General features: G+C 35.1%; 3 protein-coding genes across 3 annotated transcripts; 1 reads left to right on the plus strand and 2 right to left on the minus strand.

Moving 5' to 3' along the window:
- Positions 1-2,042: 2,042 nt before the first annotated feature.
- LOC132564915 (uncharacterized) lies at positions 2,043-11,248 on the minus strand. The gene is made up of 6 exons (XM_060229530.1): positions 11,224-11,248; positions 10,579-10,753; positions 6,074-6,354; positions 3,612-3,848; positions 3,273-3,368; positions 2,043-2,971 (listed from the first exon to the last, which is right to left on the minus strand). The coding sequence occupies exons 1-6, from the start codon at positions 11,246-11,248 to the stop codon at positions 2,043-2,045; spliced, it is 1,743 nt and encodes a 580-aa protein (XP_060085513.1).
- Positions 11,249-25,989: 14,741 nt separating this feature from the next.
- LOC132564980 (protein MAK16 homolog) lies at positions 25,990-31,572 on the minus strand. Its single transcript, XM_060229586.1, has 10 exons — positions 31,511-31,572; positions 31,237-31,283; positions 29,698-29,807; positions 28,950-29,082; positions 28,638-28,721; positions 28,295-28,349; positions 27,937-28,011; positions 27,082-27,225; positions 26,457-26,522; positions 25,990-26,253 (listed from the first exon to the last, which is right to left on the minus strand). The coding sequence occupies exons 1-10, from the start codon at positions 31,523-31,525 to the stop codon at positions 26,086-26,088; spliced, it is 897 nt and encodes a 298-aa protein (XP_060085569.1). The 5' UTR covers positions 31,526-31,572; the 3' UTR covers positions 25,990-26,085.
- A 289-nt stretch (positions 31,573-31,861) lies between these two features.
- LOC132564982 (sushi, von Willebrand factor type A, EGF and pentraxin domain-containing protein 1-like) lies at positions 31,862-45,907 on the plus strand. The gene is made up of 10 exons (XM_060229588.1): positions 31,862-31,943; positions 34,936-35,133; positions 35,827-36,022; positions 36,953-37,462; positions 40,977-41,065; positions 41,446-41,560; positions 42,229-42,317; positions 43,260-43,375; positions 44,637-44,799; positions 45,288-45,907. Exons 1-10 carry the CDS (start codon positions 31,922-31,924, stop codon positions 45,407-45,409), a joined length of 1,620 nt encoding a protein of 539 aa, XP_060085571.1. The 5' UTR covers positions 31,862-31,921; the 3' UTR covers positions 45,410-45,907.
- Positions 45,908-72,089: the final 26,182 nt, after the last annotated feature.

Here is a 72,089-nt window from a genome sequence, read left to right on the forward strand (position 1 = left end):
AACAGATTAGAAATTCATTTCACACCAAGGAATGTGTAAGATATCTAAGTTTTTAGAATCATTTGTCAGGCAGATATAAGACATTCACTTGTGTGTTGTTATAACTTGGTTAAAGTTTGTGTGTGGGTGTAATTATGTAAGGTTTATAACTTACTTCCATAATTTGCAAACGTGTATTACGTTATAAGAAATTTGATATAATTACAGGTAAATATCGTTTTCCGTCATTCTATTCTTTGTTTAGTATACCACATATATGAATTATGATCATTTAATTACGTATACACGGTACTTGTCCCTATATGCTGTATTGCATTTGAATATAACTGGAAACTTATCATGATTGGTTTTTTCTTCTGAATCATTTTGTTGAAGTCCCTTATTTGTATAGTGTGTGCACTGGAGTGTGGCGATCCTGAGTAGGGAATAAACAAGCTACAGTGATGACACGGATGAGTTAATCGCTCTGTTAATTGGTCAAGGTGACCAGATGTTATAGTTTTACCCGTAGTACAGTTCTACTGGTTCTAAAAATTGAGGAGGGGAGTGGGGACACTGACCACCCCTGAACTGACTGTGGATCCTAGCGACAACGAAATAAAGCAAAAATATCTAATTATGTGGAGAGAGTGGGCGGAATGAAAGACAGTTTGAAAAAAAATCAGTATTAATCATGAGCTCTACCAATTACATATCAGGGCTTTTTCCCACATTATCTATGTGGACCCTAGTTTACCTGTAGTCTTTTTCTTGTGAACTAAAAGTCTTTCTTCTCGTGCACTAGGAGTGAACTAAGGTGTAAAGTCTACACCCAAATACGACTGTAATATATTAAGTGAATGTCAAACAAGACAAGTCAGACTATAAGCCTGATATGTCGATACATTTTCCTATATTCACATCTTGTATGACCGAAAGCATGAGATAATCGTGTTTAGTTTTGCTTAAAAACAATGACCTGATCACTGCAACTGCACCGTGTAGAAATACACTAAAACCGAATTACCTGCTGAATCGAAACATCCGCCTTCGAACCATCTTATTACTGGAAATGAACAAAGTGAAATGTGTATATATGTTTGAGTTACTCTATAAATGTAAGTCAAGCGACAACGAATACCTTTCTTACAAGTCGATGTTGTTTAAGGAACTATATTTCTATATAGAATACATTACATATTTGTTACGTCAGTTACTATGACATACGAGCTAGTATGGTATTTCCTGTGCAAATGCCTATTCTCCGTCACTCAGGCGTACAAATGTATTAAAGGCCCAGTATTAGTTAGGTTCACCGATACATTTTAAATAAATCGTAGTGTAAACCAAGGAGTCATTTTTATCTTTTCAACATTCACTATTCACGGAATATATCCAGAAAGTTAATGATGTCATAACCTCGTGAATGTTGAAAAATTCATAATGATTCAATAATTAAGTAAATGACATTGAACCACATTGTCACGTCAGCTGAAGGACATTATTTTATCAGCAATCAGTGGTGTGGTGTAACATCCCGCTTCAAAGAAGTACATCGCGTTCATGAGTCGATTAACCACATTCTAAATGTGTTTACATATATTTTTTTCTGAATGCAAACACTGTTACCATGACGTTTGACATTTTTGACTGATTTTTCCAAGCGAGTTACATAATCAAGAATCGATTTACACATTACTTTGATGTGTTAATGTCCTTCGATCTGTAAAGAGAGCCGGGTTTCACGGAGAAGGACGTTGACTGACCAGCTGACAGATCATGTATCCTTATCACCGACAAACGAAAACATTGGCCTGTGATCAACTAGGTACGACAGGGATGATACACATTGTCTATCTCTGTACCTGACGTATCATTGTCAAGTCATGTCTGAACGAACCTTATCACAATCTTATTTCCATAGAAACGTGATACATCGTATTTGAAATCCGTTTGAATCACTGCTTGTGATAAAGGGCACAAACTATTTATCACTATTACACTTCATGTGTACTAGTGAATGCATTTTCTAGGTCAAATTTGTCTGTTTTTGCCTGCAAGGATCAAACCATTCGTAACCAGATAGGCTCTTTATTGTTGTATCTTTGATTTCTGTTTCTACTCTGAAGACTTGTACTCCTGACTCTGTTAGGGAGAATATCACCGTCAAAGTCACCGCTGGATAACTTACTTAACTGGGTTCCACCTCCACATGGTTTGCCGTTGTCATTCAAAGAAGACGTTCCTGAACATCCAGCCGACGACTTTCTGGAAGCCATTGTGGAGACATTTCCAGAGGCGTTTGACGACTGTATAGACAAAGAGCTTTGGTATCCAGGTGAGCTTCTATCAGTCCCACTTCTCTTTGAGGAACTTCTTGATGAGACAGAACCGGTGCATGCCGGCGAAAGTAACCTTTGCGTTTTAGCGTTTCCAATGTTCGTAGGAACTGATAAAGTTGTCCTGTCATTCTTTTGTGAAGACAAGTCTTCTTTGGTTATTTTCAAAACTGGGGATGTAGCAGAGTTCACAATGACAGTACAATCTGGCTCTGTAAATAATTTTGCTTTTGTTATAGACGGATCCACATGACGCACGTGTCGGACGCGTGTTTCCTCCTTCTTTCTGCAGCAGCGACTCCTTATATTGCGGTACATGTTCTGTAAATCTGCCTTGAGCGTGCCAAGGTCCATGACACAGATAGAGAGCAGAACAATGACCAGCATTCCCACACCAAACGACCCTATCCCTGTCGCAGATATTCTATCATCACTGGCACTGATAAACTTACGTTTATGGAGGGAAGTATTTTTCTTATTCACTGTGAGTTCCCTTTTTAGCTGTTCTACTTTCTCTTCAATAGTGAGTTCCGGTTGGTTGGCAGTGTTACAAGAACATACACACATTTGCTGTGACGTCGTTACCGTCGTTCGGGACACCTCTGTTGTTGGCATGACTACAGGTGTTGTCGATTCAGGGGTGCTTGTTGTATCTTCTGCAACTGATAAAATACAAACAATTTTTACATAGCATTAACGTGTGTTAAATATCAATAACTTAATAATGATAATAAATAAATAGAATTAAACGTGAATGATTGTTCTCGACTTTCAGAATCAGAACCGTTGAATCAGTGGTAGTAATGTGCTATGTGTATGGCGGACTTTGCAATCTACAAGGTATGGTCCACCAATCCTGACCCTGAATGAAATGAGTACGTTTAACTAGTGAAAAAGTTGTTATTTTTCCCCATAATTTGCAGTTAAATGAACATCAGTTGTCTGTACACATACCTGATGAAATACTTGGTACAGATGTTGACTCTCTCGCGAGACAGTAACCACCAGGGTCCGGACCTGTATTGATAATATTTCCAATATCACCGAATCCTGTAACAGATCAAACGACTCAGTATCACATCAACAACAGCTTTCATAAACATCAGTTAAAAGAGACATAACGTGTCGAGATCTTATTCAGGGGTATCCTTTTTATCACAGATATCAGATGATATTGTTTCAAAAGTTTGTCACTTAAGGTGATTTGGGAAATGAAACGAGGGCGAACGTTTATTTCAAGAATAAAAATGTTTAATAAACAGCTGAATTGATGAAAAATAAACTATGACTTACCATTACTGTCAGAGCAGATATCTACGGAAGTGTCTTCCACTAACAGACATATTCGATAGAACGAATTCGAACGATATGGCGACAGGAAGAAAACGTGACAAATTCCCAAACCCGAAATGAACGTGAAGTTGGTCCGACAGTTTGTGTCGGCGCTGCACATACTAACACATTCAGTGTTATCCTTTACTAAATGGACATGCTCGTCACATCCATGGGCAATACACGTGTCATTTCTCACTGAAACAAAATATACAGTATGAATGAATAACACAATATAATGTAAAGCTTATGTACTTCTTGAAAGACTCCAATACCATACAGCGAAGAAAATTAACGCAAAATTGATACCGCGAACCATCTCGAAGTGACTGTGTATTCATTTTCATCCAAGATATGTTTAAGATAACCAGTGACCTATACAACATTATATGAATGGACCGATGACAACGTGTTAGATAATGTAAATGATAAAGACCTGTCTTTTTCATGGGGTTTTCTTGTCTTCTCTATTTTCATTAGATTTTGTTGTCAATCATTTGTAGTGATGCTGTGCTTTATGCTTATAGTTATACTGAATGCAATACCGTACGAATACATTAGCAACACATGTTTTGACAATTTGGCATGTTATAACAATGTAACCACGATAATTACCGCTTTTTAATCAGTCGAAATTCCGTAATTAACAAAACCACACACTCTGCACGCAAACTTTCCAAAACGTTTGTACGTCATGAAACGATGTCGGATCCTTATTATTTTATCAAAAAAATTCCTTGATGAACTGATAGATGCATTTCCGATCTGCATTTTCCATGTTCAGAGAAGTAATATTCGTTTTCCCTAGGTATTATCTTACAAGGAATGCAATCATAAAACGGATTACCTTACTTCTCTGAACTTGGAAAATGCAGATCGATAACAACGATAATTACATCGTTTATAACAAGCCTAGAAGTAGCATCATTTTTTTATTTTTAAAAATTTTTTTTTGCATTTTCATTTTTTTTTATTATAATATGTATAAACGTTACAATACATAAACGCGCATTCGCACTCGTATATCGCCACCATCAAACCATCATCATCCTTAATAAGTATGAAATGTACATGTGTACTTAATTCATCGTTAAGTCCATGTATTATAGATATGAACTTGCATCTTATTAATTTACACACACTTATATGAGGCTTACATCACTCGCAATCATATACTGTACAAGAAGGATTCCAATAACCAGATGTAGGAGTACGACTACAATTCTCAAGGAGGAAAGGCCGTAATGAATAGAGCTGGTACGATTTCTCAAGATAAAGTATGTTTAATTACGTAAAGCTCATACCTGAAAGCATTTGTTATGTATTATTCATTATTCTTGGCTTACTAATGATTGATTTAAATGAAACGAGAGAGAGAGAGAGAAACAGAGAGAGAGAGAGAGAGAGAGAGAGAGAGAGAGAGAGAGAGAGAGAGAGAGAGAGAGAGAGAGAGAGAGAGTTTATAAGACAACATGATTTGATGGCCATGTGCTACCGTACTCTATGTATGATAGAAATATTGGCATAACTGGATTGGCATATGAGTGAATGAACAAATAAATGAATATTGTTACAAATTCAATGAAACGGATGTTTGTTTATAAGCTGCATGCCTTTGTATATGTAACAAACTTTTAATAAATGAAACACTCTTACTCATACAATGTATAAATATAGTTCCAGAATAGGTGAAACTATCCAAAAAGCAAAGGCGTCTTTGTTATGCCAATGAATTAAAATGTATATAAAGTAGATATCAAAACCTCTGTAGAAGTGTCTGAATCTCTTGGCGTTCTTGGGTTATTATCTCCTGCTCCAAATCACACAGAGTACATTAAAGCTTTACGGGTTGGTATAAAGCTTTATCTTATGAAGGCAGGTTTTAGTTACCAAGATGTGATGTATTATTCTAATTTGAAACTTGCAACTTGGAGATTTTAGTAGCTGAAAAGTGTATCTTTATTTTTTTTTTTTCACTTTTCATCATCGAACTCACACTACTGATTTCATTGTCTTACTCCAGACGGACATGACCCTGGAGCAGTAAGGCAGTATTTTCACTCTCGAAAAATATTTCTATAAGGACTGTGATAGATGGATGAGATGCTGTTTCAAAACAGACATCATGATTTCTCCAACATTCTTTGATAGTGTAAACTATGTTGTACATAATAATGGAGAAAATTGATGCTAAGATGGAATGTGTTTACAAATTCTTCAAATAAATCAAAAATTAAATTGTCTACCTGCTTAATTAAGTCATCCATTGTATATATGCCAATCTCAAACCAGTTTGAGTGAAATATACGTTAATTATCTATCTTAAAACCTTATACCAAGAGGTGTTGTTAAGATTCTCCGTGCCTCATTATTCATTACCCTCTTAAGACCTATAGTGATTGAGATTAGTCTAAAAAACGTACCTGTTAATGGTTCACTACAAACAAAGTAGTTAGTAGTTGAACAGCTGTCTGCCAACCAAATTTTTAGAAGTATTGTTGTAAAGGGTTTGAAGTAAACGTCGAAAGCCAAACAAGGTTGCTCTGGAACATAGTTTCGACCAGCATTTGTCCATTCTATCCACGAGGGAACGACACAATCAGCCCACATGAGTGATGACAAGTTGGTGGAGTCTGGGGCGTGAAGACCGAACCAATACCTAGAATTACCCATTTCTCTGTGAAGGGCTTCACTTTCCGGGTTTCTAAAATACGAAACGTGTGCAAATGAACATTTTATATCTGACTGATGTTTTGGCTTCTGACTTAAAGACAAATGAGTAAGTAGATATTTTGAATTATATATTTTAGCCGCAAATACTGCGAATGTCTAAACACAGAATAAGTACACAACAGTAATTGGCATAAAATCAATGTTTAATGTCATAGGTATAAAAAGTGTGTTTGCTGTAGGCTACATTTAGCTTGAAACGTGCCAGTAGGAACCAAAGAGTTGCACGACTTTTACAAAGACAAACAAGTGAATAGCACATTTTAATACAAAAATAGAATTCGATACAGCAAAACCAAATAATGATTTTTTTTGCACCATTCAGATGTCCTAGGAACTGTCAGTTATGCCGAGGGCCTAAATTTTGAAAACAGGGAGGCAACTGAGGAAAATATACAGTGGTTGAAAGATGAATCTAGATGGGTAGGTACAATAGCATCACAATGCAATAAATTTCCTTTACGATGTTTCCACCTTTAACAGATATTAACTGAATAGATGAAGAAACAAGCAAAGCAAATGCTCTGAGCCACTTTTCTACGATTTACACATTGATGACAAGATGAAAATACATAATATCATACAATACCAAGAATAATAACGAAAGTACGTAATGTGGAAGACATTAGAACTTAATCTATATTTTTTTCCATTTCTGTATAGCAACATTCCTCCATCTAAAACATATGGCGTTTGCATGTCGATGTTGATTCGATATCAAAGAGCTTGTACTCACTAATACGATTTGCACGCAAGGCGTCGGCAAGGTATAGACAAACTCACAACGCGGGATTTGAGAGATGGAGTTAGATGAAAAGTATATCATTGGTATCTTTTTCTTTTTGCGATATTAAGCTGGATGTGTCTGATGCTCGTTAGTATATTGGTTGTTCCATTGTTATTAGCCCTGTTCTCATTTGAGATCGTAACATTATTTATGTGGATTGACAACAAATTGCATGAACGTTAATTTTAATGAAGTAGAGGACGCTTACTATTCCGAAACATCTTTTACTATTTTCCCCTTGTTCTTTTTGGTTTCCCTTATTTTCATGGACTTTCATTTTGAATCAATCTGTTGACTTTTCGGTATTTCCTTGATTTTTGCAAAGATACGTATACCCTTTCTGTTATCTTTCTTAATGGTCGTGTGGAAATTATTTGTTTTTACATCGTAGAAAAAAATTTCCATGGGCAGATGACACATAAAATCTATCTCTAAAATACAAGGTATATCGACAAACCTGTTCCTATATAAGTACATTATATTTATTGAAGGAATGTACTATCATATCTCTAATTACAAACCCCCGCAAGCGTCAGAAATAGTTATATCATACATGTATATGAATAATTAGTCACAGTGTCTCATTTCCATGACGTGATAAAACACGTACATTTAGTATTGATATATGATATATCCAGCTTGGAATTCAAGTGGTCCGGAAACAGTTCTTTACAATCTCAGTCAAGCAGCACAATCACACGAACTTTGTATGAACCAGTGCCAAGGCAGTTATTTGTGGTCGTTTCCCTAGTATCTGTATCTCGTATGCGGAACAAGAATAACCATAGATGATGATACATGTAGCTATTGGTATAAGGTTGAGAATCCTAAAACGATATCAAGTTTTCTTCCCTTCCCTCTTTCGCGTTAATATTCTAGTTAAATTGTTTAACGGTACAAAACAATATGATGATAAGCCTTTGCTAAAGATGGATGATAACATTGATAAATATTCTTAGAGAGTGTAGACAACCGCTTTATTCATCCAGAAGTATACTGACCTATAATATAACCTCAGTTTCAATCAAACACCACGTAAAATGTACTAATCTATATCAGTAATTGTTGATACTTTCTATCACTACCGGTATCATTGTGTACTTAAGCATTCAACGGTCCTCGGTAAAAGTTACGCTAGTAAAAGCACGTAAATGGTTTGTAAACAAATCTATACAGGAAGTAGCGTTTGTGAAAGCTTTCAAAAAATGAAAATTAAACGACAAAAAACAATTGCGGAGTGGAATCGACAGCGTAGTGCTTGGCTTATATTTGCAATTCATCGGTTGGGGTACATCTCGTGACAAACAATTTCATGTATTACATTGTTTAACTATCATATTGTTCATATGCATTAAATTCAGATAAAAACCGACATATTGAATATGAATAATTAAACAAAACTTCCAGGTTTTATTTCTACAGTAGAATGGAAGTTCTTATAACACAACCAGTAAAAGATTAGAGTGTGATGTTTCTATGACTACACGGTCACCTGCATCAGACTAGTGCTTCCGTACGTAATGTATGAGATGGTAAGAAATCGAACTTTTTCAGTTGTACTATAATCCGATGTACACATATTTCGAATATAAGGAAACAGATTTCATGAAAAATACACCAGATGATAGCAATATACTACACTGGTACATTTTTTTTGTCTATGACCTGTTTACCATCTCGTTACACTATTATCGACCTTAGTGTACATAGAATTATAGTGCAACCGAAAATGTTGGTCGATTCCGTACCATCTCGTACACTACATACTTTGGTGCTAGTACGCTCCACACAGGTAATTTATTTATGAAGGTGATTGTGTAATCATTGAACCATCACACTACTCTAATCTTCTACTGGTTATGTTATAAAAAACTTCTATTCTATTGATATTACCAACACGAAGAAATTGTTCAAACGTTCCAAAATAGGTTTTTATCTATTCAACAAAACAGCAAGCCACTCGTCCCACTTTGGAATACGTATCTAATTCTCTTCCTTTCAGATGCAGATTACTTTAGTCATTGGTGAAGCAGACATTTTCCCCTCTGGAACACCTAGTCTTCTTCTCCATGTCCTTTTCTAGCTTATCAGAGCAAATGATTCTTTTGTTCATATTTTATCCTAGTTTCATCGAATTTGAGTGTTTTCATTATATTCTCGAATATCATATTATTTTATTCTCATTTACGTAACGTACATATATTTCGCGTTAATAGGACACACTGTTTTAAGTCTTATTTTTTTAATATCCCAAAAACACACATTTTCCTGCATATGCATCTGAAAAACAATTTCAGAACATAGAATGTGAATATCGATATTGATGGTCGTGCTATCAGAAATGCGTACCTTTAACAGACATACTACTTCAACCTTTATTGCATTTTTGCGTCGAGTAGGAATTTGTGTTTTAAATTTTCATAATTAATTAGAAATAAATAAAACTTGCTGTAGATTCTTTCTTTTTGAAATGATAAATGTGTGTTTTAATGATTTGTCGGTATTATTACATAACTTTTCACTTATAAAGCGTTTTACTGAAAGGAGGGTTATGTGGAAGAGCTTCCCTTGTCTAAACAGGTATTTTATACTCAACAAATAAAGATTATTATCGAGGGAATAAAAGCTGCCCAGAACAGAACCAATTAAGACTTAATTCAAAACACGCAGCAAATATCCTGACTGTGAATACCTAAAATCTAGAATATAACATATCCTATAAACTCATTTTTAATTCATTTCAACCGGATAGCTTAATGACAATGTTGACATGGGTGCTAGATTAAATGCAAATGGGTGTCAATTTCACGGTGAATTGTCCTAGTTTTTGTTGATTCTGCTCGTTTGATATCATTATGGTTATTGAAAGGTGTTTGTATTTGATATAAAATTAGCGTGTTTTGGACATCACATGCCATTGATAGAAATAGGCTTTAGTAATTGATCGGCCAACCAATAGCATTCAATGATAATCATAAAGAGTTGTGGTGAAGGTAAATTGGCAAAGAAGATGTGCTTTATTACACGAGCTTTAACTCTTTTTATGCCATTGTAAGCAAGGAGTATAGGCACATAAAGATAAAATAAAAGTGATAATTCATGCAAGAACAGTTCTCCCGTTTACAGATATGTTTCAGGAATTAATTAATATTTATTTCATTAGTGATTAAACTGCAATTGCAATTGTTACTACATACAAGTTGTAATCGTATGCTGAAGATTTCCTCCGTTGTAACACCATCTTGAATATTCTGTACTGATGAAGATTAGTAATGTTTTGTATTATAAGTATTTAAAAAAAGTTTTAGTTTTAACGTTGTATTTTTGTGAAATGAGTTTCCCTTTAAAATAGACGATAACAAGAAGTATCATATTATCACCATGTGTTTTGTGTTTACGTTGCATACTCACAACACAAACTTCCAGAAGGCCCAATATTGTTCATCAGGGATTGTTAGAAGAGTATTGTTGTTGTTTTCACATATTTGTCTCGCTTCATTCCAGGAATATTTGGTTCGGAAAACTGTAAAAGCACTGGGTGCAACTATCCAGCCTTGAACAATATCACATGCAGCACAGAGCAAACCTATAGATAAAAATAAACTTGCTTACCCTTCTGAATCACGTGATCTTATTCGCACGTACATATTATCCATGGAAATTTAAATCATATTAATCTTTCGTAAATCAATTGAACTGAATCGTATTTCGTTTATTGCGTTTATTCTTTTCTGTTGTTCTATCCTACATGTGTTACATGTGTTTCATGAGATAAGACAATGTATTTCATTTTAGTTTACAAACCAGCGAAAACAAAAATAATCATTATTTAATGAAGAATATGTGTTTTCTGATATCATTTTGCGGACAACTGAAATATAGCATGCATGAAAGTGATTTCCATTTTTGTGGCTTTTGTACAAATATATATATAGTTTAATTGAAAAGTAGAACATTGAAAAATCAAACACTGTATTGTATATAGTGGTTTGAAAAAGGGATCGGATATAGATACTTCAGTGGTTGTTATATTCATGTGAAGAAGTTTACACTTACTGAAAGTCATCAGTGTCCACAACATGGTCTTTTTACAGCTGGATACCTGTAATCAGAAACCCATTCTTCAGAGTTGTGCGCACATATCGATTTAATCAACTTCATACAAGGCATCACAAAGAACGATTGAAAATTCAATTCTACTTGCATTTTAACATCTTAATTATTTCCTAAACACGCACACTGACGGAATCGATTTGGTTTATAAGACGCCATTTAATAGAACTGTATTTTGTCGAAAAAAAAAAAAAAAAAAACCACTATAGCAAAATAACAAACAACGGCTTTTCCCTGCCGAAGAGAAATTCTCTCTATATCAGTGATTGATATCTAAAAGTGATGTTGCATTCAAATTAATGACTTAAATACCTTACCTTGAGCCGTTGTCAGCTGTATTTTTGTTCCGTTACTTGTTTTCCCCCATCATTTAATCATAACTACAAATTCAAGCTTGGCGACTATTTGAAATAAACGGAAAATCTGTTTTCAAATCGATACTATTGCTCACAAACTATTCTTAATATCAGAATAGATAGTTTTTCTGTGACTAATCCTTGTATTTTGTTAAAACACAAAACATCGCATGGTATTTCAGCATTTTCTTGTAAGGCACACTGATGTTGCAGATTTTGAAAACGTTCGCCGCCTGTAGATTTGCTGTTTCTGTCCCGCGCACACTGACACACCCATGCTGGTATCATTATTGATTGTCCAGGTGCCACTGGTGATGGAAGATTGAATTGTCTATCGATTCCATTTACATAAACTATCAACATTAATCAAGGTCTGTTCTTGACAGCTTTTACAAGCTCCTAGTTGTTGAAAATAATGAAGGTTCATTGAAATGAGCAATTACGTGTAGTGTACCTGGAGCAGGTTATGACACAGGCATTGATGCTTATCATGGTGGCATCTCCATTAATTACATTGCTATACAGCGGTCATGTTTATCCTCTTGACCTCTCCAGAAACTCATTTTACGTGTTCAATTAAACAGAGGGATTTATCAAATAAATCAACTGAAAGGTGCTACATAAGGTAGTAAAATGTCGATTTTTAATTCAATTGCAAACCTTGAAAACTCAAAAGTAATTTATTGTCTCGAAACTTAAAAGGCCTAGACTGACTCTGCACTGAAAAGAGGCGTGAGATTACATCCACTTACATATTGTCGATTACTGTTGATGATCAGGCTTGTAAGTGGAATTTCCTAGTTTTAAACCAAGGTATAGGATAACTAAAATTTCTCTGATTATATAGTCTCAGAAGCGTCTCACCTTGATAACGAAGGGATTCCCGCCTATACACAATGTAGTATTCCAAAAAGTAGAAATACTGGCTGATTGGTTAGGTACAATAATCATTTACATCGCCTATTAATGATAGGGATACGGACATCCTCCGCTTATGTTGAATTCCTGAAATCCGTATAAACAGCGTTTTATTTCTGTCTCGTCGAGTTGTTCAATCAAACCTTTGTGAAATCTACTTACTACGATACTTAGCACTATCAATCTTGGTTATAGTCTTATTGTAATACTGTTTACTCAAGAAGATGAATTAATAGTATGTGGATTTTAAAGAGTTCTCAACAGTTTTTGACCAACCTTCAACACCCTCATCTTAACAACGTTTCTTTCCTAGGAACATTTGATTTTTCCATCCTGCACTCCACCACACCCCATTCTTAACTGACCGAACGCCTCCGTTCTCTTGTTACGATAACCTTTTTTCAAGAAAAGTAAACGGTGCTGTAAATTTATGGTTATGAAATAAACTGAAACTGATAAGAACCAATAAGAATATCAGTTACATCTTATCGAGGTTTACTCATCAATATTATTAATTTCATACTTCGTATGTTGACAATATGAAGCCAAACCATTCATTAACAAACTAAACAGCCAAACGATCAACCAACAAACACATATAGTCTATACCTGGTGTTAGGTATCTTCCCTGATGTTTTTTCAAGGCAATCTTAACACTGCTTCAGTTCCAAAAAGAGCATGGAAACACTGTACCGTATCGATTTCATACTACATTTATTAATGTCAATATATATATATTATAACTTATGATCAGGCCCTCAATACTATTGCTACTTTTTGCAATTCTATGGTGTTTAGGGCGAATCCGTCAATGAGATGCGCGAGACGGAGCTAGGGACACATACTCTTCCAGTCGTTGAAAAATACTGGTGTCATTGATAATAGAATATTATTATATCATTATTTTTATATTTCATTTCACATATTCAAAAGACGCTTACATTTCCGCAACATCTGGTCTTATTCTCCATGTGTTTTCATACTTTGTCAAAGTTTTGTTGAATTTTAGTCCGGATTATGATTTTGTTGACATGTTGGTATTATCTTGATGTTAATCTTAAAGTAAGCTTGTATTGATTAGCAATATTCATTTGGAACCATGACAATATTTTGATATGTAATGCCGTCGTTGAAGCAGTACATGTCGGTTCGCATGGTCTTGTGAGCATTTGGTGACCCCAAGGTTTCAATCGAGAAAAACAAAAAAACTACCGACATGTCAAAAGAATACTAATTCAAACTTCAGTTCGACGACACTACGCTGAAACTTTAAACAACGAAGGATTTACACGGAGACTCCTGAACAAAGAACAATGAGAACACCAAGTACGTCGGATGGGTAAGAGTCTTCTTCTTCAACGACCAATAAGATAATCAACAACGGTAAAACCAGGCATATGAAAGAGTATCAAACACATCCCATCTTATTATCGCAGAAGGAAATAGAATTTTCCCCAATAGACCATGTATTATGCGTATGTCATTTATTTGGGACAAGCGCCATGTAAACACCATAGATTGGTAATCAACGTTGCTATCCAGAAATAGAAAATTCACATCAGGGAAATTGAAATCATTACTCTTATTATACCGCTTGTTAGAAAGTTATAATATAACTGTTACCACTTCCTACCACAGATAAAACCCTACACTAAACCATAGACACATTCCTACCTAATAAAACTGTTACCACTTTCTACCACAGATAAAACCCTACACTAAACCTTACAGACATCATAATTTCCTACCACAGATAAAATCTACACTAAACCATACAGACATCACCATTTCCTACCACAGATAAAACCCTACACTAAACCTTACAGACATCACCACTTCCTACCTAATATATCTGTTACCACTTCCTACCATAGATAACACCCTACACTAAACCATACACACATTCCTACCTAATAAAACTGTTACCACTTTCTACCACAGATAAAACCCTACACTAAACCTTACAGACATCACCACTTCCTACCTAATGTAACTGTTACCACTTCCTACCACAGATAATACACTACACTAAACCATAGACACATTCCTACCTAATATAACTGTTACCACTTTCTACCACAAATAATACCCTACACTAAACCATACGCACATTCCTACCTAATATAACTGTTACCTTTCCTACCATAGATAATACCCTACACTAAACTATACAGACATCATCATTTTCTACCACAGAAAATACCCTACACTAAACCATACAGACATCATCATTTCCTACCACAGATAAAACCCTACACTAAACAATACAGACATCACCATTTCCTACCACAGATAAAACCCTACACTAAACCATACAGACATCACCATTTCCTACCACAGATAAAACCCTACACTAAACAATACAGACATCACCATTTCCTACCACAGATAAAACCCTACACTAAACCATACAGACATCACCATTTCCTACCTAATGTAACTGTTACCACTTCCTACCACAGATAAAACCCTACACTTAACCATACAAACATCATCATTTTCTACCACAGAAAATACCCTACACTAAACCATACAGACATTAACATTTCCTACCACAGACAAAACCCTACACTAAATCTTACAGACATCATCATTTCCTACCACAGATAAAACCCTACACTAAATCTTACAGACATCATCATTTCCTACCACAGATAAAACCCTACACTAAACAATACAGACATCCCCATTTCCTACCATAGATAAAACCCTACACTAAACCATACAGACATCACCGTTTCCTACCTAATATAGTAGTTGACACTTCCCACAACGAATTTCATGCTCCACGGAATATTATGTTTCTGAAGATAACAAGCCTCATAAAATGATTATTAATTGCAAATATAAATCACTTTGATAAACGAATTGGAAATATCGGCATTGCCATGTGTGATCGACATAACAGATTTACATGTGATAGTGCCGGTTTGTGTGGTTATTCTGGTAGTCTGCACGACACTCATGAAGGCGATCTGTAAACTTGATTAAATTCCTGTAGAACAGCAACACGCAAACATAGCCTGAAAAAAAACATATTGGTTGAAATAACGAAGTCATATATTCTTTCATATGAAGCCCTGACAAACAGTTTCTTTTTCACTCGAATGTAAAACGAGAGTAAAACAAAATTTGACTCCATATCGGTATTAATTCATAAGATGCACCCAATTTAGGTACCAGCTAAATAATGTCTTTCCACCTAAGTCACCAGCTAAGGAATAACCTTTATCTTCATTTTAGTTACCAGCTAAGGGATAACCTTTACCTTTCCAGTTTTGTAACTAGCTAAGGGATAACCTTTACCTTCCTTGTTACGTTACCAGCTAAGGGATAACTTTTACCTTTCCAGTTTAGTAACTAGCTAAGGAATAACCTTTACCTTCCTTGTTAAGTTACCAGCTAAGGGATAACCTTTACCTTTCCAGTTTTGTAACTAGCTAAGGAATAACCTTTACCTTCCTTGTTAAGTTACCTAGCTAAGGGATAACCTTTACCTTCCTTGTTACGTTACCAGCTAAGGAATAACCTTTACCTTCCTTGTTAAGTTACCTAGCTAAGGGATAACATTTACCTTCCTTGTTAAGTTACCAGCTAAGGAATAACCTTTACCTTCCTTGTTAAGTTACCAGCTAAGGGATAACCTTTACCTTTCCAGTTTTGTAACTAACTACAGAATAACCATTACCTTCCTTGTTAAGTTACCAGCTAAGGGATAACCTTTACCTTTCCAGTTTTGTAACTAGCTAAGGAATAACCTTTATCTTCATTTTAGTTACCAGCTAAGGGACAACCTTTACCTTTCCAGTTTAGTAACTAGCTAAGGAATAACCTTTACCTTCCTTGTTAAGTTACCAGCTAAGGGCAGTTTTGTAACTAGCTAAGGAATAACCTTTACCTTCCTTGTTAAGTTACCTAGCTAAGGGATAACCTTTACCTTCCTTGTTAAGTTACCTAGCTAAGGGATAACCTTTACATTTCCAGTTTTGTAACTAGCTAAGGAATAACCTTTACCTTCCTTGTTAAGTACAGAATAACCTTTAACTTCCTTGTTAAGTTACCAGCTAAGGGATAACCTTTACCTTTCCAGTTTTGTAACTAGCTAAGGAATAACCTTTATTTTCATTTTAGTTACCAGCTAAGGGATAACCTTTACCTTTCCAGTTTTGTAACTAGCTAAGGGATAACCTTTAACTTCCTTGTTAGGTTACCAGCTAAGGGATAACCTTTACCTTTCCAATTTTGTAACTAGCTAAGGGATAACATTTACCTTCCTAGTCTAGTTACCAGCTAAGGGATAACCTTTACATTTTCAGTTTAGTTACTAGCTAAGGGATAACCTTTACCTTCCTTGTTAAGTTACCAGCTAAGGGATAACCTTTACCTTTCCAGTTTAGTTACCAGCTAAGGGATAACCTTTATCTTTCCAGTTTAGTTACCAGCTAAGGGATAACCTTTATCTTTCCAGCTTAGTTACCAGCTAAGGGATAACCTTTACCTTCCTTGTTACGTTACCAGCTAAGGAATAACCTTTACCTTCCTTGTTAAGTTACCTAGCTAAGGAATAACCTTTACCTTTCCAGTTTTGTAACTAACTACAGAATAACCTTTACCTTCCTTGTTAAGTTACCAGCTAAGGGATAACCTTTACCTTTCCAGTTTTGTAACTAGCTAAGGAATAACCTTTATCTTCATTTTAGTTACCAGCTAAGGGATAACCTTTACCTTTCCAGTTTTGTAACTAGCTAAGGGATAACCTTTAACTTCCTTGTTAGGTTACCAGCTAAGGGATAACCTTTACCTTTCCAATTTTGTAACTAGCTAAGGGATAACATTTACCTTCCTAGTCTAGTTACCAGCTAAGGGATAACCTTTACATTTTCAGTTTAGTTACTAGCTAAGGGATAACCTTTACCTTCCTTGTTAAGTTACCAGCTAAGTTACCAGCTAAGGGATAACCTTTATCTTTCCAGTTTAGTTACCAGCTAAGGGATAACCTTTATCTTTCCAGCTTAGTTACCAGCTAAGGGATAACCTTTACCTTCCTTGTTAAGTTACCAGCTAAGGGATAACCTTTACCCTTACTAGTTTAGTAACCAGCTAAGAAATAACCTTTACCTTCCTTGTTAAGTTACCAGCTAAGGGATAACCTTTACCCTTACTAGTTTAGTTACCAGCTAAGAAATAACCTTTAAATTCCTAGTTTAGTTGCGAGCTAAGGGATAACCTTTACCCTTACTAGTTTAGTTACCAGCTAAGGGATAACCTTTACCCTTACTAGTTTAGTTACCAGCTAAAGGATAACCTTTACCTTTCCAGTTTAGTTACCAGCTAAGGGATAACAGTTTCCTTCTAAGTTTAGTAACCAGCTAAGGGATAACAGGTTCCTTCCTAGTTTAATTACCAGCTAAGGGATAACCTTTACATTTTCAGTTTAGTTAACAGCTAAGGGATAACATTTACCTTTCCAGTTTAGTTATCGACAAATGAATTGTGGTTTTCGTTGTTATTAACCTTGATCTCATTTGAGAATATAAATAAGCTACGATCAAGACTTACGTGGCGGGTGTCGTCGATGAAGCAGAAGACATTTACATTTCTGGAAGACAGTGCCTTTCTCTCCATATACGTTGTTAAATTTCTGTTTATTTGTGGAGGTTATCGTTTTGTTTTGACAAGTGTGATAAATGATGGCCTCAAACTGGAAGATTTGTCGGTGGAATTATAACCAAAACAACAAAAATACAAATATACAATTGAAGTAACCTATGTTTGTATGTGTTTGTAGATAATGACAATAATTTCACCATTAATGCACGTGAAACTATAAAAAGTATTCAAAAGCGTTTCTTACGTACCTGTGTTTACACTGTAAGCTTAGTCTCTCAGGAAATGGAAACCTATGTTCATATCATTGTCATACAGCGTGATAAATCTATGAAAGATCTAGATAGAAAGAATGTACAAGCCGAATGGTAACATATTTACAACTAACAAAATATGTATTCCTAGCGACATTCCTGTATCTTGATGATCTATAATTACTGAAGGTCTATAATTACTGAAGGTCTATAATTACTGAAGGTCTATAATTACTGAAGGTCTATAATTACTGATGGTCTATAATTATCTGTATTTACCATGGTCTGTAACAACTGATGATCTGTAACAACTGATGATCTGTAACAATTGATGATCTGTAATTACTGAAGGTCTATAATTACTGATGGTCTGTATTTACCAAGGTCTATAATTACTGATGATCTGTATTTACCAAGGTCTATAATTACTGATGGTCTGTATTTACCAAGGTCTATAATTACTGATGATCTGTAATTACTGAAGGTCTATAATTACTGATGATCTGTAATTACTGAAGGTCTATAATTACTGATGGTCTACTGAAGGCCTATAATTACTGAAGGTCTATAATTACTGATGGTCTATAATAACTGAAGGTCTATAATTACTGATGATCTGTATTTACCAGGGTCTAAAATTACTGATGGTCTATAATAACTGATGATCTATAATTACTGATGGTCTATAATTACTGATGGTCTATAAAAACTGAAGGTCTATAATTACTGAAGGTCTATAATTACTGAAGGTCTTTAATTACTGAAGGTCTATAATTACTGATGATCTTTAAGGTGTTGTTTCCGTATAGTTATAATGTACCTGCTTTTTAAATCGTGCATACACCACATCATATAAATCATAACGTTTGATAACACAGGACATGTGCCATGAAAAGCTATGCAATACTATTTATTCACTCAACTGAAATAATATTTCATTTAATAAAAAGAGGATAAAAAATTGAAAATGTATATGAATCAATATTTGATCGATGAATTATACGCATGTTAGTAAACGGTGGTGATTTATTCAATGTATTTCAGTTATATTCTGTTGACACCAGGTGTCCTGACAGTGCAAAATCCTCTTCAACAGAGTAACACGTTGTCACTGATGGCTTGCACTAAGTGACGACCAATTACAATTATCTGTCTGCATCCCTTATCTCAGGCATGTCATACTGCAGTCAATACAGTGACGTGATCAATCCACTTGTCACATTGGCAAAAAACTGAGGCTGAAATAAAAACATGTCGCTATCTTACTGAACTGATAACATATAGCCTTAGGGTCAGTTGAGCTCGTTTAGCTTGCTGAAAATGCACACAGGAAACAACGGTACCAGGTAAAGAATAATATAGCTTTGGTCCTGAAATTAAAATTTATTTAAAAATTGTTTATGTAAAAAAAGCAGAGACTTGGCAATTCCAAACCAAAGATTCATATATGTATATATATTACAGTGACAAGAACGACAGGTCACTATAATATATATATGGATCATAGGTTGGGAATTCGTGCCAAGTCCCTGTGGTAACAATCACCATAGAAGCTGTACACAAAATCATTTAGAAACTTCTTTCCTAGCGAGCTTTAACTTGTCCATAGAATATGATGGACGTTTCCACTCTAGAATAGGGAATCATCACGATAGTGAGAGACATTAGCCTAACATAAACGACACACACTAATGATAGACCACAACGTTTTAACATTAAAGTGCCAGATCTCCATCACATCCACGAATACCTGCCAGTAATCGTTATCTCAATAGAATGAACGGCTGTTCAGAATTTGACACTCTGCGTATGTAAATACGTGGATATGACGTGTTTGATCTTATGTCCATACCACTGAAACCTTGTTTTGAATGTCAAACAGGAAAATCTATACATACACTCCAAAAGCTGATAAAAACACTCCCTCTTTTGATATTAAAATATCAAATTGCATTACGGTCTTTTATAACAAGGTTTAATTGCTTTTTCATGAAACCTAAACGTTTAGAAGTAATTGATTATATCAACTCTATCTTAATTTGAACAATTGCTGTACTCGGTGTTTTTTATTTTCTTGGGTGTCTGAGGCTCGATGTCGTCGAAACATTTATATACTCAGTTTAAATGAAATTGGTAAGATGTATAAATGTTTATATTATGCATTGGGTACAACTCAATATTTCTGACACCTTAACAAAGACACTTAATTGAGAGACCTATCGATACATATTAGAGGAATTTTCCATTGAAACTTCCAAGTACATGTTGTTAATTATTCGTCATAACTAATGAATTGAGGTCTACGAGTCACAGTATTGATTCAATGTTGAAGGGTGTGCATCCACTCTGTTATAAACGTCGACTGTAAACAGACGCTCTAACATTTAAGGTTACCAAAAATAGATGTCTATGAATGACGGGGAGATTTTAAAGTCATCATGATCTCATCGGGATGTGCCTATTTCTTTTGGCGTCATGTGTGATTAATACAATGTTAATGTACCTGATAGTTTGTTGTGACTGCCCCGATTCTTGTATTGAGAACGTGGCAGAGACTTCCAAACCATAATACTTTAATCCTATTTTTCCATTTCACGTGTTTCCAAGTATATGTTTTGCTTGGTCACATTTAACTGCTCTGAGCACTTATATACTACAGTATGTATCTACGTTGTATGAACTCTGCTGTTAGTGTTTTTATGAGGATATAATGAAACTGAAATCTGGAACAGGTACACATATTCCTAAATTGCTTTTCCAATAAAAGAAGAATCAGTGCAGTGAATGTTATCAGTTGTCAAATCCACATTGAATTGTGAGAACATCAACAGGATAATACCGGCATGTCAACAAAGTTTTATTTCAAACTAAGAAACGATGAAATAACTGCAAAATAAGAACAACAGAAAGCTGTATAAGCAGACCTCCAAAATCATACAAGGGAAATACGACCATGTGTTTCAAAACGTAAGGCGTCTTTCGCTTTATCGACGACATCCACCATGTGAATTTAGCTCAATTAAAGTAATGTCGTCTTTTGAAATAAGAAACGTATGTATACCTTACTTTATACCGGTCAAGGAAATCGAATATTGCCAAATGATATAATCAAGATGAACAAAAATCCTCCCCAAATCTTTCTACTTTATGCTTATAAGATTCAACACCTTACCACCATTTATAGAAGCTAATAAGAGAAACTTAGACATTATCTTATCACATCCACACAGAACACAATTAACTTGGAATGTGTGATACATGAGCGAAAAATTAATGATAAATCAACATAATTAGAACCCACAAATTCAATAAACTAATCGAGCAAAAGAACCTGTTCCATTATCATGTTTGATACACTCCAACAAACAAATAAAGAATTCATGATAATCAACATGAAGCAGTATAATTATAAGCTTAGAAAAGAACAACTTTCTGATACATTACAAATTAGCTCGGAAGATCGGATTTTATCAATAATACTGAATTGTAATTTCTATACATCGTGAAAAAAAAACCAACATTAATAAGAAAACACCAACATGTTACCAGAATTATAATCAAAACTTAAGTTCAATAAAAAAATAAGGCAAAACATGAACAAAATAATGTTTCCACGGAGACTTCAGAATTTGATGATGTGCAGGTTTCTTTTTCTTCTCTTTTTGTTTTATTTGTTTACGAATTTGTAACGTTGATATTTTTCAACGATGTATTGTTATTTATTACTTTTGAAACTTTCTCCTCGCCTACCACTTAAAATGTTCACGACTACCCACGATTATATGGCTATTTAACTGGAGACTTGATGAGGAGGCTTATTTTGACAGCATGGTGTTGCTTGGAATCAGCATATCAACCTGGTAACCCGATGTTTCATTGAAGGACTTTCATCATCAAGTATATCTAGACAGTACAATGTTTGGAGTTGTGTAGAATGTGTAAGAATTTGATAGTATTTACAATTTATACGCTGGGTTATTACAATAAAGCATATTAACTCAATAGAATTAACAATAAAGTCACCATTCCATTGATCAATCACCACTAGGACTATTTACCATGTCATATATACGTCTACGTTTAAATAATGCATCCCATACTTATATAACCTTTAGTTTTGTCATTAGAGATAAGACATCCACTCTTCATCGTCTTTAACAGATATGAAACTTTCAGTGGTGATCAACACCCACGTGTTTCCCATGATATGAAGCAATAAATACATATTGTATCCTGTGTACAGTGGTTTATAGAGATTGTTTTGTATCAGCAGATACAGCATTGTTTTTCTTTGTTGTCGTGACGATGTGCTATATTTTGTTATTGATGTTTGGAATTATGGAAGACGTAATATTTGTACTTCAGTTTTGAAGTTTAAGGTTAAGTGGTGTTTTCTTTTGTCCTTGTGTGTGACAGGCTTTTGACCTTATTTCGTTCCCGTGTGTGATAAGATATTGACATTTTTTGTCACTGTGTGTGACAGGGGGATTCTGGCTTTATTTCGCCCACATGTATATAACAAGGTTTTGTTTAACCCCGTGTGTGACAGAATTATAGCTTTATTTTGTCACTATGTGTGACAGGATTATGACTTTATTTTGCCACTGTATGTGACAGAATTATGGCTTTATTTTGTCACTGTATGTGACAGGCTTATGGCTCTATTTTGTCACTATGTGTGACAGGGCTTTATTTTGTCACTATGTGTGACAGTTTATGACTTTATTTTGTCACTGTGTGTGACATTTTTATTTATGAAACCCAGGTAAAACCAGTAAAAGTCAGACAGTCAGTGATATATATTGTGTTTTCCTAGTGACCATTACGTGTTGGGTTTTGTATTTTTCCCACATGTGACCAACGTGAAGTGTGACATATTTGCCATATATGATGCATGTTACATAGGTATAATATTGAGGATTTAGTGTAGTTTGTCTGTGTATCAGGGCTGTCTTTTACTTTGTCCTTGTGTGATGATGCATTATAAATCGACATACACGTAGTTTAATTCATCAAATTGGAAAATGCCTTATTTTATGTTCTAAACAAATAAAGTGTTGGGTGGATACGGTTTGGTATGGCGGACACGGTTTGGTATGGCGGACGGCCATTGCGTTCGCCAGGTATCCAAGCAGGCGTGAAAACTCGTCAGTATACGGTAGAATAGCGGAGATTGCAGGTGTTTATATCATCATCAATACAAATCCAGCGAGCTGTATGGGCGTATATATAAAACACAAACGATCTCGTCTGTAATGGATGTATATTGAAGCACGGTCAGTGTCGATATATGCAGATTCCGTTGTTCATTTGACACGAGCAATTACGTTTTATGAAAAAGAGTGGCAAAATATTTTCCTGTAAGCAATAAACCTTAGAAAAAAGTTGCAACCTCATATGGTAGACCCTATGTTTCATGATACTGTTGATAACATAAAATATGCGGTTCCATGAGCAAGTTAAGAATGACGTTTCTATGAATTTGAATTGCTCCAGGAAAGGAGCTTATTTGTATTCATTACTGGTATATTAATCAAAGGAGACTAAGAACGGGGGACAAAACGTTGTAGATCCAATTTCCCTTTAATAGATTAAAAACCACTATCAATTTCCCTACGTCCCTTAAACTGCTGACGACGACAGACAGTAGAGATACTATGTAGAAAAGACCGTCAGTGTTGCCAAGGTAAGGGCAAAAATCCTAAACCTATGAGACGACCGAGAAATATCAAAATGAATAGAAAATAAATCTAGATAGACAAATACGTTTGCCTTATATATGAATAAACTTCGAAATGTTAATGTATATCTGATGGTTTCAGACGAACGTTAAATACAGTACAAGTGTCTGTTCTGAACCGTGCCAATATTCGATTGGATTAAAACACGACATGCAGGTAACGGCGAACCTCGGTGACTAATACTCCACAGCTACCAGCTGAGTATCTTGTGGAGCTCGATGGTAAGGTCTTCCAACAGGCTATCGGCATGTCTAAGAGGAGAAACTTTAGGCTGAATTGTTTTTGTTACAAGGCTGAGTCTACAGAAGAGCTTATCAAAACTGGTCACCTTTCATATTCATTCTTAGATAAATTGATAACGTTTTGTCTTTCAAAATGTATTGTACATACCCACCAGACACGACAGACTCGACTTATTAGCTGCTTAACTTGATCTTTTCCTAAACTTAAACCAACAGGAACAGCTGTCCACAAAGCTTTAAAACAAACCTGATGTTTCAATTACTTTATGGTGTTATTCTTATTTTTCTGAATAGCAATAAACATTCCCAGCCTATGATGTCGGTACTTGTCGCAGTTGATTTGACATTCAAGGGCCTGTTCACAATACCATGATCTTCATTGGATGTATTGGCAACAGACGAACCAATCACACGCGGTTTCAAGAAATGCATTTTGATGAAGGTTACAGGAATAGTATTTCCATCAACTTCGATTTAGAAGGAAACAAATATGATTACTGGGGTATAGCAAGACAGAGGGAAAACGATATATCTACTGGGGATATAGCAAGACAGGGGGAAACAAATATGATTATTGGGGGTACAAGACAAGAGGGAAACCAATATATATACCGGGGGTACAGCAAGACAGAGGGAAACCAATATATCTACTGGGGATATAGCAAAACAGGGGGAAACTAATATATCTACTGGGGGTACAGCAAGACAGAGGGAAACAAATATGATTATTGGGGTATAGCAAGACAGAGGGAAAACAATATATCTACTGGGGATGTAGCAAGACAGAGGGAAACAAATATGATTATTGGGGGTACAAGACAAGAGGGAAACCAATATATATACCAGGGGTACAGCAAGACAGAGGGAAACCAATATATCTACTGGGGATATAGCAAAACAGGGGGAAACTAATATATCTACTGGGGGTACAGCAAGACAGGGGGGAAACCAATATATCTACTGGGGATACAGCAAAACAGAGGGAAACCAATATATCTACTGGGGGTACAGCAAGACAGGGGGAAACCAATATATCCGGCTTGAGCATGAGAACGGTTTCGTGAATACGGTTCCTGATGTAACCAAGCAGCAGTGAGATCTGATCAAATACCAAGGCGATGTGAAATTGTAACAGTGAGATTGGACCAGTCCCTTTGCCTGATCAACTAGGCACACTTCCTGAAGATATTTGGGAAAAGTCTACTTTAAACTTCATTTCTTTTTATATTCAGATTTTGTACAATCAATTCTCTGATCACAAGTTTGACTCTACAAAGAACACTGACTCTCAGATCCCATTCCAAATGCTATTTTTGGAATAATAAAGAACTTTATACATTTAACTACGAGTCTACAAGGTAAGTAAATTGAATAAGTACATGTACATTGAATAAGGAATCAAGGTCTTGATGATACGATGATGTATTTACGATTTGTATATCTGTAGATGTACCTTCAAAGAACAATTGTTGGAAATCCTCCAGGCTTTGTATTTTCCCTCTGAAAAGTTAATGCATGCTGCTGAGAATTTCCTGACCAAAGTCTGTAAAGTCTGAGTAAGTTTTATTCTTTCAATATACAAAATGTACAAGCATGTATTATATGTTAAATATGAAAAGGCAATTGACATCCTGGCAAAATATCAACAAATATGTAAAGAAACTTGAACACAATTTTATTATATAATTTATGATTTTGCTTTCACTTTTGATGTTGATGGCTGGTCTGTTTCCTGTTCATATTCTATCTCCACGCGAGCTCGTTTCCTTCTCATTGTTTTCTTTTTACGAAGGGTTGCACTCTCATCCTCTGATGAACTACTGCTATCACTGTATACTGGAAGTCGTTCTCCATCCTGTTAACATAAAGCACAACAAAATTAGCTCTTAGGTATATCGCAATACTTTTACCATTAAGCATGTACAAGTTCTCTCCCTTATCAGCATACTATAAATCATATTACACCATGCCGTGTACTGTTAAGGTGGACCAATTATCAGCCCCAACTTCGAAAGAAATTTTATTTTGGTGAAGTGACAGATGCTGTTATTAACTTACTTCCATGTCTGACAAATCGCTTTCTTCAAACTCATCCTCAGCCACATACTCCACATCTCCAACGTCCTACAAGTAAAACAACACAAGATCATTCATACTGAATATTGAGTATTGAAATAATTACCTTCTTGATTGACAGGTTGATAAAGTTTGTGTTATTTCTGTGATTGATGATAACTTTTGTTTGTATAAAATTTGTTGAAAAGAAGTATGCTCATTAAAACTAAAAATCGAAACACCAAGCTAATCAGTCTCAGTTAAAACTGTTTACATCTGACTTAATTTACAAATGTACTTTTCTTGATAATGTGACTCCTAGGACTAAAGCTAATCACTCCTCGTTATCATTCACTTATAATTTTTGAAATACATAACATGTAGTACCTTCTGTACATTTTAGTTTACAATTTATTTGTTAAGTCTTTATCAGATATATACATAGAAAAAATTACTGACATTTTGTACATTGAAGTTTACAATCTAGTTAATGAAGAATTTTTTCTAATCAGATATTTACAAACAGAAAATTTAACGACTTTTTGTACATGTAAGTTTCTGATTTAGTTAACTGATCATTTTGTTTTTGAATTTTTTCCCCTTAAATATTTATACTAAGAAAATTGACCTCATCATCTTCCTCTTCTTCAACCTCTTCTTCTTCTTCTTCCTCATCCTTCTCCTTCTCTGTTTCAGATTCTGACTCACTCTCTGCTTCGTCCTCCATTACTTTGTCAAAAGCATGAGTAGGGAAGTTGTATATGTCTCCGTACTATAAAAAGGAATACATTCATGTTGTTTCAGACAATAATACTTGGACTCCAGTACCATAATCAGCACGAAACATCAGTTTATCTTGTTGTGATTCCTGTTATAAGTATAATGGTAAGTACAATTATTTCAGACTTAAATACTTCTGAGAATATTCTAGATGGCAGGATACTAATGAACTACTTGCTTTTGATGTAGCTTATGGAATTACGTTATTATGTTTATTTCATTAATCCAAAAAGATTAAAACAAGCAGACTCTAAATTGATTTGAAGCAGTACTGTGCTGCTTTGTATTAATGTAGATTAATTTTACTACATCTGCTGACTTTCTGTCAAATATTAGGGTCATTACTGTACCATGATAAAAACCATCAAAGTATCAATATAATAGATATTTTACCATATCATAACTAAGCTCACTTTTTTTGTATGTGTACAGCATAAAGTTGATCTTGGCCTATAGCTCACTGACTTGGCTTGTTTAACATCCTATCCACAACTGCAAACTCTAAACTAAGTGGTAGGCAGTATGAAGTGAGACTTTTAAAAAAAGAAAGAATTTTAAAAAAGAGAAACAACATTAAGATCTAAACTTTAGTCACCTCTCACAAACATGTACAGAATATAATTTACTGTTACCTATACGTCATATACAGTATAACAATAGGTATTGTATCTTAGTAGAAAATGTGCGATCGTCTCTAACTTACTGTGCCTTGCTTCAGTCTCTCCAACAATTCCTTCTCTATGTTGGTGTCGATCTGTGCTGCTACCAGCGCTTTCTCCTATCATACATAAAACAGAAATTTTAAATCAACATTCTTTTATTGCTGTACAAAGTTCTTGATAAATGCATTTCATACCTATCTCATAATTATGATACAAATATTGTGTACCGATCTTTTTTTTACAGCCTTTTAACAAACAGTGCATTTCAATTTCAATTTGAACACTAGAAATTTAACTGAAAATACTTGAAAAGAAATTTAGGAGCAGCTGAATATCCTATTTACAGTAATAATCTATTAGATGAAAGAATCTGCTTTCAGACAGGTAATTACAGAGTACCTCTTTTCTTCTTTCTCTCTTCTCAACTTTCCTGCTTAAGGGAACAAGTTTGTTTCTGGAAAAGAGAACATGTTCTCATTGATAATGTACCATGTTTATAAAATCATGTTAAAACTATGAATTTGTAATATCCTGTCAACTCTAAAACATTCCTTCAAGTATGAAGATTTGTGAGGAAAAACCTAAATAGCTGGTCATGTTAGAGTTTAAATATGCCACTTCTGACAACACTGCTGATGAATATCACGCCTACAACTTACGTAAAGTTAGTGAGAACAGTGGTTTACCTATATTGGCTATATCATTGTCAGCATTATTAGAAACACATGCTGTGATTACTTACTGTCGTTTAAGTGTCAGTTTGCGTATCCTGATTAAGTACTGTGTAATCTTTGTAAATCTTTGTTTACATTTGTGTTTCACAAATCTGCAAGATGAAAGAGAAACAATCTGAAAAGTTTTGTTAGTTATTTTTAGCTTTTAAAAATCATCAATAAAACATTAAAAAAGTAAAACTTTGATACAAACTGAAGGAAAATGCAACTGTAGAATTAAAAAAAATTATTAACATCCTTGTTTATCATAGTTCCCAGACTGAATATACTTTTCAACTTTCATTTCAAGTTTAAATTCATTATATCTAATAAGAACTTACTTGGGCCAGTATATCAAATTTTCATTGATCTGTTCAATTGCTTTCTCATAATTCCTTGACAGCTTCACTTTTTCCCACATTCGAGCTGGAAAGGCTGCTCTCTCAACAGTTTTCATATACAGGTAACATATACCTATAGAGTAAACAAACAGGTGTTTAAAAGACAAAATGAAAATGTTTTAGATTTTTATGATTTCCACATTAAATCCACAATTTTATAAGATGTTACCCATGAAATAATATACTGTTGACCGACCTGAATTTTTTTTATAAAATACCTCAAATTTGTTTTTCTAGAAGAAAATTAGCAGATGGTTACTGTTTTTATTGGAGCTGGTAAACAACCTACTAAAGATTGAAGTTTATTTTCTCTCCATATGAACACGCTCCATACATACACAGAGTGAAGATATAAAATCTTAGTTACATTGGCTGGTAGATATAGGTGTCTATGTAGTCAAGTGACAGGTCAGAAATGTTGACTCGGTAATGTAATGAATATGTTGACTCAGTAATGTAATGAATATGTTGACTCGGTAATGTCATGAATATGTTGACTCAGTAATGTAATGAATATGTTGATTCGGTAATGTAATGAATATGTTGACTCAGTAACATAATGAATATGTTGACTCGATAATGTAATGAATATGTTGACTCGATAATGTAATGAATATGTTGACTCAGTAATGTATAATGGAAATGATGACTCAGTAATGTAATTAATATGAAGAGAGACTGTGGTTACCTTTCTCCTCCCGTACAGTTGCATACTGACTGTTGGCGAGAGGACAGGATGATCTGTTACAAATTCCTGTCAGGTTAAATTCATTCCTGCAAAATTTCTGAGCTTTTGTCCTGAAAAGATTCACAAAATATTCAGATTTGATCATGCATAAGCCTCTAAATCTATCTCTTTAGACATGTTTCTTTAAAATCATGCAATTGTACCCTCTCCACAGAAATGGAAAATATCACGACAAAATTCAAGGTGTAGTACAGAGTTATTTAGAGCACTGTACAAACTAAAGAAAGGAACTTATCATGTTTAACTAATCAATATAGGTTTATGCATTAATACGATTCAATCTCCAAAGAACTGCCAGGTTTTGATGTTTGTAACTAATCTGATAATATAGCTTGTCTAGAACCATGAGTTCACTGTGGTAATTGGTGCCTCAAGCTGAAATTGAGGATATATCAAGAAAAAAAGGTGTGGTAATGCAAAATGATCAGGTTGTTGTGACAGTTAATCAAGGTGTTAAATATAGTCTCTGTCACTCATCTGACAAAGCATGCAGTTGATCATCACACCATGTAGCGGAAGTTGACTGGATAGATCATGGCAATCAGGTAGCATGTCCATCTTGAGATCAGAGGGTCACATGTTCGAACCATAGCCTGGCTGTTTATTTTTCTGCTTCAAGTACATTTGGTGCTTGTGACAAACCATGTTTATAGTCGGTGAATGCTTAACAAGAGGATACCTGAACTGGATTGTAAACATAGCTTGTCTTCCAGGGGTGAAGACTTAGATAAAGAAAAAAATAGTGTAGTGGAACTGGATTGGACTGGTAGTTGGTGACTAGGTAGCTCAATTGATATGGTATCCCTCTAAAGGTTTGAGGGTTATGGGTTTGAACCCTGGTCTGGCTGTGCATTTCCCACTACATTTATTAGGATTAATTAGGATATATGATGGATGCAGGCTGGGAATAAGCCTATGTGTCCATATCTTTAAATGAATTTACAATAAATAATATTCTTAATGATAAATACTTCTGGTGTTATTTCATGACTTTCAAATGAAATATCGATTTTCTTTCCAGTGTTCATCAAATAAAATTTCGAACTGTTAAACTGTATTAGCATCAACAACATGTTGAGGTAAAAACTACAGTTTGTACTGGCTGAAATTGATAACATTAGGTAAATTGTACAGAGCAAATAATTTGATAAATTACATGTACAACTGTATAATTGATATAATCTAATATATAATGCTCGAAAATTAAACAGATTCAAAGTGAGAATGTTAGAATGCCATCTGCAAATCAGCCCCCACACCTCCTTCCCCAATCCTTTTATAAGTCCAGAGCAGTTAACATTTTTTACCAGTCCAGTTACATAGGGATATATAGTTGTACAAAAGAAAAAGCGTGAGCCCAAGATACCACTGTGATAGTCCAAAAATCACAGTAAACTATACGTGTATATTGTATAAATGAATATATGCATTTTTGTTATTCAAAATAAAAAAGGACAATGTCTGATGAACATTACTCACCTGACTTTAAAAGAACAAAATGTCCCGTTGATGATACCCCAAATAACCTGAAACAAATAAATGAATGTAATTGAAACGGTTGTAATTATAAGTTATAAGAACAAAATCCAATAAATCACCCAAAACCGCAGTGATACCGTTGTAAATAATACAGACTATTCAATGGCGTAAAATATGAAAAAAACATGTTTTCAATGATCATGACTAATCACAGAGGTGAATAAACAAGCTGAAATATAAGAAAATATGATTAAATGATAATCGGTATACAAACTTCGTCGTTTTGCATGATTTTCTCAAGAATTTGTCAATAAGTAGCACACGTGTTTATGGTCGCAGACATATTGAGTTATATATAAAGTTTCAGACGTATCCGGATTTAATTGTTCCGGAAATTTATCTATCTATGAAAAATGACTTTTTGTACATATAACGAAAATTAACATAGTTGTAAGAGAATAAACTTCTGTTGGTAATTAAATATTTATTGTGATGATAGAAGAAAAAAAAATTAAAATGTTATTTTCAAAATTACGGATATTCAAATCCGTCTCGATGTTTACTTTCATTTTCACCTCACAGTGTCACATGATTGGCAAAATGGAGACAGGATGCATATGACTTCATAGTCCGCCGTCAACAGATAGGGAAACAATGCTTTTAGACATCTATGATATCGTGAACGATGCCGACTGATTTTTGTTTAGGTTTGTACTATGCTTTATTTGTTAATCGTATATAGATGGGTTTTCATAGTTGTTTTCTTTAAGTGTTTTTAATTACAGAACATATCTTCAAGTACATAATGTAGAACATTTTCCTGTTCAGTTCTTCAGTGTTTTTACGTTGACTCATCAGTGCAGCATTAACTTACGTAATATATAGGTCATGTCGCGCAGTTTATACACATTGTGCCAATCTGAAAGCCCTTACACAGATCTGATATAAAGCAAATTATATATCTTATTTGAATTAAATAATCCTGGTAAATACTTTATATAACTAGCAATATATGATAAAAATATAAGTTTTTAGTCTTTAGCTCGATGTTGTCAGCATAACACTAAGAAGTCCAAGGTCCCAGGTTCAAACCCTAGCTCCCAAGATAGTTAACGGAGGATTGAAATAAAGACATGCATAATGATCTCATTTACATTTACTTGAATTGGTTCCCTCGTGGGGACTCTGGAATAATTATTCCATATTGCCCCACAGGCATTGATGTAACCCATGGAAACTGCTTAATCCTTGGAGAAAGAATATGTACCCTGGTAAACACTAACCGTAATATACATGCATTATTCTACTAAAAAGAAATGCAAGCTTTTGCTTAATCCTTGGAGAAAGAATATGTACCCTGGTAAACACTAACCGTAATATACATGCATTATTCTACTAAAAAGAAATGCAAGCTCTTTAGCTTGATTGGTTTTAAAAAAAAAGATATTTGATAGGTAGGTCTTTGGGATAAAGCCAAACAAAGTTTACAAAAAAGAAATGATCTTGAACCATATGAAAGATCACAGTTGTCAATTTTGTGTAAACCTGTGAAAGACATTTTCTGGTTAACCAAAAGTCTGAGAAGCGATATATATGGTGAAGATGTATCTTTTGGTTAAATCCAAAATACCTCAAATGTTGGTGTGTTAACAGGTTTACCTGTAACATGGTTAATGTTATACCTGTTGGTATGTTAACAAGTTTACCTGTAACATGGTTAATGTTACACATGTTGGTATGTTAACAAGTTTACATATAATTGATAAGGGGGTTTAGTAGTACACCTGAAAGTATATAGGTTTTTTTTATTGGTTTATGTCCACCCCAGATCTGCTTTTATATGTGAGCACTTTTATAAAGTTTTTCGGTTACAGCTTGTTATTTAACCACGAAACAAACATATCTTCATGTCTCAGTTTAACTTATTGTTTAACATAACTTGTTTACATAGTTATCTTCATCAATGACTTTTTATATTTAGTTTTATCACCTCTGTTTTATGATAAGTGTAGGCTATATATGACATCTGACCTCATGTATGACCTTTTGAACTTGGTCTTATCAATCAGACACCATTATACAATGGTATTTACTGATAGAGAATACATTGTAGATATGATATTACATCTGGTAAAATTTACACTGAAGGATTGTGTTGTTAAAAAACACATCAGATCTCTCTTCTTTGAAACTTTTTACATGGTTAAATTAAATAAATTCCTTATAAGTTAAGTCATATATAATTATGAATTTTTATATTTTAACCACAGTCCCTCTTATTTAGCCATCTTATATATGTGATTTTTAAAAACTTTTGGTCTTAATGCATACCGTATTCTGATCCTGTTCTGAAATCTTCAACATGTAATTCCTAGTTCCTGGTGTTAAACCAACTAGTCTATCAACATTTCTTTAAACATCAGGAAATAAGATACATTCACCTGACAACTTATTGTTTACTGAACTGGTTTCCTTAACTACCAACCAGTGTAATAGAGCAAAGATCCAATGACCTTAATTTTAATGAAATGTTTTTTTTTCTTCATTAGACGAACATAAAATTCCATTTCATCTGTATACATTTAGAAAAATGTCATCACACATATATATATATTACTGGCTGTTGACATAAGCAATAAATGATTGGTTTTGGACTTTAACAGCCAGAAACAGGCTGTATACCTTTGCTGTGAATGTGCCAATACTTCCAAAATAAAGAAAAAATCAGGAATGTCTTCATACTTTTGATGAAAAGTGATTTGCTTGGATATCTTATTACCTTGTCTAATATTTTCCCTGTTCACTGATGTTGTAATATTTCTTAGCTGCCTAGTTAAAAGTAAATAAGCCCAAGTTTGGCAATATACAGTGGAAATTCCAATCAATACTATTTGTTCTGTATTCATTGCCTTATTTTACCTGTTGACAGGTAGATACTGTTCCTTACATTGCCCTATTTTACCTTTTGACAGGTAGATACTGTTCCTTACATTGCCCTATTTTACCTTTTGACAGGTAGGTACTGTTCTTTACATTGCCCTATTTTACCTGTTGACAGGTAGGTATTGTTCCTTACATTGCCCTATTTTACCTGTTGACAGGTAGGTACTGTTCTTTACATTGCCCTATTTTACCTGTTGACAGGTAGGTACTGTTCCTTACATTGCCCTATTTTACCTGTTGACAGGTAGGTACTGTTCCTTACATTGCCCTATTTTACCTGTTGACAGGTAGATACATTGCCCTATTTTACCTGTTGACAGGTAGATACTGTTCCTTACATTGCCCTATTTTACCTGTTGACAGGTAGATACTGTTCCTTACATTGCCCTATTTTACCTGTTGACAGGTAGGTACTGTTCCTTACATTGCCCTATTTTACCCGTTGACAGGTAGGTACTGTTCCTTACATTGCCCTATTTTACCTTTTGACAGGTAGATACTGTTCCTTACATTGCCCTATTTTACCTGTTGACAGGTAGGTACTGTTCCTTACATTGCCCAATTTTACCTGTTGACAGGTAGGTACTGTTCTTTACATTGCCCTATTTTACCTGTTGACAGGTAGGTATTGTTCCTTACATTGCCCTATTTTACCTTTTGACATATGAACAGGTGTGGTAATGTCCTGCTATATGTACCTAGACCTTACAGGTGTGAGGTATTATAATTTTACTACCATATTTAACCTGTTAACAGGTGTGGTACTACTACTAGGATGCCTGTACCACCAAGTCCCTCTCCTTGTTGGCGTTAATTCCACAACTGAGCCAGCTAGTAATGCCTACGCCTCCCCCAACAGCTACAGACCTTTCCTGCTTGCAGACATTGCTAACTGTACAGGTTCCAATATATCGGTGTGTCAGCCATGTGCTGAGGGCAGCTTTGCTAATGAAAGTAAGTAATGGGAGATGACTGAGAGTCTGCTTCTTAAATTTTTAGTTGTCATTCATAATTATGTAACTGCAACTGCTTTATTTTCATCTTTAGTGCTCAAATTTTATAGCGTTGCCCATGTCCGTCTGTCGCGTCCCGTCGCGTCCCGTCCCGTCACATCCCAAATCAGTATATACCACCTAACAACTTCATTCGGAAGGCAATTTTCATGAAACTTCATACAAATATCAAGTATGGAAAGACCTCATGCAGTGTTGAATTTCTCGGCATTCTAAAAAAAGATGGCCACCAGGGGGAGATAACTCAAAAAAGAGGAACATCATCTTATTTCTACATAATTTGGTACTTGTGGGTTTTAAGGCATAAGGAACTAATATACTCCCTCATTTTTTCCAGAGAACAAAATTCCAAATTCATGTACGTTAAATCAACTTGTCAATTTAAGTATGAAACTTAAGTTGTACATAGTTGCATACAAATTAACAAAATCATCTCTTTCGGACCTTTCACTATTATTTCACATGGGGGGCGGGGGCATTCATGTCTTACAGACATTTTCTAGTTGATAATTAATTCACCAGTATAGTTATGATAAGCACTTAATTCTAATATCATGCAGTATGTTTTTATGATATTAAATGCTCATAGTGTGACAGAACAGGATAAAAATAGCTATGTGGTTTATTTTTCCAGGTTTAATAGAGTGTGGTTGTTGCCCCTATGATCCTTCAGGTGAATGTTTCAACCAGACATTTTGTGAAGATTGTGCTAAAGGTCATGCCCAGAATCTTACAGGGCAGGAGAGTTGCTTACCATGTAACGAGGGACATTACCAAGATGAGACCGGGCAGACCAACTGTAAACCTTGTCCTAAAGGATTCGCTACAAAGTATGCTTATACTATATAACTAGTCAGATTCAGACTCCCAAGTACGCAAGAAATAGGTGTTGTTACTGGTTAAAATAATCTCACTTTGGCATTGACAACAGTCTTTGATGGATAATAGAATGGTGTCGTTCTGTGTGCTTGAGTTAAAATTCAGTATTTGTGAGTTTAATATTGGGTGTTACATAATAATGAAAGAAACTAGCAGCCTCATTGAAACTTTAAAATACTTCTATTTCTAATGTTTTTGTTACTTTTATAATATTTTAGTCCTTATTGCACATTGAATTTTATGCTTTGTTATATTGATAGACTTTGATCATATGCAAGGTGGCCTTTAAGGCCTGATAAATGTACTATTTGTATATATAAGTGTCTGTTTGTCAGGAAACTAGGACACATGTATATTTCTGTGCCACATTTTCACCAGTCTACTGCTTTCAGCTTCTGATGGAACTTAACAAGTGTGCAATTTTATCATACAAGCCACCATGACCAATGTCAAGGTTCAGTTTCAAAGGTCATGTAATGTTAATGACACTAGGAATGTGTTCAGTGTTTAAGTGTCTTGAGTAAATTTGCATATATATGCTCTGAGCTGAAGGTCAGAGTCATTGTTACCATATATACAGGTATATGTATGAACTGAAATGAGTCATCTGTATTAGGATAGAACATGGTTTTACTACCCACCTGGGAAATCAGAATTAAGTTTCAGATGTTTCTGACCAGAAGAGAATATCTTTATACTTAACCATCTGGAATTTTTCAGAATTTGACAGCTTTGCTCAGTGCTTGAAGTGATGTAGGTGCATCAGACAAGTTTGTGTTTGAGGTCAAGTCAACTCATCATGACTATATCATATGATGAAAAACATTACCTAAGATTATATTAAGAAAATGACGTTTTATGTAGTTCTTTTCTCCTTTAAGTGTGATTGGCAGTGTGACGTGTTCCGAATGTGCAGCAGGACAATTTACCAATGTCACAGGCTCGTTAGAATGTTTGTTGTGTCCATCTGGGAAAGTACAACCAAAATCTGGTCAAGACAGTTGTAAAAACTGTTCTAAAGGACAATATCAGGACGAAAAAGGAAAAACAGATTGCAAACTCTGCACAAATGGAACATTCCAGAATGAAACAGGACAATCAGGCTGTCAAAACTGTCCCCAAGGACATTTCCAGGATTCAGAAGGCCAAGTAAAATGTAAAATATGTGAGGTAGGAGAGTTTCAGGATAAAGAGGGACAGACAGAGTGTAAACCATGCCCAATGGGAACTCAGCAAAACAAAGAAGGACAGAAGGAATGTCACAAATGTGAACCAGGATCCTACCAGAATAATACTGGTCAAGCCAGATGCCATAAGTGTCCTGGAGGAATGTTTCAGGCAGAGAAAGGCATGTCCGTTTGTGAACTGTGTGGTGTTGGAACATATTGTGGGTATGTTTTATACAATTAGTTAAAGGAATTTTGTAGAAATTTCTTTCTCAGTTTTTATCTTTGTGGAGATTTCTCCAGGTATTTATGGTAACCCCAGGCCTGCACTTAAATCAGGAAAATAGCATCAGTAATGTACATGTCTTTTTTATGTATTGGTAAGGTGCCAGATCTTGTGTCTATCTTTTTTCTGTATTGGTAAGGTGCCAGATCTTGTGTCTATCTTTTTTTGTATTGGTAAGGTGCCAGATCTTGTGTCTATCTTTTTTCTGTATTGGTAAGGTGCCAGATCTTGTGTCTATCTTTTTTCTGTATTGGTAAGGTGCCAGATCTTGTGTCTATCTTTTTTCTGTATTGGTAAGGTGCCAGATCTTGTGTCTATCTTTTTTTGTATTGGTAAGGTGCCAGATCTTGTGTCTATCTTTTTTATATATTGGTAAGGTGCCAGATCTTGTGTCTATCTTTTTTTGTATTGGTAAGGTGCCAGATCTTGTGTCTATTTTTTATGTATTTGTAAGGTGCCAGATCTTGTTTATGTATTGGTAAGGTGCCAGATCTTGTGTCTATTTTATGTATTGATAAGGTGCCAGATCTTGTGTCTATTTTTTTGTATTGGTAAGGTGCCAGATCTTGTGTCTATTTTATGTATTGATAAGGTGCCAGATCTTGTGTCTATTTTTTGTATTGGTAAGGTGCCAGATCTTGTGTCTATTTTTTGTATTGGTAAGGTGCCAGATCTTGTGTCTATTTTATGTATTGATAAGGTGCCAGATCTTGTGTCTATTTTTTGTATTGATAAGGTGCCAGATCTTGTGTCTATCTTTTTTTTGTATTGGTAAGGTGCCAGATCTTATGTCTATTTTATGTATTGATAAGGTGCCAGATCTTGTGTCTATTTTTTGTATTGGTAAGGTGCCAGATCTTGTGTCTATTTTATGTATTGATAAGGTGCCAGATCTTGTGTCTATTTTTTGTATTGATAAGGTGCCAGATCTTGTGTCTATCTTTTTTTTGTATTGGTAAGGTGCCAGATCTTATGTCTATTTTATGTATTGATAAGGTGCCAGATCTTGTGTCTATTTTTTGTATTGATAAGGTGCCAGATCTTGTGTCTATTTTTTGTATTGATAAGGTGCCAGATCTTGTGTCTATCTTTTTTTTGTATTGGTAAGGTGCCAGATCTTGTGTCTATCTTTTTTATGTATTGGTAAGGTGCCAGATCTTGTGTCTATCTTTTTTTTGTATTGATAAGGTGCCAGATCTTGTGTCTATCTTTTTTTTGTATTGGTAAGGTGCCAGATCTTGTGTCTATCTTTTTTATATATTGGTAAGGTGCCAGATCTTGTGTCTATCTTTTTTTTGTATTGGTAAGGTGCCAGATCTTGTGTCTATCTTTTTTCTGTATTGGTAAGGTGCCAGATCTTGTGTCTATTTTATGTATTGGTAAGGTGCCAGATCTTGTGTCTATCTTTTTTCTGTATTGGTAAGGTGCCAGATCTTGTGTCTATCTTTTTTTGTATTGGTAAGGTGCCAGATCTTGTGTCTATTTTATGTATTGATAAGGTGCCAGATCTTGTGTCTATCTTTTTTTTGTATTGGTGTGCCAGATCTTGTGTCTATTTTATGTATTGATAAAGATCTTGTGTCTATCTTTTTTTATGTATTGATAAGGTGCCAGATCTTGTGTCTATCTTGTATTGGTAAGGTGCCAGATCTTGTGTCTATTTTTTGTATTGGTAAGGTGCCAGATCTTGTGTCTATTTTATGTATTGATAAGGTGCCAGATCTTGTGTCTATCTTTTTTATGTATTGATAAGGTGCCAGATCTTGTGTCTATCTTTTTTCTGTATTGGTAAGGTGCCAGATCTTGTGTCTATTTTTTGTATTGGTAAGGTGCCAGATCTTGTGTCTATTTTATGTATTGATAAGGTGCCAGATCTTGTGTCTATCTTTTTTCTGTATTGGTAAGGTGCCAGATCTTGTGTCTATCTTTTTTCTGTATTGGTAAGGTGCCAGATCTTGTGTCTATTTTTATGTATTGGTAAGGTGCCAGATCTTGTGTCTTTTTTATGTATTGGTAAGGTGCCAGATCTTGTGTCTATCTTTTTTCTGTATTGGTAAGGTGCCAGATCTTGTGTCTATCTTATGTATTGATAAGGTGCCAGATCTTGTGTCTATTTTATGTATTGATAAGGTGCCAGATCTTGTGTCTTTTTTATGTATTGATAAGGTGCCAGATCTTGTGTCTATTTTATGTATTGATAAGGTGCCAGATCTTGTGTCTTTTTTATGTATTGGTAAGGTGCCAGATCTTGTGTCTATCTTTTTTCTGTATTGGTAAGGTGCCAGATCTTGTGTCTATCTTATGTATTGATAAGGTGCCAGATCTTGTGTCTATTTTATGTATTGATAAGGTGCCAGATCTTGTGTCTTTTTTATGTATTGGTAAGGTGCCAGATCTTGTGTCTTTTTTATGTATTGATAAGGTGCCAGATCTTGTGTCTTTTTTATGTATTGGTAAGGTGCCAGATCTTGTGTCTATCTTTTTTCTGTATTGATAAGGTGCCAGATCTTGTGTCTATTTTATGTATTGATAAGGTGCCAGATCTTGTGTCTTTTTTATGTATTGATAAGGTGCCAGATCTTGTGTCTATTTTATGTATTGATAAGGTGCCAGATCTTGTGTCTTTTTTATGTATTGGTAAGGTGCCAGATCTTGTGTCTATCTTTTTTCTGTATTGGTAAGGTGCCAGATCTTGTGTCTATCTTATGTATTGATAAGGTGCCAGATCTTGTGTCTATTTTATGTATTGATAAGGTGCCAGATCTTGTGTCTTTTTTATGTATTGGTAAGGTGCCAGATCTTGTGTCTTTTTTATGTATTGATAAGGTGCCAGATCTTGTGTCTTTTTTATGTATTGGTAAGGTGCCAGATCTTGTGTCTATCTTTTTTCTGTATTGGTAAGGTGCCAGATCTTGTGTCTTTTTTATGTATTGATAAGGTGCCAGATCTTGTGTCTTTTTTCTGTATTGGTAAGGTGCCAGATCTTGTGTCTATCTTTTTTCTGTATTGGTAAGGTGCCAGATCTTGTGTCTATTTTATGTATTGGTAAGGTGCCAGATCTTGTGTCTATCTTTTTTTTGTATTGGTAAGGTGCCAGATCTTGTGTCTTTTTTATGTATTGGTAAGGTGCCAGATCTTGTGTCTTTTTTATGTATTGGTAAGGTGCCAGATCTTGTGTCTATTTTTATGTATTGATAAGGTGCCAGATCTTGTGTCTATTTTATATATTGGTAAGGTGCCAGATCTTGTGTCTATCTTTTTTCTGTATTGGTAAGGTGCCAGATCTTGTGTCTATTTTTTATGTATTTGTAAGGTGCCAGATCTTGTGTCTATTTTAATGTATTGGTATGGTGCCAGATCTTGTGTCTATTTTTTATCTATTGATAAGGTGCCAGATCTTGTGTCTATTTTTTCTGATTTGGTAAAACCTTGTTTTGTTGTATCCTTTTACAGAATGGGTTGTGCCCAATGTGCTGCGTGTCCTCCTGGAACCTTCAGTGGTAACTCGACAGGGTTGGTCACCTGTCCTGTATGTCCACCAGGTATATTCCACCTGACTTTTTGTCATACAGCCCTCCTTCATTACCGATATTCTGTATATACGAGTATTTCAACACTTTACAATTAAATAAACTACTCTGCAAAACGCACCTTGTTGATAATTGATTTATATGTATTGATTTTGTGACAAATCTCTTTAAAATTTGCTTTACTGTTGGAACAAATTTTGTTCTTCTTTTACCATTTTTAATATGCAGCATAATTTTATGAATCGTAACAAACAGTTTTCCTTAGGATTGAAAGTCCACTAGAGTATAATGTGTTTATGACAAACATTCACTAAAATCTTGGTGTGGTATTGAAATATAGATGGAGCTTAAGCACTTTTTATAAATAAAGGATATTTTCTATTTTTGAATAGGACATTATTCTACAGAAGAGAGTTCCCTTAGCTGTTCAAAATGTGGGCCAGGAACATTCCAGACTCATGCAAACAAAACATCCTGTGTTGATTGTCCTGTAGGCAGTAATTGCAGGTTGGTTGATTTAGGAGATGGTTTGTTAGAGACAGGATGATGATCACATATGATGTCTTCTGTTTAGTTTAGTTTAAACTATATTTTTGATCAATATTCAACAACATTACACATATATATTTACAAGCTCACAATCTTTATTGATACTGCAAAATTGAATACCCAGTGAATAGTTTTGCAGTAAATACAAATCTCACAAGATGTATGTTATAGACATTGGTAAAATTAAATCAGCTTAAATTATCCCAAACTAGGATTACCACAAAACATTTAAACTATACAGTATACAGGGGAGGTAACTGTTTTAAAATCTGATACTACCATATAATATCATATCAATTTTTAATTCTGAAAGGGAAAAATACAGTTTTACATTATAAATAACTTTTCTGTTTTAATTTTCCAAACATGTAAATTGATATACAAATGTATCTGGTTTTAAGCCTTACCTTTGCAATCTTAGTATGGTATACTGAATATTATGCATATGTTTACAGTACAAAAAGATGATGTACCTGGAACATCAAAGGTATATCATTTACCAAACCTAACAACTTGTTTGCACATATTTGTTTAGATTTTTAGCGACAATGATAAAATTAGATATTTTTTAATGTTCCTTACTTGTAGTAGAGGTTCTGTACATGACGTGTTTTCCTATTTTCTAGTGAACATGGTTGTGTCCAATGTACCTTATGTCCAGCGGGACAAGAAACAGTGGAAAAGGGCGGTATCAACTGTACCCTGTGTGAACCAGGTAAACCATCAAAGTCACCATACAACCAAGCACTTATATCGTAAAGAGAAAACTACTGGATCAATTTCAATGAAACCACACAAGAATGTTGGGGACCATGTGGTGATGTGCATACAACTTTTTTTTTTTTCAACAAATATGGGTTGCCATAGTAACCAGTCAATATAAATAGGATTTTGTGTGAAAATTTTGTCCAGACAAGTTCTCCTAAACTTAAGTTCAGTTTCATTTTTACAGCACATAAATGTTCGGTACAATGTGTAAATGTGCATCAATCCCTTTTTAAACAAATAAATATATGGTTGCCTCATCAACAGCATTTTTTCATCAAAATTTTTATCAGAACAACTTCACCTAAAGTAGTGGTTCAATTTCAGTATAATTACAAATAGTAATGACTGCAACCATGTTGGGATGTGCAAGCAACATTTTTTCCCCAAAAAACATTTGGTTGCCATAGCAACTGTACCATGGTAGTTGATCAGTATAAACAGGTTTTTCAATAAATAGTTGTCATTCACCTTTTACCAGGTTACTGCGCCCCAAAACACTACAGTGGTCATTTCCTCATCTCATTGGCTTAGGTTGATTTACACCTGTAGTAACACAAATGTAAGACACATGAATTACAAAACCAGTGGCATGAACTTCAATTATGAAACAATGCACTGTTGTCTTATTGAGAAAATTCTGTTGGATTACTCACAGTACTAGGACTGTTATTGTCTATCAGAAATTTTATTATTTAGTTATATTAATACTGTAATCAGTTCATCAGATTTAGATAAGTGACAGGGAAGATTACAAATTGTGATGTAAATCCTTTGGTGATGGAAATAATATTTTACAAGTAACTTGTATATTTTCTGATTAGTAATTCTAATACTGATGGAAATCACTTTAAATCTGTATAGCTACATTAGTCCTATTTTCCTTGTATAGGTTTCTATAAGATTGCTCTGAGTGGTGGCAAGTGTGTACCTTGTAGAGACGGGTTCTATCAGCCAGATTCTGGTTCAGGTTCCTGTAAAGAGTGTCCATCAGGATTCTTCTGTCCAGTAAGTTTACAAATAAATATACATGTACTCACTTGTTTTATTTTCATTTCATTTATTATATTTTCCATGGTAATGAGTTTTTTAATATTTGTACTGGAGTTTGTTATTTGATATTTGTACTGGAATGCGTTAGTTAATATTTGTACTGGAGTATGTTAGTTAATATTTGTACAGGAGTATGTTAATTAATATTTGTACTGGAGTATGTTAGTTAATATTTGTACTGGAGTGCGTTAGTTAATATTTGTACTGGAGTATGTTAGTTAATATTTGTACAGGAGTATGTTAGTTAATATTTGTACTGGAGTATGTTAGTTTATATTTGTACTGGAGTATGTTAGTTAATATTTGTACTGGAGTATGTTAGTTTATATTTGTACTGGAGTACGTTAGTTAATATTTGTACTGGAGTATGTTAATTAATATCTGTACTGGAGTATGTTAGTTAATATTTGTACTGGAGTATGTTAATTAATATTTGTACTGGAGTATGTTAGTTAATATTTGTACTGGAGTATGTTAATTAATATTTGTACTGGAGTATGTTAGTTAATATTTGTACTGGAGTATGTTAATTAATATTTGTACTGGAGTATGTTAGTTAATATTTGTACTGGAGTACGTTAGTTAATATTTGTACTGGAGTATGTTAATTAATATTTGTACTGGAGTACGTTAGTTAATATTTGTACTGGAGTATGTTAATTAATATCTGTACTGGAGTATGTTAATTAATATTTGTACTGGAGTATGTTAGTTAATATTTGTACTGGAGTATGTTAGTTAATATTTGTACTGGAGTATGTTAATTAATATTTGTACTGGAGTATGTTAGTTAATATTTGTACTGGAGTACGTTAGTTAATATGTGCACTTTAGTACGTTAGTTAATATTTGTACTGGAGTATGTTAGTTAATATTTGTACTGGAGTACGTTAGTTAATATGTGCACTTTAGTACGTTAGTTAATATTTGTACGTTAGTTAATATTTGTACTGGAGTATGTTAGTTAATATTTGTACTGGAGTACGTTAGTTAATATGTGCACTTTAGTACGTTAGTTAATATTTGTACTGGAGTTCGTTAGTTAATATGTGCACTTTAGTACGTTAGTTAATATTTGTACTGGAGTTCGTTAGTTAATATTTGTACTGGAGTATATAAATAAGCCTAATCTATTCTAGTTTCGATACTTCCGGTATCTTATAATCATGTTAGGGCAAAGCAAGTTCTAACCAGACTTATTTGTTATCAATATCAGATAGCATCAGATCCTCCATTGCGGTGTCCAGTCAGTGCTATCTGTCCGAAGGGAAGTGGTCAAGCAGTGCCCTGTGCTGGACCCTTCTACAAAGCTAATAAGGAAAGGACAGAGTGCTTGGTTACTCAGGAGTTCATTGCTGTAGTAGCCGGATGTAGTGTTGGTAAGTAGGATATCCTAAAAGGAATTTCACAAAAATCTGAAAATTACAGGATACATGTATCTTTAAGATAAACAATGATAGTTAAGAATAAATTCATAAACATATATCAAGCAAAACATACGCTATACATAAAATTTAGATGATTTTACAAATTTATTCCCTATTTAGTGTTTGCACTATCTATAGTCAAAAACACTATTACAATATATAGTCAGACTCTGTTGTCTTAAACTTTTATAACTTGAACACACCTTTATTTGTAATCTCCAATTCTGATAATTTAGAGATGTGGTTTATTCGGTCATGGCCAAATTTTCTCTCTTTATCTTAATTTGATCTTATCGAGTACTTACATAACTTAAAACTTCAAGACTACGAAGTATCACTGTAACATGATATAGTATGAGATGATTAAAATCCAAGGAGAGATATCACAGAAAAGTCACTTGTAGTATGGATTTATAATTGATGTTTTTCTTTGTTTGCAGTATTTCTAGCATTTTTAGGGATAGCTTTATACAAATTTTGCCAATATAGAAAACGACGCAAAAGTTCTGAAGATAGTCAACTATTAACTACTTCTGGGAACCAAATTTACTCAGGATGGTGAAATTGACCTTTTGGAGACAAATCAGATTTATTCAGGATGGTGAAATTGACCTTTTGGAGACAAACCAGATTTATCCAGGATGGTGAAATTGACCTTGTGGAGACAAGCCAAATTTACTCGGGATGGAGAAATAGACCTTTTAGAGACATAAAAAATGTATTTACTGAGAATAGTGACGAGCTTCATTCTTCATCGCATCTTTACATCGAGCGTAGATAGTGAACAGCATCTTTGCATGTGTCAAACAGGAACTAATTTTTGTGGATTAGTCTGATCTTGAACAACTACACCAATACAGATTAGGAGCAATATATTTATATACAATGTATTACAAATGAAGTATGTTCAGATTTCCATTTATACAATTTACTTTAAACTATGATCTTAACATGTGTTGCTTATATTAAGTGTTAGAAAAGGAAAACTCTACTTGTAATTTATTCATAATTGGCTGTTCTTTCTCATTTGACTTTACAGGTGATTTAGTCACTATGAGTTTACAATTTATGATATGCTCTGCTTGTGATTAAGTCACATTTGCCACAGCTGATGATTTGGTCACAGTTAAATATGCTGGTGATTTAGTCACATATTACTCAGCTTGTGATTTAGTCACAGTTGACTCATTTGGTGATTTAGTCACAGTTAATTCAATTGATGATTTTGTGACAGTGGACTCGATTGGTGATTTAGTCACAATTGAATCAATTAGTGATTAAGTCACAATTAACTCAATTAGTGATTTAGTCACAATTGACTCAATTAGTGATTTAGTCACAGTTGACTCAATGAATGATTTAGTCACAATTCGCTCAATTAGTGATTTAGTCACAGTGACTCAATTAGTGATTAAGTCACAATTAACTCAATTAGTGATTTAGTCACAGTGACTCAATTAGTGATTAAGCCACAATTAACTCAATTAGTGATTTAGTCACAATTAACTCAATTAGTGATTTAGTCACAGTAACTCAATTAGTGATTTAGTCACAATGAACTCAATTAGTGATTTAGTCACAATGAACTCAATTAGTGATTTAGTCACAGTTGACTCAATGAATGATTTAGTCACAGTTGACTCTACTGGTGGTTTAATCGTGGCTAACACTCCTAGTGAGTTAGTAACAACTGATTTATGAAGATTTCGCATAAATAGATAGGAAGAAATAGTTTGTGTTTTAGTTGTCTGTAATAATGAAGACTTATTTTTTTCATTCAAACTTCAAACAATTCTTCTCATAAGTGTACCAGTCCAAAATCAATATATTTTATTTTTTATCGATTAAAATATTTTTGTTTTGTTTTTTATGTCAGTTTCTATTTCATACATTGTAATTAAGTTTTTGATAGCACAAGCTCATTGCATTCCTAAAATTGGCATTGTTGTTATTTTTATAAGAACAACTTATCTACGATATGTATGTGTATTAAAGTAGGTAATAGGTTTTATACAGAGATAAAACTTTCCATGATGAACCAATAATGATACAAATGATTGATTTCCCTGACAGAAATCATGTCGTGATTTGTAGATGTATATATTGTGATCCTGTTTTATCTTTTGTAAAGGATATTTACTGAATTACCATGACATGGACATGTGACAATTCCTATCTGAGACAATAAGAGATGTTCCATAGCTGTTTCATTGACAATCAGGGCTATAAACGTGTATTTATACATGGTTAAGAATAATTACTATACAATAACATTCCCTGTTGTGATATTAGCTACTATATAAGGGTGTATGCAATTTTATTGTAACAATGACATTTATGTATACTTATTAACATGGAAACATTAACTAAGTGTCTCTATAGTAACATGGAAACGTTAAAACTGTATCTCTATAGTAACATGGAAACATCATCTCTGTATCTCTGTAGTAGCATGGAAACATTAACTCAGTGTCTCTAAAGTAACATGGAAACATTATTTCTGTATCTCTGTAGTAATATGGAAACATTAACACTGTATCTCTATAGTAACATGGAAACATTATCTCTTTATCTCTGTAGTAACATGGAAACATTAACACTGTATCTCTGTAGTAATGTGGAAACATTAACACTGTATCTCTGTAGTAACATGGAAACATTAACACTGTATCTCTATAGTAACATGGAAATATTAGCACTGTATCTCTGTAGTAACATGGAAACATCATTTCTGTATCTCTGTAGTAACATGGAAACATTAACACAGTGTCTCTATAGTAACATGGAAACATTATCTCTGTATCTCTGTAGTAACATGGAAACATTAACTCAGTGTCTCTATAGTAACATGAAAACAATATTTCTGTATCTCTGTAGTAATATGGAAACATTAACACTGTATCTCTGTAGTAATGTGGAAACATTAACACTGTATCTCTGTAGTAACATGGAAACATTAACACTGTATCTCTGTAGTAACATGGAAACATTATCACTGTATCTCTATAGTAACATGGAAACATTAACACTGTATCTCTATAGTAACATGGAAACATTAACTCTGTATCTCTGTAGTAACGTGGAAACATTATCACTGTATCTCTATAGTAACATGGAAACATTAACACTGTATCTCTATAGTAACATGGAAACATTATCACTGTATCTCTATAGTAACATGGAAACATTAACACTGTATCTCTAGAGTAACATGGACTTATTGTATTAATTTGGTTGTTTTATCCATATATTTAATCTTTATATGGAAAATCACTTAGTTAATTTGATTACCTGTTGAAAATCACTTAGTTAATCTGATTACCTGTTGAAAATCACTCCATTACAAATCTATAGTGTTTTGATGTGTGTGCTTGTTTATGTACATGCTATCAGAAATTAAAGTGATTCAGGATTTTCTTATATCAGAGTCAATAAACCATAATTATTTATCATTAAGCCCAGGACCTCTACAAGGTAATTTTTCCTTAGGATTGTTGGTTGTCAGACATACAGTTTATCTATGGTACATGTGAAATGATTGTGTTTGATTCAATAAATACTGTTTTTGAAATTGTATTTTGCTAAAGGGTTCTTGATTTACTCTGTAGATTGTGTTAAGTCTGAAATAGGGACACATTAGTGTAATTGAGGTGAGAATTCATCTGTACATAGGTTATGTTAGAGTTTGTAGGACTCTGATAATGCTTCCATAGTTGTAACCTTATTATGTACTATTATGTGCTATCTATATTACTGATGATGAAAGTTAAGAACCACTGAGGATTTTACAAGCTATTCATATTGCTGACTGTTAGACATTCTCTTCACGCAAGGTTAAGATGGAGGTGACTGCATCGATGAATATTGGAGATGATATCATTTATATTTTGATTTTTGTCTTACGAAAATGCATCTTCAATAAGAAGAGGAAACATCGGTTTGTGAAGTTTTGGTAGTGGTTCTTAACTTCAGTTACCAGTTATATGACACTTTCTGTGATACAAACATATGCAATTTGTTACAAAATACACATTTCCTATGATATTTTGAAAATATTTTTATTCATTTATTTGCAGTCTAACAATTTCTTCTTGGTTTAATTATAACTTGTATGATAGTTTTGTATATGTATATACACTGTACATTGTTATCAGTGTAAAGTTGTACCTGTTAATTCTGTGTAAAGCAACATTGTATGTTTTCTGTTGTACCTGTTAATTCTGTGTAAAGCAGCATTGTATGTTTTTCTGTTGTACCAGTAAACTATGTGTAAAGCAACATTGTATGTTTTTCTGTTGTACCTGTAAACTCTGTGTAAAGCAACATTGTATGTTTTTCTGTTGTACCTGTAAACTCTGTGTAAAGCAACATTGTATGTTTTTCTTGTGTACCTGTAAACTCTGTGTAAAGCAACATTGTATGTTTTTCTGTTGTACCTGTAAACTCTGTGTAAAGCAACATTGTATGTTTTTCTTGTGTACCTGTAAACTCTGTGTAAAGCAACATTGTATGTTTCTCTGCGTAAGGTTAAACTGCATATTTCTCAGTACACTGAATTTATTTATTACATGGTATCTGTTTTAGTGTAATTATGCTTCATAGTATTTTTTTGAGCATTGTAACGTATTCCAGTGTACCAATTAAAAGTCACCTTGTAGTTTGTTTCTGTGTAATATGAAATGGTGCCTGTTAATTCTGTGAAAAATTGTCTTGTTTGTTTCTGTGTAATATCAAATCAAACCTCAAATTCTGAGATAAGTGGAAATTCAGTGCCATTGATAGTTCAGGTTCTGATACTATTGATAAAGTGAGTTTATTTATCAGTTTCCATGTTGTTTATGATGTAAATGAAACAATTGTTTTGTTGTATAATGATGGTGATCTTTGTATGATACACCAAGGTACATAATGTTTATATCATAGTATCAGATTTCTTAATTACTTCTTTTTAGATCGAAATATCTTAATTGAAGTTCTATGATATAATATAATACTGATAAAGGAAAAAATTACACCATATCTTGTAGTTGTATGTTATATTTCCACATAAAAGGACAATTTTTAATATGACCATACTGATCACAGTATATAAAAACAGGTGTGTTTGTACCACTTTCTGTAAGGTATGGGAAGTGGTTTTAAGTTAACAAAATTATCTCATTTCCAGCTTTAATTAATTTGTATTGAACAAGATTCTTTGCTGTATTATCAAAAATATAGATTAGATAAAAAGTTGCTTAAAAACCTTGTCATCATAGCATACAATGAAAATCAGTGGTACTGTAGGTACACTTCTATGTTATGTAATACAATTAAAAGAGAATTATCTCATAATCAAACATATCTAACAGACTTGTTGTATATATTTGATGTTATAGTGTATTTGAAACAATGATAACATTAGGAACGCCATACATGTAGCTCAGTTGGTTAGAGCGTTTTCCTGTGTAACCTCAGGTAAAGATGTGTGTTACATGATTTGACATTCCTTACCCATGTGGGTTGTGTTTCTCAGGACGCTGAGAAATGGACCTGCTTGAGCTGATGTGAATGCTCTAGACAGTATGTAACATTCATCTTTTATATAGTTCCGTGAGGTAACTACCAACTACCACAAGGAGATTCACCTCAAAATAACTGTTCACAAGGGGCTAAACCCAGCAAAATATAACTCACATTAACAAAGTTGTAGAACATAGCTGTTGCTCTAAACAGAAATGGCTATACATAAGTTGTATGTTTGTAAATCATAAATAGATATAACTTCACCATTTTTAGGTCACCTGAGCCGAAGGCTCATGGTGACCTATTGTCATCATGATTTGTCTGTCGTCGTGCATTGTTAACTTTTCACATATTCGACTTCTTCTCTAGAACCACTGAATAGATTTTGACCAAACTTGGCACAAAGCATCCCCATGGGAAGCCACTTCAAGTTTGCAAAGAAAAAGGGCGTGGCCCCAATAGGGGCCGAAGGAGGTGGAAAAAGGGGGTAAAATTAGGTAAATCTTTAAAAATCTTCTCCTCATGAACCGTCAATCAGATTAAATTCATATTTGATATTTAGGGTCCTTATGGCAAGGTCTACAAAGTTTGCAAATGGAAAAAAAAATCGGGTCAAAAACGACCCCACTAGGGGGCGCTCAAAAGGGTCAAAAATTTAACTTTGACCGATTTCAACCAAATTTGGTAGAAAGCATCCCTTAGTGAAGGACATATGAAATTATGTTGAAAAAAGTGATTATGACCCCTTTGAGGCCCATAAGGGGTACCTTCTTTAGATGACTTCTTCTCAAGAACCAGTGGATCGATTTTGACCAAACTTGGCGCAAAGCATCCCCATGGGAAGCCGCATCAAGTTTGCGAAGAAAAAGGGCGTGATCCCAATAGGGGCCAAAGGAGGGGGAAAAAGGTGGTAAAATTAGGTAAATCTTTAAAGATCTTCTTCGCATGAACCAATAGCCAAGATGGCCACCCTGGCCTCTGTTTGGCTAAGACATTTTGGACTTCCTCTCAAGAACCACTGGGTGGATCATGTTCAAACTTGGTACAGATGTTTTACACACGGTCCTGCACAAGTGTTGTTACATTTTTGCAACATTTTAAAATCCCCAGATTATTGACATATATTCCTCAGGTGACCGTTAAGGCCCCTTGGATTTTCATAATGCTGTATGACACAATTCTGGTGTGTTATGAAATCCAACAACATTCCATTACACTGTTGTCACATAGTTATAACCATGGCTTTTTATGATACTGTTATTTTTATCTTTACATAAATTATTTCTACAAACAAATTGATAGATTCTGATGTATACAAAAACGTTTTTAGAAAAAAAATATATTATAACTGTCATTTTGCACTGCAAGAAACAAAACAACATATAGGAAAATGTGTAAGTGTTTGTTCCAAGCCAATTAATTATACATTCCTAATCAATGGGATAAGGATTTTGTTTCATACACAGATTTTATAAAATCTGATGGGAAATATGCAGCTAGTACACAAAGACATCTTCAATAATGCTTGTGACAATTAATCTGTTCTCTATATATGCATATTTGTTTCATTATTGTTTTTAGATAAATCTATGAGATTCTTGGATGCACATATTTCATGAAAAGGATGGTATGTAATTTAGATTCTAGTTTTTATTTACAACAAAGTTAACTTTTCCTTCATATACAATTCCTTGACTTGCTATTTAATCTTTTCTGTTGTTTGGAGTCTTGTTTCTTTTTTTCTAAATTTTTTGAAAATTTCTGCTTTTTGTTTTAGGAATTAATTTATTTGATGATACAAGATACATATAACCAAACATACATAATTTATGTTTTACCTTTTATTAAGTGTGGTGGTGGTGAGGGGGTGGGAGGTGAGGGAAAACAAAGGGAGAATATGTGGTCTGGTTACTGTTTCCTGCTCAATATATAAATGTGTGCACTATTTAATTATCCGCATATTAGAATGTGTGCATCGTAATGTAATTTCATAAATTTTGTCTTAATGCATACTTGTCACTAAAAGTGTTGGGGTGTTAGTTGGGGCCATTCTGTGACCCCTTGCTGATAAGTGTAATGGCTAAATATAGGTACATTTATCAAAGAAAGATGTAAAGTATATGCTGTCAAAAATTAAACACCAGATTTGGCTTACAGGAAAAAATGGGGTCATCATGAAGATGGTGAAAAATGAAAACAAGTATTGTTAAAGCTGTTACAAATTCAATTTTGAAACTAAATAGAGAAAAAAATGGTTTTGTATTTACTTCTAATGAAATAATAGGTTGTACTTTTTAAGTTAGGGACCAAAAAAAAAAAAAAAGTGGAAAAAGAGTGATTATCTACGTCACAGTAATATAATCAATGTCGGGTCTAGTTTGAAATAAAATATTTGAAAAAATATATAGATAAAGAAAGACCTCCCATTTACAGCCCCAAAATAATTTTACGGCTGTGATTGACTTCTTTTTTTATAAGACTGAAGTTGCTGTTGCTCCTGCTTTTGAACCCTGAAGGGTCGCAGTGTACCTTTTCTTTCTTGAAACCCTGAAGGGTCGCAGTGTACCTTTTCTTTCTTGAAACCCTGAAGGGTCGCAGTGTACATTTTCTTTCTTGAAACCCTGAAGGGTCGCAGTGTACCTTTTCTTTCTTGGAACCCTGAAGGGTCGCAGTGTACCTTTTCTTTCTTGAAACCCTGAAGGGTTGCAGTGTACATTTTCTTTCTTGAAACACTGAAGGGTCGCAGTGTACCTTTTCTTTCTTGAAACCCTGAAGGGTTGCAGTGTACAATTTCTTTCTTGGAACCCTGAAGGGTCGCAGTGTACCTTTTCTTTCTATTCCATAATTTTATTGAAATGTTTATTCAATTCCGCGCGACCTTGGTAGCAATGATCTCTCTTTATAAAGTAGGATGAAGAATATATAAACGTGTTCGAAATACTTTAACATTTTATGGGAGTTTTCTCCCTTATGACATGTCAGGACAAATGAGATTGCGATGTATTTCACTTGATTGTAACCTGACAAAACCAGGTAATTCTCGTCGATGATATTAATCAGATTTCCAATCTTACGAAACAATACGAGTTTACTACACATCTTTTTATTTCTGACATGTTCACATGATTTTGTAAAAGCACTGAAATCTTAAGTATTACTAGAAAATATAAGTAATTATAATTCGAAAAATCCATGTCCACGTGTCAGTTCTCAAGACTGACAGTTACCTGTATGCGATCCAAATATTGATCTTATCCTATTTACATAGTTTATGCGATGACCATAACTTTCATCAGAATCATATTGACAACAAGGATTTATGAAGAACTACATAACTACATGGACATCGGTGCCAAGGAAAACAGTCAACGGTCCAAGCAAACACAGAGGGATATGGACATAGAGTGCCAAGGAATGACAGAGTCAACAATGTAGATGGAATGGTAAGGACATGCAGTGTCAAGCAAAACAGGGATGAAAGAACATGGTCAAATCAACAAGACAGATAAGCTCCGACATGCAAATGTAATCGAGCATGAACATGGAATGTCAAGCAAGGGCAGAAAAAACGTTCAGATAGAGTACTATTGAAGACACCGACGTAATATTTTGAATGTCAAGCATGGCCAATATGCAAGGACTATGATTACCAGAGAACTCCAAGAAGTATGAACATATAGTGCCAACCAGGACAAGGAAACAAAGACTCGGAGTGCCGAGCTAAAACACATGGACATGGCATGCCAAGGAAAGACACATGGACATGGCGTGCCAAGGAAAGACACAAGAACATGGCGGGCCAAGCAAAGACAGAAAAGAATACACAGTACCAAGAAAAGACACAAGGACATGGCGTGCCAAAGCAAAAGACAGACAAGAATACACAGTACCAAGAAAAGACACAAGGACATGGCATGCCAAAGTAAAAGACAGACAAGAATACACAGTACCAAGCAAAGACACAAGGACATGGCGTGCCAAAGCAAAAGACAGACAAGAATACACAGTACCAAACAAAGGTACAAGGATACGGTGTGCAAAGAAAAGACAAACAAGAATACACAGTACCAAACAAAGGTACAAGGACATGGCGTACCAAGAAAAGACAGACAAGAATACACAGTACCAAGCAAAGGTACAAGGACATGGCGTGCCAAGTAAGACAGACAAGAATACACAGTACCAAGCAAAGACACAAGGACATGGCGTGCCTAGGAAAGACAGACAAGAATACACAGTACCAAATAAAGGTACAAGAAGCGCTGATATGGGTTCTGAGTTTCAATCAGAGATAGAGATGAAAAGAAATAAAAACTATGAGTACCAAATAAAGATAAAATAGCGTGCAAAACAAAACCGGGCCCAAGAATGTAGGCACAAGCAAAGAAAGATTGTCAAGGAGCCAAGGAAAGACAAGGTAAAGAAGAGTTCAAAGCAACGACAGAAGGACAAGGATCTGGAGTGATATGTAAAACGGAGACGTGGTCCGACAGGCAATACATACAGGAAAACAGTGACTAAGGGTACGAAGAAAAGGTTAATATACACGAACATTGAGTGTCAAGCTAACACAGAGTCAAGGATGTTGAGTGCCAAGTAAACACAGAGTCAAGGATGTTGAGTGCCAAGTAAACACAGAGTCAAGGATGTTGAGTGCCAAGTAAACACAGAGTCAAGGATGTTGAGTGTCAAGTAAACACAGAGTCAAGGATGTTGAGTGCCAAGTAAACACAGAGTCAAGGATGTTGAGTGCCAAGTAAACACAGAGTCAAGGATGCTGATTGCCAAGTAAACAGAGAGACAAGGATGTTGAGTGTCAAGTAAACACAGAGTCAAGGATGTTGAGTGCCAAGTAAACACAGAGTCAAGGATGTTGAGTGCCAAGTAAACACAGAGTCTCTCTGTTCTCTCTCTCTCTCTCTCTCTCTCTCTCAAGGATGTCTCTCTCTCTCTCTCTCTCTCTCTCTCTCTCTCTCTCTCTCTCTCTCTCTCTCTCTCTCTCTCTCTCTCTCTCTCTCTCTCTCTCTCTCTCTCTCTCTCTCTCTCTCTCTCTCTCTCTCTCTCTCTCTCTCTCTCTCTCTCTCTCTCTCTCTCTCTCTCTCTCTCTCTCTCTCTCTCTCTCTCTCTCTCTCTCTCTTCTCTCTCTCTCTCTCTCTCTCTGTCTCTCTCTCTGTCTCTCTCTCTCTCTCTCTCTCTCTCTCTCTCTCTCTCTCTCTCTCTCTCTCTCTCTCTCTCTCTCTCTCTCTCTCTCCCTTTCTCTCTGTCTCCCTCTCTGTCTCTCTCTCCCTTTCTCTCTGTCTCTCTCTCCCTCTCTGTCTCTCTCTCCCTTTCTCTCTCTCTCTCTCTCTCTCTCTCTCTCTCTCTCTCTCTCTCTCTCTCTCTCTCTCTCTCTCTCTCTCTCTCTCTCTCTCTCTCTCTGTGTCTCTCTCTCTCTCTCTCTCTCTCTCTCTCTCTCTCTCTCTCTCTCTCTCTGTCTCTCTCTCTCTCTCTCTCTCTCTCTCTCTCTCTCTCTCTCTCTCTCTCTCTCTCTCTCTCTCTCTCTCTCTCTCTCTCTCTCTCTCTCTCTCTCTCTCTCTCTCTCTCTCTCTCTCTCTCTCTCTCTCTCTCTCTCTCTCTCTCTCTCTCTCTCTCTCTCTCTCTCTCTCTCTCTCTCTCTCTCTCTCTCTCTCTCTCTCTCTCTCTCTCTCTCTCTCTCTCTCTCCCTCTTTCTCTCTCTCTCTCTCTCCCTCTCTGTCTCTCTCTCTCTCTCTCTCTCTCTCTCTCTCTCTCTCTCTCTCTCTCTCTCTCTCTCTCTCTCTCTCTCTCTCTCTCCCTCTCTCTCTCTCTCTCTCTCTCTCTCTCTCTCTCTCTCTCTCTCTCTCTCTCTCTCTCTCTCTCTCTCTCTCTCTCTCTCTCTCTCTCTCTCTCTCTCTCTCTCTCTCTCTCTCTCTCTCTCTCTCTCTCTCTCTCTCTCTCTCTCTCTCTCTCTCTCTCTCTCTCTCTCTCTCTCTCTCTCTCTCTCTCTCTCTCTCTCTCTCTCTCTCTCTCTCTCTCTCTCTCTCTCTCTCTCTCTCTCTCTCTCTCTCTCTCTCTCTCTCTCTCTCTCTCTCTCTCTCTCTCTCTCTCTCTCTCTCTCTCTCTCTCTCTCTCTCTCTCTCTCTCTCTCTCTCTCTCTCTCTCTCTCTCTCTCTCTCTCTCTCTCTCTCTCTCTCTCTCTCTATCTCTGTGTCTCTGTCTCTCTCTCCCTTTCTCTCTCTCTCTCTCTATCTCTGTGTCTCTGTCTCTCTCTCCCTTTCTCTCCCCTCTCTCTCTCTCCCCTCTCTCTCTCTCCCCCTCTCTCCCCCTCTCTCTCTCCCTCTCCCCCCTCTCTCCCCCCTCTCTCTCCCTCTCTCTCTCTCTCTCCCTGTTGTACTTTAGGCGTTTCTGAAGGCCATGTTTCTTTCTTTAATAATTATGTACGTTCTGTTCTCGATCAGTTGTCGGTTTTCAAAACTTTTCACCAATATCGTAAAGATTAATTGTAGACAGAGTCATGGTATTGTATAAACGTCTTTGATGAGTTGATAGTAGAGAGTGCCAAATCTTGGGTAGTTGTGTAGGTTTTCGTTGACAGCTTACACCTCATAACGAAGTACCTTCCTCTAAAGCAACAATAAAGATATAATCTTTCTTCCTACTTAGAATGGATGCAAAGATAGGAAAATGTTAATAAAAAGGAAATATTTACACGGAGATTCATGAAAAACGAGGAGAATAAAATCTTTGCACCTCTTTACTCCTGGGATTATCTTGATGATTTAATCTCAATTCAACAGAGTCTCATATTCGACGAAACTAGGGCAAACTATGGACAAAAGAAAGGCTTATACGGAAATTTCTGAAAAACACAGACAGAACAAAGCAGTGTTCCGGAACGGTAAGTGTCTTCTGTTTCTTAGAGAATCCAAGTAAATTACGTAACGTTCCCAAAAATGAGAACAATGTCAACAACGGGCACGTTTAGCTTTATTTAACAATTTGTGTTTCATGTACCAGGATACAAGAAAGCGTATTTATGATATTTTATGATAAACCTTGGTAGACAGCATTCATTTCTCTTTATTGAAGACCTGGAATTAATCATGTACCTTTTCAAGGGACTGCGCGATATGAATTCTGTCTTCGTTTTACTGCTTTCGAATTTTAATCAAGGTTACTGTTGATTCTGATAATCTTAAACTATAGCGACAGGGGCGAATCGGTGTGACTTGTACGTAGTGTTGAATAATGTCTCTGTCACTCAGCTGACGGGTCGGTGTGGCTTGTATATAGTGTTAAATGATGTCTCTGTCTCTCAGCTGACGGGTCGGTTTGGCTTGTACGTAGTGTTAAATAATGTCTCTGTCACTCAGTTGACGGGTCGGTGTGGCTTGTATATAGTGTTAAATAATGTCTCTGTCACTCAGCTGACGGGTCGATGTGGCTTGTATATAGTGTTAAATAATGTCTCTGTCACTCAGCTGACGGGTCGATGTGGCTTGTATATAGTGTTAAATAATGTCTCTGTCACTCAGCTGACGGGTCGGTGTGGCTTGTATATAGTGTTAAATGATGTCTCTGTCACTCAGCTGACGGGTCGATGTGGCTTGTAGATAGTGTTAAATAATGTCTCTATCACTCAGTTGACGGGTCGGTGTGGCTTGTACCTAGTGTTTGATATACTGGTCTTTCACACTATTAGTAGTGTTGATCGTATTTGAAAAGTACAGCATTAAATCTCCTTCCTGGTAGATGTATACTGAACATCCTTCATATATAACGGTAAATAACAGATGTTGATTGGTCAATGCTGAAATAACAGGGAAAACGGACGGGCGCCAATATTATATAAACCCTTTCTTTAAGTACAGATGATTAAATTATCCGTTAAAATGATGCAGGTATCATAGTTTGTTAACGTTATACGGGCTTTAAGTATCGTAGCATAACACCGTGATAAACATTGACAAGTATTCAAATGTGCAAATGGCGTTAATTGATCGTCCAAAGAGTTCTCAAGCTCCTGCTATCTGTAGGAAAAGGAGCTTCAAGATACTAACTGGTTTGTAGAATATAATGTCATTCAGTGGATAAAAGGACACACGATGTTCGGAATTTAAAAGTTGAAAGTTGTAACGTTATGCTGTTCTAGTGGTTTAACAAAGTCATTATTGAATTCCAACACTAATATTACGAGTACTTTTAAATCTGCATTGGAATTATACACGTTTAGCATCATTTTAACTCAATTATGAAAAGTAAGTTGAACTTGAAGTTGTCTGACTGTTTTTTTTATCAGAATATTTTACCTTCTATATAGTTAACCGTTGTTATCATCATTATATTTTTGTTTTACATGTAACAAAGAAAGGTTAAGGAAATGATAGAAGTGATTTCAGTGCAGAAAATACATTTGTTACAATATTTTTTAGCATAACACACATGAGAACAATCCTGATTTTGATATGGTTCTGAATTGTTGAAGTGGCCTTAACTGAAAAGCAAATCGCTTCCTTCTCACGCCCTAAAATATCAACGATCTGATACATAAAACCGCACAAATAAACAAACAACAAAATACCGATATGTTATCAAAATTCAAGCCTGAAATCGATAAAACGGGTGCAAGATATGGATGGATAGAAGATTTGTACGAAGAATATTGGGAAAAGTGCGACAAGAATAAGAACAGGTGTTACGGAAGGGTAAGCGTCTTTTTCTACGTTATGTAAAAATCATTGCCAACAGGAGATCAGTCATGAAATATGTTTATCAGTTCTAATAAGTTCCACGTCTGCTTGTTTATCAACTCTCTGGAGTAAAATTGTTACTGGGTATAGCTCTCGTCAAATATCTCTAAAACTGAAGAAAGATATATCTTTTGACAACACTTGCCCGTCTTCGGATGGACCATACATACCTTACACATTCATATATGTTGAAAGGCGAAGATAATCCTCGGTGCATAGGATGCTTTTATCGTAACATTACAAGTCTAAAAACCATTCTTGGAACTGTTGAGATTTGTAAAATTCTAAGTTACCTGAAAGATGTTGGTCTATATAATAGACTATGACGTACTATTTTAGCGTTTGTCTTTTACGTTTTAATTTGTTTAATGTTATTTCCTTTTCGATCGCTGTGTGTTTTACCGGTTACCGGCCCTATTGACCTTTTATTTGTTGACGGCCGTTACGAATGTCATAATAATAAAGTCACATACAAGACAACCGAAAAACTTTTGTAAGGTTTTGTAATTGATTTGCATTAATTTTGAAAAATGACTATTGATAATTGGACAAAATGCCATTGATTTAATCTACGGCCCGCTTAACAGATGACGTCATAATGTGCGTAAATACATCGATATCTTGGTACGAAGGCTGTCTAATGTAACCTACCATGATGAAGAATCTATTGTCTCACCATCCGTTTTAATCAAACAATCTAAACTTATTGATGGATTATCTTATTTATTTGGTGAAGCTGACATTGCGCCTCTTCCGTGTCTGATAAATGTGGGTTAGCATTGTCAATGAAGGTCTCAGAACAAGGTCAATCGAACGTTTGTATTGGTGCCTAATGTGTTGTTGACGAGAGCGTAAAGTGCTTGCCATATCCAATCCGGCAGAACGAAACGTTGACGAACTTGAATGATAGGATGTAGACCTTTTCATATTCTTAACAAGAAAGATATTTCCTTTGCAACGTCTTAATTCAGGAAACAAGTGTTCACAGTCACTAAAGTATAGGCCCAGAAATCTTCTAGTTAAAAAAAAAAAGAATAGAAGGCACCGACGAATTTATATTGGGCGAAATAATCATGGTATACGATAAGATTTGGAAATGGCGCTGCCAGACTTAGACATTTAATACATCACGTGATATCTTGCATCGTTTGAGAACCATTTTGAACCAAAATTTCATGAAATTTCCTTTAAAATAACATGTGGTTTCAAAGATATGTTGAAGTTGTTTATGCTGAGAGGACTTACTTAATTACCTGGTAAATTTTGTCAGTTTCAGAATACTCTTCAGAGACAAATTTTATCATTATAAGCTCAATGGATATAGATATGAATATTTAGTATTTATGAATTTAGTTTTTGTTATGTTGTAGAACTGGTGATGGAGTACACTGCCAGATTGACAATCATCTTAGGGCATTGCTGAAATGGCATGAGATTCATATGCATTGAAAATAGGAGCTAGACAATCCACGACATTATCAGGCGGGACGAGTTTCCGGAAGCTTTGTATCCGAGTCGGAGTAGATTTAGTGATTTCCTGATATAAACAACTCTGATCCTGACAGGTGGTAGGCACTTGGCTTCATAAGGAATACGTTACACTCACAAAACGTGTAATGTCGAGGTCTATTGATTGGACGTTTCTGTGGGCCTGGCATATACTAACGACAGCCACAGTGATTCCTGACAATAATTCTGCCAGGACAATCACGAGAATGATTACAAAGTACACTTCAGTATAAACACCATTTCGATAAGGAAACATTTTATCGTGTCAATAAATACTATCGATAACCACAGTGTTGTTAAATAGGTAATTTGTGTAATGGCTGTTTATTTGTTTGTATTTATTTAGTGAATTCATTTATTTAATTACATATTAACGTCATTTGTTATTAAGAGTTAGTACCATAATTAATGTGTGAGAGGTTCCCATTATGATAGAGCGAATTCCTCAGAATCATACATGTATAGAGTTCAGTAACAGCAAATTGGTAGACAGTATGGAGTTCACATTAAAAACAAAAATATGGTTATTTTTCAGTTGTAATATATCCGTGATCTTATATTTATATAAATAAACAAAACAGAATTCCGATATGTGACGGAAATCTCAAAATTGTGAAAATGGGCCAAGGGGAAATTTACAAGCAGAACATTGAAAAGTACCAGAAAATAAGACCAGGTGTTGCGGAAGAATAATTATCTTCTTATTCATCAATGTCACACAGCAAAATAAGACTCCGAAAATTATGTACAAGCATATGTCCCCATTTTGGATGTTGGACTTAATTTCCCTGTAGCGTAATGAAAGTATTTAAATTACGTGACAGTAAGCGTGGACCAAGGTCTACATCTACCTCGGCACTAGCGTGTCTTACTCATTTTGATGAGATGCGCATGACTGTGTTAGGACTGTCAATCACCCCTATGACAGACGCTGATTACATACAGAAGGGTAAGTAGATGCCCGTATTGAGACAATATCTGGCTGTGTCTAAATGGATTGACGGGAATGAGATTGATTTTATACTTGCAATTGTCGAGATTTGGTCACTTCGTCCTCTAAGGAGTCAGAGACCTACTAATGTTTCTACCGTTGGTTACTAGGTCAATATCAAGAGATTTGGTCACTTCGTCCTCTAAGGAGTCAGAGACCTAGTAATGTTTCTACCGTTGGTTACTAGGTCAATATCAAGGGACTTGGTCACCTCGTTCTCTAAGGAGTCAGAGACCTAGTAATGTTTCTACCGTTGGGTACCAAAACAATATCAAGAGATTTGGTCACCTCGTTCTCTTAGGAATCAGAGACCTAGTAATGTTTCTACCGTTGGTTACTAGGTCAATATCAAGAGATTTGGTCACTTCGTTCTCTTAGGAATCAGAGACCTAGTAATGTTTCTACCGTTGGGTACCAAAACAATATCAAGGGACTTTGTCACCTCGTTCTCTTAGGAATCAGAGACCTAGTAATGTTTCTACCGTTGGTTATTAGGTCAATATCAAGAGATTTGGTCACTTCGTTCTCTTAGGAATCAGAGACCTAGTAATGTTTCTACCGTTGGGTACCAAAACAATATCAAGGGACTTGGTCACCTCGTTCTCTTAGGAATCAGAGACCTAGTAATGTTTCTACCGTTGGTTACTAGGTCAATATCAAGAGATTTGGTCACTTCGTTCTCTTAGGAATCAGAGACCTAGTAATGTTTCTACCGTTGGGTACCAAAACAATATCAAGGGTCTTGGTCACCTCGTCCTCTAAGGTGTCAGAGGCCTGGTAATGTTTCTACTTTTGGGTACCAGGTTAATGTCAAGGGACTTGGTCACCTCGTCCTCTAAGGTGTCAGAGGCCTGGTAATGTTTCTACTGTTGGGTACCAAATCAATATCAAGGGACTTGGTCACCTCGTCCTCTAAGGTGTCAGAGGCCTGGTAATGTTTCTACTTTTGGGTACCAGGTTAATGTCAAGGGACTTGGTCACCTCGTCCTCTAAGGTGTCAGAGGCCTGGTAATGTTTCTACTTTTGGGTACCAGGTTAATGTCAAGGGACTTGGTCACCTCGTCCTCTAAGGTGTCAGAGGCCTGGTAATGTTTCTACCGTTGGGTACCAAATCAATATCAAGGGACTTGGTCACCTCGTCCTCTAAGGTGTCAGAGGCCTGGTAATGTTTCTACTGTTGGGTACCAAATCAATATCAAGGGACTTGGTCACCACGTCCTCTAAGGTGTCAGAGGCCTGGTAATGTTTCTACTTTTGGGTACCAGGTTAATGTCAAGGGACTTGGTCACCTCGTCCTCTAAGGTGTCAGAGGCCTGGTAATGTTTCTACTTTTGGGTACCAGGTTAATGTCAAGGGACTTGGTCACCTCGTCCTCTAAGGTGTCAGAGGCCTGGTAATGTTTCTACTTTTGGGTACCAGGTTAATGTCAAGGGACTTGGTTACGTCGTTCTCTGAAGGCTTTGTATAGTATGTATTAAGATATCCGAAGGGTTGTATGGTATATATTAAGATAAGTGTATTTTTTTTATTAATTTTATTGAGATAACGATTTCACACACTGTGTCACTTGTTGGGAACAATTATCTTTAACATGTCACTTGTGTGTTTTTTACAATTGCTATAGAATTATTTTCTACTGATATAAATGAAATTGTATTGCTCAATTGGCCCGAATAATAGAGCCCCTAACGAGAGCCCTACCTCCATTGAATTTGATTTATTGCAACCGGCCTGAAATATCTGTAATTATTAGTTGTCTTGTTAGAGTGAGGCGTTTTATTTGCCATTAAGAAACAATTGTCTTCCTGAAGTAGTCTTCGTTTAAGCCCACGAGTTAAAATATGATGCAATTTCCTGAAAAGTGATATAAAGGATGAGAAAGAGACATCACATTAATGTCAAGAGTAAAGGGAATTTCTGTGATCAATGGCGTCTGGGTATTTATCCAAAATAGACAAACACGGAACTATCGGTATCATTGTACCATGACTTCATAACTTATGTTCTACAGTGGGTAAGGGACCACCAAACGCAATATATAATGAATGATGTATTCATTGATTCTACATTCGTCATCATTTTTTTTTTTTTTTTTTTGACATTTTAACACGACCTCAATGTCCAATCTTTGTCTTGTTGATGATAATGTATATACAGTGAAGCCGTACGTGGTATTTAATATGTCTTTAACAGCAGGTTTTCTCTATTGTATTACAGCTTCAAATGTACTACCTTTTTACATGCTTTATGTATAAATATCTTTGGATTTTTATCTTATCACTTAGTCTCGTGTCTTATCATGTATCAATGTTTCAGTTACTTTGAACTTGCTCTTGTTTAAACCACGTTTTGTTTCAAATGATCAACAAGTTATTATAATAAGCATCACACACAAAAGGAATTAGAGACAAGTGTCCGAGACATTTGAGTCCATCATCACCCTGTAATAAACAGATGGACAGTATTTTATGATATGATTTGTATAAATCAAGATAAAATATCACTATTATAAAGTTACTCAGGGTGTGGGGTTAGGGCGAAGAGTTTCAAATGTGTTTTCGTTCCATTAAAAATCATTGCAAATCATGGATTGATGTTATACTTTTATCATGCTTTATTTACAAAACCATTAGATATATAGAGATTTACAAACCATTAGATATATGGAGATTTACAAACCATTAGATATATAGAGATTTACAAACCATTAGATATAAAGAGATTTACAAACCATTAGATATATAGAGATTTACATACCATTAGATATATAGAGATTTACAAACCATTAGATATATAAAGATTTACAAACCATTAGATATATAGAGATTTACAAACCATTAGATATATAAAGATATTTACAAACCGTTAGATATATAGAGATTTACATACCATTAGATATATAGAGATACCATTAGATGTATAGAGGTTTACATACCATTAGATATATAGAGATTTACATACCATTAGATATATAGAGATTTACAAACCATTAGATATATGGAGATTTACAAACCATTAGATATATAGAGATTTACAAACCATTAGATATATAGAGATTTACAAACCATTAGATATATAGAGATTTACAAACCATTAGATATATAGAGATTTACAAACCATTAGATATATGGAGATTTACAAACCATTAGATATATAGAGATTTACAAACCATTAGATATAAAGAGATTTACAAACCATTAGATATATAGAGATTTACAAACCATTAGATATATAGAGATTTACATACCATTAGATATATAGAGATTTGCAAACCATTAGATATATAGAGATTTACAAACCATTAGATATATAGAGATTTACAAACCATTAGATATATAGAGATTAATATACAATGAGATATATACCATTATATATATATATATATATATATATATATATATATATATATATAACGTTTATGAGATATCGCTATTAGTCTGTAAGATATCTTATAATATTTATATATATGGAGAATTGTACTTCATATGTAACGTTGATAATATGCATATAGGATTTGAAGAACGTATCCTATAAAAAGGCAATTTCAGGGCCTTCTGATTCAATTTACTACATATTGTATAAAGGATGCATAAGTGAATAGTGTACCTTTCAATACTGCAGAATTATTTTCAGTAGATCAAAACAATGAATTAAACTGAATCATGCAGTTGTCCTTCTAGGACTTGTCAATGATGCTAGGGGCTAAATTTTAAAACTGCGGAGGTGTCTGAGGAAAGTGAAATGTCAAGCTCCGAAATTTTAATACTTCTTGTCGTTCTTGTGAGCGTGAGCGAACGACGTAACAGTAAATAAGGATAGATAGAACTGTTGTCAATGATGAAGAAGATGCTTATTCTTCCGGTACTACCGGTCTTTATAAAACTCCGATTTAACATTTCATTTTATCTCATAACAAAATTTTTTCTCATGCATTAGTAAAAGTATATTGTATGAATGATATTATTTCAGGTTGCTAATTCACTAATTGTGTTTAACCTTTATGCCCTTGTCGGCTAACAGTACCAAGCTTCAAGGACATCGACGAATTCCCCGAGTAGTGGAATGCCACGTGCTGATTCACTTAAGCGCTTGATGTCCCATGACAGAAATTTGATAACTAAAGTCTGCCAAAACAGCCTCAGAAGAAACGCTTATTATGATATTTGGTTTATTTAACTTTTCTGTACTCTACTGAATAGCGTCATCACACGAGTCTCCTCACAAGCCATCGGTCATCTGTTTAGTCGTGGATTGCCTGACAAGAAAAACAAACAGTGTTGCTTAAATTGTTTCCCCCACATGTTATTGAATATGTTTACTGGAGTCTTCATTTCTTCATCCTATAATTTATCATGCAAACCTGCTGTTATTTGTGCATATATGTTTCGTTTTGTCGAATCGATTGCAACAGAAGTTGCAAGTCTAGACAGCTGTTAACATTGTAAACACCATAAGATAGTAATATATCGTCTACATGTACATAGGTTTTCAGGATAGCTGTCCCAATATAGTCATAGATGTTATTTTAGGAGCACAAAGTGATTTGCTTATATTCCTGGATATAAGGATATTAATATTTCCTTTTCATAATAAAATAACTCGAGGACGAAACCAACGCCTTGCATTGCCCATTCGTTTTATTTTTTGTGTATCTTGTGTTCCCTTTATGCTCATATTCTCATTGCACCAGGTTACTTTGACTGATCACCCAGTGCCATAAAATGATCCGTTAGCCTGATTTTATTATTTTGATTTCCTGTATTTTTAAAATCCAGTCAGCATCATACCTGTCATCCGTTACATGTCGATGAGGTCTTTTTTTAAACGGCCTAAGTGGCCTCTGTGACACATCAGGTACCAACCGCCAACAACACATTCTATTAAATGTTCTTTAATTTCCACAACTGATCTTATTCTCCGTATACGTTTTCAGCAGTTTCCCTGTAAATCTTTTTTTTTTCATATTGTACCCAAGTTTTGTTAAATTTGAGTTTGGATTATGATTATATTGACTCCTTCGTATTTTTCTGTTGTTTTTTCAATAGGACAGAAGATTATAGGAATCACAGTAGAGCCAAATATTAAATCAAACTGCATCATACAGATGGTTCTTCCTTCAAGGACTCGTCAGTGATGCTACATCATACAGATGGTTCTTCCTTCAACGACTCGTCAGTGATGCTTAAGGCCTAAATTTTGAGACCAAAGAGTATTCGCAATCGTGAATTCGACCTCAATGACCTTATTCTTTGTTGGTACACTAACCGAGGTTACGCTGACCCACACGTGACCTCTACTTGGTGACCTGTATTATTTATACTTAAGATCATCAGGATATGTTAGTCTGAATTTCCAGATAAAGAGCTATACTTCAAAAACACTGGAAATTAATCAATTTCGCTTTTAAGTGATTAACGAGGGTCTTGTTCTTAACAGAATTAACTTCAAACGTATTCTTAAGAGACAATCACCATACCTATGATTTATTCAATGGAAAATACAGTTCTATGTACAGAAACAGAGTCACGTGTGTGTCGGAATCCAAGGTATTTATGGAGGTATTGGTCATAACATCTATTATGTACATTAGTATATACATATCAAATAAATAGACACCTTAATTGCTTCAAACCCATGTTATCACCAGTACCGATACAGATATTCATTTACTACAGGGAAGGTAAACACAAAGAAACAAAGAAAGTATTAATCAATAGATACGAGCGAGATAGCAATGCTTGATTTTATTTCATTCCTTAAAGAAACCAAACATGAGGGTTTTAAAAGTAAGAGTGCCGATAAATAAATCATGCTTCATTCAATCTGAAACTTTTTCAGTGTATGCACTCAAGCACGCAATTAAAGACTTGGGATGTCGATGGGATACCCCCTACCCCTAAACGTTAGTGTTATCGTGTATACTCCACAGCGGTATCTAAGAGAGGTTAACGAGTAGACAATATGATATCGGCCGCTTTTTATCAGCTGTTTCTTCCTCTTATGACCTGGCAGTGTTACTAAATGACTACATTTTAAACGCTAGGAGGCGGTTAAGGAAAATCAAAATTAACTGAAAGAAAAGTCAAATTCTAGATAAGGTGTATATTAGCCAATTAATTTAATAAATTTCGTAAACTTTCATGAATCTGTTAAGTTACTGGGAAGGTCACGATTACTCGATATGCAAATTATCTTATGTCACGTTTAACTGTGTTTATACAGACATAATACCAGACCTTGTAGTAATATACTCCACTAACAGCTTTATTTCAATTATTACGATATTTGCTAATATCGATTCAATCAAAGCCTTTCATTTATTTCAGAGAGGTGATGATACACGTTTCCAAGGGGCATTAAAACTTCTCTCTGGAATAGAGTAGAATTATCACATTATTGTTTACATCACATTTATCCCAGCATTTGAGGTCCAAGATAATACAAATTTTATTCAGAATGAACATCAGTTATCTAAAGCGTGACATTGACCACGTCATGAAGAGTTTATTTGTCTATATGAAGAGGACAATTTCCACCTGGACAGTAAAATCTATGAAATCACTACCAACACACTAAAATAATATTCGAATTTTTAAACATGTAGCTACCAACATCATCATTATTGTGATCATCTGAAACTTCCTTCTATTAATTAACAGTACATCGACAACAGCCAACCTATTCACTTTTAACCACATCATGATATATATGATATATAAAACTGCCTTACTATAACCTATAGCTTAACATTAAAGGTCGCCTTCATCACATTTCTCTTCAGAGTAAAACGTAATACCATCTCTGTTTACTCCTAGCATTTCCCTGTAGAATAACAGCAAAACTGTTTACTCCTAGCATTTCCCTGTAGAATAACAGCAAAACTGTTTACTCCTAGCATTTCCTGTAGAATAACAGCAAAACTGTTTACTCCTAGCATTTCCCTGTAGAATAACAGCAAAACTGTTTACTCCTAGCATTTCCCTGTAGAATAACAGCAAAACTGTTTACTCCTAGCATTTCCCTGTAGAATAACAACAAAACTGCACTGTACAGTGTTCTATTTACTTACAGAATAACGCCAATAATAGTGAAAGTAATGACAATTTATATCCATATTTACAACACGACTATAACGTTCATCTTCATATCAATCGTAATTACTTTGCAGTATGTTAACAATTGTCATGTGACTTCCAACTGTGATGACATAGTTGATGTTAATAGCACATTTATAACTTTGATTTCCGAGAGATAAAGGGCCGTGATACCTAAGGTGAAAATCTATGATATGTGTTCGACGCTCCCAACCCGTATGGCTCATGTTTCTAAGGAGGCTTAAAAAAACTGTTCGATTTGTGATGGAGTGGTTGCGTCTTTTGCCACTTCACCCTAATTGCTTTGGACAGCATGCGACGGGTAGCATATAGCTACTATTAAGTGATCCTGATAACGGGGAGATAACTCCAGTAAACAAACAGATGATATTTGATGACTTACTGCGAGCGTTACTGTATGCTCTAAACAGTATAGCAGATATTTTGGACGACTAGAAGTATACTTTGACCTTACCTTGTTGATGCTAGGGTGTTTTTTTTAACCTTTTCAGATGACGTTATGGAATATGTCACATATATATTGACGATATGGTGTATTTTTGTATTGCTTATTGACGCTTGATAATGTATTTTGTCCTCTTTGCTTATTGACGTTTATTGTGTATTTTGTCCTTGGATGTTGACGCTTGGTGATGTATTTTGTCCTTGGATGTTGACGCTTGGTTATGTATTTTGTCCTCGGTTGTTGACGCTTGATGATGTCATTTGTGCTCGGTTATTGACGCTTGATGATGTATTTTGTCCTTGGTTGTTGACGCTTCATGATGTCATTTGTGCTTGGTTGTTGACGCATGATGATGTATTTTGTTCTCGGTTGTTGACGCTTGGTTATGTATTTTGTCCTCGGTTGTTGTCGCTTGATGATGTATTTTGTCCATGGATGTTGACGTTTGATGATGTTTTTTGTCCTCGGTTGTTGACGCTTGATGATGTCATTTGTGCTCGGTTATTGACGCTTGATGATGTATTTTGTCCTTGGTTGTTGACGCTTCATGATGTCATTTGTGCTTGGTTGTTGACGCATGATGGTGTATTTTGTTCTCGGTTGTTGACGCTTGGTTATGTATTTTGTCCTCGGTTGTTGTCGCTTGATGATGTGCATGGTCGATGCATTCTGAAATGGGTTTTTTTTCTCCTTCTTTTAATTTTTTAGTATTATTTTCTGACTGAGTTACCGATTAATTCTTCCTTTGGAAAATGAATGTCGATGTAATGGTCAATCTATCATAAAAACACATGAAACACATAATTGTAAAGACCAAATTATATTCTAAGTTTACTGTTTTTTGAAGTATGATTTACCTAAAAGACATGCTTCAGTTGGCCATCAACAGTACACCGCTGTCATGGTTACCAACCTTTTTCCACACTTAGTCTCCGTTTCCAGCTTTAGGACTTCCAAATCACTACTTATACTGGCAACATAATGTGTAGCAGAAATAATTGAACCCATAATGGCGCCATTCTTTACCAGATGGGAATCTAAATAATGGTTAGACGATGTACGTATGCCCCACGAGAAGACATAAGTACCCGGCTGTTGACAGGTGAATGTCCCCGTGTGTTTAGAGAGTGAATTTCCGTTGTTAGTGACGATGTTATCGAACAAGAGCTCCAGATTTATAGCAGGCATGATGACAATGTTCCCAAAATGGAACGAACGGTGAAACGCGACAAACGGTGAAAGATATGAAATAGTTTACATTTAAGAAGGTATCTTCCTATGTGATTAGACAATAGGACCTGCTAGAACTAATTCACATCACAAATTAATTTCATATTATGTAATTTTAAAGATTCCATGGAAAATCGTTTACTATCTTACAGACCCACATGAGTTATTGACTTTTTAATTTGTGTTCTTTCACGTTCTGTTTAATGTTTCTTATCATCCTAGGATTGAAGTAATGTTTCGCGTCATATCATTATCAATAAAACACATGTTGTATAATTCTGATTCTCAATTAGTTTGCTGTTCACACACTACAATATTGGTTGGTTTTATATCTAAAACACAGAGTAAATTTTATTTGGTAAATATTTCAACAGTAATGGATGGTTATGCCCCAGGCGACGTCGAAACAATCTACCAGTAGTCTCAACTAACTGAACTGACATGTCTGGTGTACTACCTCTGTATTGACGTGTCTGGTGTACTACCTCTATAGTGACATGTCTGGTGTACTACCTCTATAGTGACATGTCTGTTGTACTACCTCTATAGTGACATGTCTGGTGTACTATCTCTGTAGTGACATGTCTGGTATACTACCTCTGTAGTGACGTGTCTGGTGTACTACCTGTCTAGTGACGTGTCTGTTGTACTACCTCTGTAGTGATATGTCTGGTGTACTACCTCTGTAGTGACGTGTCTGATGTACTACCTCTGTAGTGAAGTGTCTGGTGTAATACCTCTGTAGCGACGTGTCTGGTATACTATCTCTGTAGTGACGTGTCTGGTGTATATCTGTGTAGTGACGTGTCTGGTGTACTACCTCTATAGTGACATGTCTGGTGTACTACCTCTATAGTGACGTGTCTGGTGTACTACCTCTGTAGTGACGTGTCTGGTGTACTATCTCTGTAGTGACGTGTCTGGTGTACTACCTGTGTAGTGACGTGTCTGTTGTACTATCTCTGTAGTGACGTGTCTGGTGTACTACCTCTGTAGTGACGTGTCTGGTATACTACCTCTGTAGTGACGTGTCTGGTGTATATTTGTGTAGTGACGTGTTTGTTGTACTACCTCTGTAGTGATATGTCTGGTGTACTATCTCTGTAGTGACGTGTCTGGTGTACTACCTCTGTAGTGACGTGTCTAGTGTACTATCTCTGTAGTGACGTGTTTAGTGTACTACCTCTGTAGTGACGTGTCTGGTATACTACCACCGTATCCGTGTTCACACTGTTCTATTTAACCTGATGTATTGTATTTTATTGCGTTCTGGTGTACTACCTCTGTAGTGATGTGTCTGGTGTACTACCTCTGTAGTGACGTGTCTGATGTACTATCTCTGTAGTGACATATCTGGTATACTACCTCTGTAGTGACGTGTTTGGTGTACTACATGTGTATTGACGTGTCTGTTGTACTACCTCTGTATTGACCTGTCTGTTGTACTATCTCTTTAGTGACGTGTCAAGTGTACTGTCTCTGTAGTGACGTGTCTTGTGTACTACCTCTGTAGTGACATGTCTGGTGTACTACCTCTGTAGTGACGTGTCTTGTGTACTACCTCTGTAGTGATATGTCTGGTGTACTACCTCTATAGTGACGTGTCTAGTGTACTACCTCTGTAGTGACGTGTCTGGTGTACTATCTCTGTAGTGACATGTCTGGTATACTACCTCTGTAGTGACGTGTCTGTTGTACTA

This window comes from Ylistrum balloti, unplaced genomic scaffold, assembly GCF_031769215.1.
Source record: "Ylistrum balloti isolate Yb309-2 unplaced genomic scaffold, AGI_CSIRO_Ybal_v1 Utg369684, whole genome shotgun sequence".
In the NCBI taxonomy this organism is placed as follows: domain Eukaryota; kingdom Metazoa; phylum Mollusca; class Bivalvia; order Pectinida; family Pectinidae; genus Ylistrum; species Ylistrum balloti.

Coding starts and splice junctions, on each gene's coding strand:
- LOC132564915 (XM_060229530.1), bottom strand. CDS start 11,248: ATGTTGTGGACACTGATGACTTTCA. Junction 10,754..11,223: donor GTGGACACTGATGACTTTCA/GTAAGTGTAAAC, acceptor TTTTATCTATAG/GTTTGCTCTGTGCTGCATGT. Junction 3,369..3,611: donor TATCTGCTCTGACAGTAATG/GTAAGTCATAGT, acceptor GATCTGTTACAG/GATTCGGTGATATTGGAAAT.
- LOC132564980 (XM_060229586.1), bottom strand. Junction 28,012..28,294: donor AGAGAGAAAGAAGAAAAGAG/GTACTCTGTAAT, acceptor TATGTATGATAG/GAGAAAGCGCTGGTAGCAGC. Junction 26,254..26,456: donor GCGATTTGTCAGACATGGAA/GTAAGTTAATAA, acceptor TTATGTTAACAG/GATGGAGAACGACTTCCAGT.
- LOC132564982 (XM_060229588.1), top strand. CDS start 31,922: ATGCCGACTGATTTTTGTTTAG. Junction 41,561..42,228: donor CCTGTAGGCAGTAATTGCAG/GTTGGTTGATTT, acceptor CCTATTTTCTAG/TGAACATGGTTGTGTCCAAT. Junction 42,318..43,259: donor CTGTACCCTGTGTGAACCAG/GTAAACCATCAA, acceptor TTCCTTGTATAG/GTTTCTATAAGATTGCTCTG.